The 52,916-nt window shown below is 41.1% G+C and overlaps 1 protein-coding gene across 2 annotated transcripts; it reads left to right on the forward strand.

Moving 5' to 3' along the window:
- The first annotated feature begins 3,402 nt into the window (after window positions 1-3,402).
- Window positions 3,403-33,161, forward strand: BRPF3 (bromodomain and PHD finger containing 3). Of its 2 annotated transcripts, none has more exons than XM_044671851.1 (12): window positions 3,403-4,808; window positions 7,262-7,418; window positions 10,541-10,672; window positions 11,898-12,026; window positions 12,498-12,810; window positions 13,583-13,867; window positions 15,225-15,731; window positions 18,307-18,400; window positions 26,994-27,091; window positions 28,708-28,805; window positions 31,737-31,891; window positions 32,901-33,161. In XM_044671851.1, exons 1-12 carry the CDS (start codon window positions 3,403-3,405, stop codon window positions 33,082-33,084), a joined length of 3,558 nt encoding a protein of 1,185 aa, XP_044527786.1. In that variant the 3' UTR covers window positions 33,085-33,161. The 2 variants fall into 2 exon arrangements, with proteins under 2 accessions (XP_044527786.1, XP_044527785.1); XM_044671850.1 differs by having other exon boundaries at window positions 15,228-15,731.
- The last annotated feature ends 19,755 nt before the right edge of the window (window positions 33,162-52,916 follow it).

The following is a 52,916-nucleotide window of genomic DNA, read 5'->3' on the forward strand; positions in this document are numbered from 1 at the left end:
GGGGGGAAGGGAGGGGAGGGGCCCCGAGGAGGGAGGGGGAAGAGGAGGCTTCCCGCTTCGGGCGGCGGCGGCGGCGGCGGCGGCGGCGGCGGCAGCGGCGGTGGTGGTGGCGGCGGCGGCTGGAGAGCCGCGTGACTCCTCCCCAAGGGCGGAGGCGGCGGAGGCCCGAACGGGCTGAGGGGGAGGGAAGCAAAGCTGAGGAGCGGGACCCCCCTCCCGCCGCCGCCGCCGCCATCTTGTCTCCCCTGACTCTGGCGGCTGTGTGGAGAAGCCCCGCCCCCTCGGCTCGAGGCCCTCCCCTACCTCGCCTGTCGATTGGAAGTTGTCGAGGACGGTCTCGCCTCCTCCCGGCCCTTGGCCCCGAGCTTCCGGGATTGGCAGTCTGGTTGGCCAATAGGGTTGCAATACTTCTCCCTCGCTTTATCTGTCTGTCTCTTCTGTCTGTCTGTCTACATTTCTTGCTCCTTTCCTCCCCCTACTCTTCGGGAGGAGATATTGTTTCCCGCTCTGTTTTTCTCTCCCTCCCCACCAGGGTTAAAGATTCTTCCCGAAGACGTACCCTCATAAAGGGGCCGGGAGCTCCTCTAGCCTCCCTGGTGAAAGTGTCAGGTCTCAGGAAGCTCCTTTCTGCACCTACTATGTGCAGGGCCTTGCACGGGCAGGTGGTGTGAGAGGCCTGATTATGGCGGTACCCCCCTCCCCCGGCACCCCAGTAATCCCTAGGGTTGTAGAGGGAAGGAGGATGGAGAACCATTGGTGCAGGTTGGTTTTTCATTGGTGGGGTGCAACCGAATTGTAAGCTCCTTGAGGGCAGGGAGATGGCTAATCTCATTCCTCTTTGGTGTAGATTTAAACACTACTGGTAGGAGGATGCATCTGGGACAGAAGGGCCTTTAGAGGCTATCTTTAGTCCAAGACAGTTTACAGACAAGGAAACCGAGGCCATTGAAACTTAAATGATTTGTCACTTAATTGAACTACTTAGTCTTCGAACTCCAGAACCAGTGATTTCCCCTGCTCTTTTCCCTTGTACCTTGCCTAGTAGTTAATGGAAGGAGTATTTGTTTGGAAAATTCGGGGAGGGAATTATGTTGTAAGACAACTCCCCACCCCTACTCCCTCCCACACACACACCTAGTAACTGAGAAAGCTGGTGGTTTCTTTGGGAAGTGGATAAAAGGAGAACTTAAGTGCATTTGGCAAGACAGGTTCACAGCAGCAGCAGCACGTGGCACAGATTACCCCAAAGGCATGTGGCATTTTTAGGACCTCTCAGCAGCTGTCAGACAGTTCATGTCCAATTTAGAGACCTCAATACAGGGCAGCCCTCCTTGATGGGCTTCTTCATCTTTCCCCCTTTCCCATACATAGTACCCAGGATGAATTGTTGCCAGAATGATAGGATTGTTACTTGTGTCAATCTTAAACTGCTGTTGGGTTAGGGGATTTTTTTTAACAGTGATACTAATTACATCTTATTAAGGGTTATAAACTGACATTCAAATAGTTCTTTTCTTTTTTTTAACCCTTATCTTCTATCTTGGAATCAATACTGTGTATTGTTTCCAAGGCAGAAGAGCAGTTAGGGCTAGGCAATGGGGGCTGAGTAACTTGCCCAGGGTCACACAGCTAGGAAGTGTCTGAAGTCAAATTTGAACCAGGACCTCACATCTCTAGGCCTCAGTCCACTGAGGCACCAATTTATGCTCCCCCCACCCCCATAGTTCTTTATGCTTTTCAAGTCAACTTTATATTCATTATCTCCTTTCTTTTTCATAATAGCACAAGGGAGGTAAGTTTTATTACTATTCCATCTTAGAGATGAAGAAACAGAGGCATAAAGAGGAAAAGTGATTTGTCCAAGTTCATATAATACATTAATAGAGGCTAAACTACAAAGCAAAATCTTTTTGATTATTGCCCCTATTCTCTTTCTAGAATAGTGGCATCTGGATGATTGTTTTTCAATCTACCTATAAGTTAGATTGATAGTGGCATTCCCACTTCACAGATGTGGATAATATGACTTATTAATTTGCCTTCCTTTTGCCTTGGCGGAATTATAATAAATATTTATAGAGTACTTTAAACCTTGAGGGACTGATGATAGTTGTTATTTATAGAGTGCATTAACATATGCAAGGTACTTTACATTTTAGCCTTACCTGTGAGGTATGTAATAGCATTTGTTATTCTAGCTATTGCCAACTCAGGCCACCAGGCTCTATTTTCAGGGGATATTAGTTGGTATAGATACTAGTGGGAGAACCAAGAATTTCCCTGCCAGCAATTGTAGTTCCCTTCCTTCAAGAATGCGTAATGGAAAACTTTATAGAGTACTATATGAGGGTAGAACAGTGTATGTGTTTTAGAGGGGGAGATCTTTTGAGATATAACGTGCGTGATACCTAGACCAGGAAGATAAAAAACAGAAAGAAAACTATAATCTCCTAATAAATATTGATGCAAAAATGTTAAATAAAATGTTAGCAAGGCTATTAAAGATCATACACTATGGCCAAGTGAGTTTTATATTGGGAAAACTATCAGCATAAAAGAGTTATAACATGTAGTAAGGGCATCTCAATCCTTTGCTAGTTTCTGATTAAGAATGGGGACTTTTTTTTGGTGAGTTTCCAGGGCTTCCAGACATAGTTTCAGGTTTCTTTTAAGAGCTAATATATAGTTATATTAGTTCAGTTTCTGTGTATGCAGTTTGAAGTCCGAACCAAGAAGGGAGACATTTAACGAATAGGTGTGGTACCGTGCCTGGGTCATCATGATTCTAGAAGCAACAATATGGTATTTACCTGTGAAAAGTTAAGTGTGCTGGACTTGGAATCTATGAACTTTGATTTGAACCCTAGATCTGTGCCTTTTATAAATGAAGATAATAATGCTTGTCCTATCCATCTTATAGGATTATTATGAGGAAAGCACTTTATAAATCTCAAATCTTCATAGAAAAGCTGGAGGCACTTGGAATAGTAGATACAGAGCTAGCCTTAGGAGTGAGGAAGATCTAAATTTAAGTCCTGCCTCTGACACTAGGCAAGTGACTTAACTTAGTGCCCCAGGCAACTCTTAAGACTAGGTTTCAGAACAGATGCTGATTTGCACTGGTAGAGGATTTTTCATCCCTAGGAGTTCCCTATACCAGTGAAATCACAAGTTTGATACAAAGTAAAACAATAATAACACAAATACACATGACTATTTTAATGTTAGGTGAGGAGGAGGCATGAAGCAAGTGTGGGCTTTTTGGTCTCCTTTAGGAATATTTTCTCATGTTTGGAATTGGCCATTATGTGCTACTTGCGTTCCCATGTCTACCAGCTTACATTTCTCTCTTGGCTTTTTCTCTTAGGCTTTTTTCACTCTTGGACTCCACATACTTGGAACATGAGGAAGCCTCGAAGGAGATCACGGCAGAATGCCGAAGGCAGGCGTTCTCCATCCCCTTATAGCCTCAAGTGCTCCCCAACTCGAGAAACACTGACTTATGCTCAGGCACAGCGGATTGTGGAAGTGGACATCGATGGACGACTGCACCGAATCAGCATCTATGACCCTCTGAAAATCATCACTGAGGATGAGCTGACGGCTCAGGATATCACCGAATGTAATAGCAACAAAGAAAATAGTGAACAGCCTTTGTTTCCTGGCAAGTCCAAGAAAACCTCTTCTAAAGGCAAGAAAAAGGAGTCCTGTTCCAAGCATGCCCCAGGTACCTCCTTCCACCTGCCCCAGCCCAGCTTTCGAGTGGTTGACTCTTGCAGCCAGCCTGACGCCCCACCCCTCCCTGCTGCTTACTACCGCTACATCGAGAAGCCACCAGAGGACTTGGATGCAGACGTGGAATATGACATGGATGAGGAGGACCTGGCCTGGCTAGACATGGTGAATGAGAAGAGACTGGTGGATGGCCATGGCACTATCTCTGCTGACACATTTGAATTGTTGGTAGACAGGCTAGAAAAGGAGTCTTATTTAGAGAGTCGAAGTAGTGGGGCTCAGCAGACTCTTATTGACGAAGATGCTTTCTGCTGCGTCTGCATGGACGATGAGTGTCACAACAGCAATGTCATCCTCTTCTGTGACATTTGCAACCTGGCTGTGCATCAGGAGTGTTATGGGGTCCCCTACATTCCAGAGGGACAGTGGCTCTGCCGATGCTGCTTGCAGTCCCCTTCCCGCCCTGTGGACTGTGTTCTTTGCCCCAACAAGGGTGGAGCCTTCAAGCAGACCAGTGATGGGCACTGGGCTCATGTGGTGTGTGCCATCTGGATCCCTGAGGTCTGTTTTGCTAATACCGTGTTTTTGGAGCCTATTGAGGGTATTGACAATATCCCACCTGCTCGCTGGAAACTGACCTGCTACATTTGTAAGCAGAAGGGCCTGGGTGCTGCTATCCAATGCCACAAGGTGAATTGCTACACGGCCTTTCATGTGACGTGTGCCCAGCGGGCTGGGTTGTTTATGAAGATAGAACCCATGAGAGAAACCAGTCTAAATGGTACCACTTTTACAGTGCGCAAAACAGCTTACTGTGAGGCCCATTCCCCCCCAGGCACTGTGAAGAAGGATATCCTCCCTGTGGTCTCCAGTGAGGGTGGGGAAGAAGATGAGGTAAAGGAGGAAGGAGAGGAAGAAGAAAGCAAGGTCATAGTGACCAGTGCCCTGAAGAGTGCCCTAAAGAAGAACAAAATGAAAGTAAAGCAGAAGATCAAGAAGGAATCAGAGGAACCAGCAAGGGATTCACCTGCAACAGCACCCCTGGTGACCGTAACACAGATCCCATCCTGCAGGTGAGTTCTAGCCACCAAGTAGGCAGGAACATAGATCCAAGTAACCATTCTCTGGGAAATCTGATTCAGTCACGTTGGGGAGTTAGAGAAAGGGAGGGACAACTGTTCCCTGGACTTAAAGTCCTTGAAAAAAAGGGGAGATCTGGCCTCAGACACTTCTAGCCGTATGACCCTGGACAAGTCACTTAGCCCCAATTACCTAGTCCTTACCACTGTTCTGCCTTGGAACTGGTATTTAATATCAATTTGAAGACAGAAGGTAAAGTTTTTTTAAAAAAGGAAAGATCATTGGATATCCAGATATCTGACCACACACCCCTATTAAATCAGACAGAATTGAATGTGCACTAAGGAATCCAGCAGAGAATTGTCATTTGTAATGAGGATATTCTTGGACTGATAAGGAGAATTGCAGTTTTGAAGAGAAGGTGACAAGTTAGGGAAGTTACCTTGAAAAAAGCGAGACTTAGGAAAGAATATTTTCATAGACTTCAAAACGTAACAACCTGGAAGAGTCCTAGAAATCCTTTAGACCAATCCCTTTTATAGTTGAGTTATCTACCCCAGAAATGGAGAGAGTGACCTGCTCAAGATCACAACTCTTAGTGGCAGAGCCAGCTGAGTGCTCAGATACCTAAGTCTTCTAATTCTAGTCCATTGGTCTATCACATTTTTTTTCATAGAAAAGTGGAGGGAGAATGTGATGATGGGAAAAATGAAGAATTAAGCCTAAGGGGCATGCTGTTTTGGATCACTGAGGGTATAATTTGAGAGAAAGGCACTAACCCAAGGTTTATATAGTATCTTAAGAAACAGAGTTTTGACTTCTGACCTGTTTTATTCCTTTTGGGCGCACATCTGCCTTATGCTGCTTGCTGCACTACAGGGGTGAGTAGGCAGGCTCAGATCTTAGCTCATATTTTGAGTTGTTTATACCTCATCTTTTTCCTTTAAGCATGGTGTTCTTTCACCCAATTTTTGCATTCTTTTAGGATCCATGTGGGCAAATTGGTTCAGAGAGAGTGAAAATAAGAGTGGCATTTGCTGCAGTTTGCAGAGTTAGAGTGGTCTGAATGGGGGTCTAGACATCAAAGTTTGTTTTTTTTAGTACCATGGCAGGTTTGGGTGGGTTTTGAAGTGGGCCTGGATGAAAGAGAACACCTTGCATTGTTTAGACCTATGTAAATGCTCCATTTTTGCCATTTACCATCTTATAAAAAATTGGCCAACTTATTCTTCATTTTAGGAGGGCCAGCTTGCTCTAGGTCAGTATTCTTCCACTAAAAATTGTTAGTTTGAACCTGGATGCTAAGACTTGGGCTTCCTTCTTTGTAGAAGAATGGAATACCTTGATGAGGTTTCTAGAGTCACACTAATATGCTTTTAGGCCTCAATTATTTTCACTGGATCAAAATTACTCCAATGTTTTTACTAAGAACTCCAAACATGAGGATGTTTCTAAGGGGGTCCCATGTAGCCCAAATGATACTACTTTTGGTGTAAACTTCCAATTTTCCTTTGTTTCAAGATATTATAGTATAGGAGAAAGGATGCTAGACTCAGATCAGGAAATATGGATTCAAATCCTGACTTTGACACTGAGTAACTATGATAAGTCACATAACTTCTCTAATCCATTATTGTCCTGGGGACTTGAATATTTGTACTACCTATCTCCTAGGGTTGTTTTGAGGAAAGTACTTCCTTAAACTTTAAAGAGTTATGGAGTTGGGACAACTAGGTGACTCAGTGGATAGAGTGCCAGGCCTAGGGATAGGAAGTCCTGTGTTCAGATTTGGCCTCAGATACTACTTAGCTGTGCAAGATGGGCAAGTCACTTAACCCATTCACCTAACCCTTACCACTCCTTTGCTTTAGTTTTGATTTTGAGACAGAGGATAAGGTTTAAAAAAAGTATTATGTATTTACTCTATGTGTTATTAATAATAGAATGTAGGGGTAGTGCTACTATTTTCTTTTAGCCCACTATCTCTACCTATTTCCTTTGCTGCATTCTTCAGGGATATAGGGACCTGCCCATAATTTAGTCACTCAGTCAGCAAGCATTTATGAAGCCTTTAACAATCATTAGACATTGTGTGTACTAAGCTTCCTCCTTGCCCAGCCTCCCCCAAAGCATGAAGAGTTAATGCCAGTGGGAAGGCTTCCAATTGTGGTTCCATTGTGGGACATTCAGAACACTTAGGTTGAAGGCTGATAGTAAAAATCTAAGATGCTGAACTTTGGATACTTGACTTTGCTATTATCATTTTAAATCTTTATCTGAAATGAAGGATTTAGTGACTCTATAGCCCTCCTCTTGTCCCTGTTCTACCAGATGTAATAGGAGACCAAGGTCAGGATGGGGACTTGGGCACCCTGACCCAGACTCCCCTCCAACTCTGAATACCTGTCTGTCTTGCTTTCTGCTCCTTGTCTCTACTCTCCCCAAGGTTGAACAAGATTTGTAGTGGGCTTTCCCTACAGAGGAAGAACCAATTCATGCAGCGACTTCATAACTACTGGCTGCTGAAACGACAAGCAAGGAATGGTGTTCCACTCATCCGGCGCTTACACTCACACCTTCAGTCCCAAAGAAATGCCGAGCAGGTGGGTGAAGAGTTGAGGGGAAAAAGTGGAAGCATACCTACCCAGAAATATGGTGTGGGGTGGCAGAGGCACATGTGGCTAGCCCCATACTGCTGAGGTGTGGCAGCCTACAAGGTAGACTCTTGTCCCTGGGATTCATGGTCAGTAATTAGGAAGTTGACCAGTTTGTACTATTGCCCTTTAGGCAACCATATAGATGCCCCTTCCAGCTGGCAGCACCCTCCCCAGAGGCTAAGGCAGGTTTGGGGGGGGGGGATAAACTTCAAGGGCAGGACTACTGAGTTAGTAGGCCAGATAAGGCAGCAGAAACATAGAGAAGTGGGACTTTGAGCTTGGAAATTTAGGGGGAGGGGAGAAAAAAAATGGACTTATATGTAGTCTTGTGGTCATTCCTTCTCAATGTCAAAGTTTTTCCCTTTTTACTTATTCCTTTCCTTAGGCCCTGGATGATATGTGTGCTCTCAGGCAGGGGTACAGGTAGTATTTGGCAAATAACTATTATCTTACTGAAATATTTACGAAACTCCAAATTGATTGCCAGTGAATGAAGTTATAAAAATTTTTATATGCCCCAGAAGAAAAATTAATCACTTTCTTTTATATTTTCATGTACACATGCATATAAAACCCCAGATTTTTTTCTTTAATATTGCATAGAGGAGTACAGGGATAGTTACTAAAAAACTAAGGGGATATATATAGCCTCTGAAAAAACTTGAGAATCTCAGCCTTAAGCCATGATAGTGAAGAAACTTTCATTGATTCTTTTGCCCCCTCCAGTTGCTTCCTAACTTTTTTCCCCCTTATTTGTAACCAACTTCTATGTTTTATCTCTTTTAGGAGCTTTCAGTTTAGCTTCTTACTTCTACCCAACCGAAACTGCTTTCTATAAGGTCACAATGACCCTCTTCTTTGGATGATGCCATCTCTTCCCTCACTTCTGTAATACGATCTTCTGATTTTCCTACCTCCTTGACAACTCCTTTTATTGATGATGCTTCCTTTTAATTGTGCATTCACAGTACCTCCTCATTTCCTCCTCTTAATCCTCTTTGGCTCAACAATCTTATCCACATTATGTTTAGAACTCCAAATTCTGCCACCTTCCCAGCCCTGACTTTGTGTTTTATTTCTTGTTCCACTATCTCCAGTTTACTATAGGATATTTCTATTGTTGCTTATCCCTCTAGACTTTTTGGAAATTGAAACTGATATTTTGAAATAGAATTTTCCCAACCCTGTCAAGGTCCCCTCCACTGTACTGAGTTTTCATGGTAGGTCCTTAGATGTGGAGTTGGAAGGGGACCGTTAAGTTCACCTAGGGGAATTTCCTTATTTTACAGAGCAGGAAACTCAGATCCAGAGAAATGAAACATTTTACCTAAGATCACACAGGCAGCAAGAATCACAATTGGAATCAAAACTCATGACCAACACCACTCATTCTAGCACTCTTCCCTCTATACCAATGCTTCTCTGCTTGGCTTTTCTTTTTTCTTTTTTCTCTTTTTTAAAAAAAATTTTAGTTTGAATATTTTCCCGTAGTTACATGTTTCATGTTCTTTCCCTCTTCCCCAAACCTCCCTAATCCCCCTTAGCTGATGCACAATTTCCCTGGGTTTTACATGTATCATTGATCAAGACCTAATTTCATATTATTGATAGTTGGTTTAGAGTTATCATTTAGTGCTACATCCCCAATAATATCCCCATCAGCCCATGTGTTCAAGCAGTTTTTCTTCTGTGTTTCTCCTCCTACAGTTCTTCCTCTGAATGTGGCTAGTTTTCTTTCTCATAAGTCCCTCAGCCTTGTTCTGGATTCTTGCATTGCTGCTAGTAGAGAAGTCCGTTATGTTCTATTTACCACAGTGTATCAGTCTCTGTGTACAATGATCTCTTGGATCTGCTCCTTTGACTCTGCATCAATTCCTGGAGGTCATTCCAGTTCACATGGAAATCCTCCGGTTCTTTATTCCTTTGAGTACAATAGTATTCCATCACCAACAGATACCACAATTTGTTCAGCCATTCCCCAATTGGCTTTTATTTTTTCATTATTCTTCTTTGTGTGTTCCCCCATTCAGTCATTCACTAAATCTAATTGATTATTCCATTTATAGCATGTTAGGTTTGTCTAATCATTTCCATTCTTTTAGTTCCTATCCTATTCCAAGGCCTTGTTACCATTACTCTAGTGGCTTCTTAGGAGTATCTTTTAATTTCAGGTTCTTTAGGGGAGCCTTAATTAAATATAGCTGCCACAGGCTTATTCAGAAATCATTTTCACCATTCCCTGTCCAGAATCTTGAGAGGTTACTTGTATGTCAGAATATTCTGGAATGTTAGAATGTCTTAGAAAATCCCTCATTTTACCTAAGAGGAGACCCAGAAAGGAAAATGACTTTATCAGAATCATAGGGAACTAAATGATAGGATCAGGTCTTTTGACTCTTAAGTTCAGTGCTTTTTCTACTACTCTACACTAACACCTCAGCTTGGCATTCAAAGACCTCCATCTACTGGTTGTTGTTTCTTTCCAGCCTCATCCTTGGTTCTTAATTCCATATCTCTTGTCTAGCCATTTCTTTTTTTTCAATTTCATGTCTATTATTACCCTATAAGAACCAACTCATTGATTGAGTCTTTGAAACCTTCCTTGAGGAAGTCCATTGTTTTCTGATGATATTTTGATACTTTTTAGCATCCTACACCCCTTCTACTCTCCTAAAAAAAAACACAAACCTCAAACTCCAGGGTGCTTAATAAGCTTAATAAGAGAATGATAGCTCCCCTCTCTGTCCCTGGCCATATTAATGACACAGCTGCCCTTGGTGGTCTCAGAGAGAGGCAACTCCTATGCGTATCTTCAAAGGTGTCTCTTGTATGGTGGTAAAAAATTCATAACCATAGTGGAAGCACTGAGCAGCCTTTGGGCATAACATTCATTTCCATTCTATAGCCTTTTTAGGCCAGACTTGAAGATTTTGACACTGATTATAGCTGAATACGGCGGATGGGAAAGGAGAAGGGAATTTTTCTGCCAAGGTCTAGGGAGGAGGTTGATGTCTACAGAAGGCATGTGTTTCCCACATCCCCCCCCAGCTCCTCCCTTTGCTTCCTAGAAGGAACAGGATGAGAAAACCAGTGCTGTGAAGGAAGAACTCAAGTACTGGCAGAAGCTCCGCCATGACCTGGAGCGGGCTCGACTGCTGATTGAACTGATCCGAAAAAGAGAGAAGCTCAAGAGGGAGCAGGTAAGAAGAAACAGCTTCCTTCCCCTAAGATTCTTGGCCATATGTTGTTGGTACAGAGAAAAGCCAGGAACAGAATCACTGAATCCCAAAAGGCCATTGAGCACCATCAGAATTCACTCTATGACTAGACAACAAGCCTTGGCTGGAAGACAGCTAGGGATAGGGAGCCCACATTTTTCTGAAGCCTCTAGCTTTAGCACATGTGTAGCTCATGTATATTGTGTTGGCCTTTCCTTCCTGCTCTAGAAGTGTCAGGATTGTGTTGTGAGTAACATTCTTGCTGAATATAGTGCTTCTTTGAGTTGTAATGGTTTGGCTTTATTTGGGCCTGTAAGTACAGTAGGCCAGGCCTGGACCCACAGATGTTTCCAAGTTAATTCCCCCCAATCTGGATTCTGTGGTCCATCCAGATTTCTGTAGCACATACTATCCATGTTACTTACTTGGCCATTCATTGCTTGTGTTTGTTATTTGATGTTCTCTTTGTCCAGTGATATTCAAAGCTCCTTGGTGATAGGAACTTTCTTATCCTTTCCTGTAATCCCCCAGAGTCCTGAGGTGTTCTATAAACATTTGGATAATTGATGATGATCCAAAGCTGGTCTCTTTGATTACGAAGCAGTGTAGGTAGCCTGCTGAGCCTCAGAGGCAGAGGGGGCACAATATTTGCATCTATTTTCTCTGAGGCCATATTTAGACCAGTCTAACAGCTATGGGGTTCAACAGGGTTGGGGGAAAGGATAGCTTTTGTCTTTTTTTTTTCAGATTAAAAATTTTTTTTTTTTTTTAGAAAAATTTTCCATGGTTATGTGATTCTAGCATTTGTCTTGAGAACTGTAGCTCCAAGTGCGTGCCTCTTAGACTGGGCAGACTGAGCCATCCTTCATAAGGCTCCTGGTGCACATGCTCTCAGCCATCCATACTCACTGTTCCTCACCACTAGTTAAGAAGTGGTGTATAGGAACCATTTTGGATGGGTGATGGGGGCAAGAAGGTTTCATTTCCAAGTTGTGCTATGCCCTGCCAGCCATTTCACCATTGTGTACCAATGGTGATTGTGCTGTCTCTGCTGCAGGTTTTTGTCAGTATCTACTGGATGTTGATTTTACCTGGGTAGCCTAATCAGCTTAACGGAAAGTGTTTATTGGGGAGGGGGGGAGGAGAGATAGAAAAGAGCATGCAAATTCCCACTCATCCCCTTTTTTCCTTTCTCTGAACTCATTAGGTCAAGGTCCAACAGGCTGCAATGGAGTTGGAGCTGACACCTTTCAATGTCTTGTTGCGTACAACTCTGGATCTTTTACAGGAGAAAGATCCAGCCCAAATCTTTGCTGAACCTGTCAACCTGAGTGAGGCAAGTTTTTACACACACACACACACACACACACACACACACACCACACACACACACACACCCCACCACCACCATTCTGTACCTGCCCCTGCCTGTGGTAGTACCACTGCTGGGCAGGAACCTAATACCTTTGAGAAGTTCCAGACTAAATGCCACATAGTTTTTAAGGAGTCTTAGGGTTAGGATCATGTGGGGAAGGGGTCCAGGACTCTGTTCTAAGAGGGTGAGGAGTTGTTACTTTGGTGAATGGCCATACAGAGTGGATAGCTGAAAATGGAGTGGGCTGAATGATGTGGGCCCTGAGGTGGTGTGGGGTGGGGAGGGAGTGGGGGGAATAGAAGGGTAGGGGCAAGGAACCACCAATAAGCTTAGTAGAGCTAGGTGGAAGGGGCAACTAAGAGTGCCGGTGAAGGGTGCACTCTGTTTGGCTAGTAAATGGTTTTTGTAATTGTACAGGTTTTATATGTTTAGGTTCCAGATTACCTGGAATTCATATCCAAGCCAATGGATTTTTCCACCATGAGGCTGAAGCTGGAGTCCCATCTGTACCACACCTTGGAGGAATTTGAGGAGGACTTTAATCTTATAGTTACCAACTGTATGAAGTACAATGCTAAAGACACAATTTTCCACCGAGCAGCTGTCCGCTTGAGGGACCTGGGAGGGGCTGTCCTGCGGCATGCCCGGCGGCAGGTGGAGAGCATCGGCTATGACCATGAGGTGGGAACCCACCTACCTGAGTCACCCAAAATGGAGGACTTTTATCGCTTCTCCTGGGAGGACGGTGAGAAGCTTGGGGTGGCGGGGAAGCTAGTGGCTAAGCAGCTGGGCTGGGCTGGGCTAACACTGGCAGAGGCAAAGGGGCAGAAAATATTCTTGCGGACATTAAAAACCAGCATGATGAGGGGGCACATGTGCAAACAGAATTGGTTATATACACTGTGTGTCTTGGTTTCAGGGTGGGGAGGGCCCTGGCTAGGGCTTGCCCTTTGCAGAACAGGAACCTCAAGACCGAAAGCTCAATGCACTTAGTTCATTTCAAAAGGTACAGGGACAGCAGGAGCACTTTGGAAAACTGGCTTAGGGAGCTGAAGCCTCTCCTAAGGCTTCTCCTCTTCCTGGGCTTTCCTCCCCTGTGTGGTTGGTGTATGGGGCTTGCATGCTTGTGTCTGTCAGTCTTTTGGGGGCTGAGTAGGTTGGTAACAGAAACACTGAATCACCTGTGCTCAGAGCATTGATCCTCAGGGCTTTCTGCTCTGCTGTAGCAGTCAGACAATCACGCAGGCAAGGAAATTTCTGCCTCTGACCCCTTCCAAGAAACCCATTCTTGACTGTGAGCTGATTCCTGCAGATGCTTCCCACATTCTGATCTTGCCCAATTGGCTCCCCTCTGTGCAGTGGTATTGCCAGGGTTGAGGCTCTACAGTGACTCTGCTAGAAGCTCCGGTCCCAGGCATTTCAGGAGAGTGTATTTCATCCAGAGGACTCAGCTCCTTCCCCTTGCCCTCGGCCGTGCTGGTCCTTCAGCCCCCTCTGTCCTCCCTTCTCCCTGGCAGTGGACAACATCCTCCTCCCAGAGAACCGGGCTCACCTATCCCTGGAGGTGCAGCTGAAGGAGCTTCTGGAGAAGCTGGACCTGGTGAGCACGATGAGATCCAGTGGGGCTCGGACCCGCCGTGTCCGCCTGCTGCGGCGGGAGATCAACACCCTCCGACAAAAACTGGCACAGCAACATCCAAACAAGATGGTGCCCAATGGGGAGTTGCCACCAGGGCTCCGGGAGGAGGTGGACGTGGTGGAGAAGGCCCTGCATGGAGAGGAAGAGGAGGATGGGGAGAAAGGTGAGAGGTGTGCACAGGCAGAGTCAAGTTGTTGTTATGGTTTTTGGCAGAGAAGACCCAGACAATGCCCTCAGGTTTCCTAGCTGGTGGGTGGATGCCTGTGAGTCCACCATTAGCGCCTCTTTTCTTTATCTTGAGGCTTTGGCACTGGTTGAATTGCCAGGACCCCTGGTAGAGTAACATCTGAAGCTGTTGTCCTATGCCCGTTTGTGTGTCTAGGACCTGCAAACAGGTTTTGATGTGGAAGTAAGAGGCTGGTGAGGAAGCTCAGTCTAGTGTAGAGAGACTGGGGCAGAGAGTGTGCCAGATTCAGTGTCAGAGAAACACACCCAAATCCCACTTCTGCTGCTTAGAACTCGGCGTGATCTTGGACAAGTCTCTTGACCTCAGCTGCCTCTTCTATAAAATGTGTAGGTTGCACTAGATGATCCTTTGAAGGTCCTTTGATGTTCTGAATCTGTGATCCTGTGAATCTAAGCCAGGACACCTGAGTTCTAGTCCTGACTCTGTGTCGCTTACCTGCTCTGGGACCTGGACAAGTCACTTCCCTTCTGGGCTTCTGTATTTCCTCTGTAAAATAAGGAGGTTGGGTTGGATTGTCTCCAAGTTCTTTTTTAAATCTAATACTTTGTAGACACTCTCCAGAAGAAGAGTCTAGTTTGCAAGTTGCTTTTAGGAAGACTGTGCTTAGAGACTTTAGGTATTTAGTGAATAGAGCTGCTTCCCATTTCTTTTCCTCAGTTGGGAGAGGCGTCTTGTTGACACATATGGGGATTCAGTTTGAAGTTGGGTTTTGAGAGTATTTGTCACTCAATAGCTGAATGAACTGGTATCATGAACTTTAGTTTCTGTGGGATCTGGTGCTGTCTCAGATGGGCAGGAGTCAAACTAGATCTGAGAGAATGATAGTGGTAGCCTGAAGCTTACTGAAAGCTTTGGGTTTGTGAGTCAAGAGGCTCCAGTTTTGATTCCACCAACTTTCTTTGTGAGCCTGGATGAGTCACTTTAACCTGTTTCAGCATCTGTAAAATGGGAATCTTTAACTCTCCTCCTCCTTCCTCACATGGGTGGTCTCAAGCAAAATGGAATCACAGATAAGAAAGCACTTGGATCAGATCGGAGGAAATTCACTGTGTGATATCAGAACTACAATCAGCTTAGTTGATATACTTAAAAAGTTCTTCATTCCCCCATACTCTGTATTTTAGGATGATTTCTAAGACTTAATTGTTTTAGAATATTGTATACTGTCACTCCTTTGGGTTAGTGAATCAAGGAATTCTTGGTTTTTTTTTTCATTTGGTGGAGGGAGGGTGATTCTTTCTAAAATGTTCAAGCAGATTCTTTTTCTTTCTAGCAGATGATACCAAGCTTCCTCACCCCCCGACTCTGGAGCCTACGGGGCCAGCACCTTCCCTATCTGAGCTGGATTCCCTCCAGGACCCTCCAACTTTGAAACCTATCAGTGAGAGCAAAATCCCAATTCGACTTTCAAAATATGGGAAGTTGGAGGACGAGCTCTTGGACGTGCCATCACAACGAGGGAGCCAGCCTTTCCAGCATCTGCTGAGTGATAATGGTCTTAACAGACTGTCCCTCCCAGCCCTTGAGATGTCCACTATACCCCACCTTAGTGGTGTGGGCCGTCGTACCTCCATTCTCTTCAAAAAGGCAAAGAATGGGGTCAAACTTCAAAGAAGCCCTGATGGAGCCCTTGAGAATGGAGAGGACCACAGTCTGATGGACCTGCCTGCCTCCCCAGCCAGCACAGAAGGAGGAGAGAGGCAAGCTCGGAAGCGACCACGGAGCAGGAGTTGCAGCGAGAGCGATGGGGAGAAATCCCCTCAGCAGGTGGAAGAGACAGGTGACCTAACCTGTGGCTCCGCTTGCTGCTGCTTGTGCTTCAGGGAATAAGGAGTGTCTTAATGTCTGCTTCTGCTTGCCAGCTGGCCAATTGTACTATCCTTGGGGGCAGGCTCAGTACACTCCAGTAGTCACTTACTTCCTTAATAATCCCTGTGGAAGCCAGTTGTTTGAGGGTCAGGTAACCCAAATTGGTTTTAGCTACCACCAGTAACCAAGAGATTCAATCAGTCAACCAGCAGTTATTTGTTGTTTCCCTAATCTGTGTCCAGAGCTGACCTAGGCACAATGGGAACTACAGAGAAATACATATTTACAGTATGGGAACTCAAATCTAATAACTAGTTTGTTGGTAGCCAAGATATATGGATATGAAACAGTAAGATGACGATATAGGGTAGTGTGTGATTATGTGCCAAATGAGTGGTACAGATGTGTTTGGAATTCAGATGCATTTGGTGAAAGGGGAGAGATGATATTGAGTAGATAGAGAACACTTGTGGAGGAGGTAGACTTGAGCTGGGCCTCCAAGGATGGGTAGCATTTGCCTGGGTGGAGTGCTTTCTAGGCTTCTGGGGGTGAGAATGAGCATGGTTGTGTGGCAAAGGCAGTGATGAAATGGGGGCTGACTGGAGTATGAGCTATTAGAGAATAATTCCATCAAGAGTGGATGAATAGGATGGGGTCTGATTAGTGATTTGTATCGGGGAGGTGTTGCTTGACTGGTAGAGTTAGTTCTTGATCTATTCTGTCCTTTCCCTTTCCTGGATACTGACAGAACTGAATCCTTTCTTGGTCTTTCCTATCTCTTTCCTTCTTATTTTGGGGAGAATTTGTTTCTGGAGATTTAATCCACCCCCTGTCACCATAACTAGCTCTCTTTTAGCCCTTCAGGTTCAAGCATTTTCCTCATTTCCCTTTGAAGTAGAGTAGTGCAAATGTTATTGTCCTACCCTTTTAAGCTAAAGATCCTGAAGCTGAAAGAGAAATTGCCTAGAGTGTACAAGCCATACATGTTAGATTCAAAGTCACTGAAAACCCTAGGGGCCAGTTTGAGAAGCTTAGATTTCATGGTATTTGGGGGAAAGCCTTAGATTTTTAGGGTGGGATTTTTGTGGGACTGGGGGTGGGTGGAAGATACTCTTTCCCCTTAGGTTGTGTTCTTAAATCCTTCCAGAGGTTGTTTGGGACTCCCCCCACTGTCTCCACATCAGCCAGATGGTGTATCCTTCACCTGTTTTCTTCCTCTTCCAACTATACCTATCATTTCTTTGTCCAGAATTGTGCATAGTCTGTAGAATTTGCTGACCATTGAGACCAGCCATCAGCAAAAGGGGATTGGCTTTAGAGGAATGACTATTAAACTGAAGGTCTTTTCAGAGGCACCCTGGATACATATGGATGATGGGCAGTATGACATTTTTAGATTCTGCTCATTTCCTAGCCTGACTTATGCCAATGAGTGGTAGAATTAACAATAACAATGCTTTATTCAACATATAGGACACAAAAGCACAGTTATTAAGATACTTTATAGACACAAAATGGCAACTAGAGTCTTTTGGCCACAAGTTGATGTATGAATAATGTGACTTTGTTGACAGATAGTTGCGTGTCTGCCAGGACATAAATGGCCATGCCTTTTCATTGTATTGCCATTGAAATTACCTTTGGGCTCTGTTATCAGACAATTGAGCTGCTGAGATCATTTTCCTTGATCTGATATGACCTGATAAAGTTTTCAGTTCCTCCCAAAGAACTCCCTGCTATAAATAGATCTCTTCTCATTCATACTTAATCAGGTCCTTACAAGATAAGGTATTCTTTCTGTTTCACAGATGGAGGAACCAACATTGAGAGAAGTATAAGAACTTAACCCATATGGGTTAAGTCAGAACTGGGATTAGAACTCGGAAATTCTGACTTTCAGTCCAGGAGAAGTGTATTATAATTATAGTACAGGACATCGTTTTGTTGGAACACCTGTCTTCTGTGTCTTTCTAACTTTGCTGGATGTTCTTTTCCCAGTTTCTAATTCTCAGCTGGCCTCTCTCCCAAAAGAATGAGACTTGACATGTTGAGTAGGGGTGTGAATGTTTATTTGGAACAGCAAGGAGGGTGGGCTCCTAGAAGAACAGGAAAAGCTCCCTGATGATCCTCTAGACTGGAAATGAGAAGCAGAGCTTGGACTCATGTGAGAATTATTAGGATGGAAAAGCTTTGTTGTTTTGTTTTGTTTTGTTTTTCCCTTTCCATTCAAATGATTGCCTATATAGAGTGTGTTCTTCTCTTTAAAGTGAAATGTAGGAGGGTGAATATTTTGGGGAGAAAATGAAAATTTCTATTTACTGGTCAAAATCATCACTTTTTTAAGAAAAAAAAAAATTTCCCCACCTTGTCAACATATATTCAGTCACTGCACAGTGTAGCCCTGGTCACTAAGCTCACCTGAATAGCTGCTACCATCTCCCTCCACTCTGCCCTTAACTAGTGGTGTGTGTTGGGAATTTTAATTTCTGCATCATAGCTCACTGTGTGTTTGTGTGTGTATGTGTGTGTGTGTCCGTCCTTGGCAGGAGTCACCAACGGCTTTGGGAAGCACACAGAAAGTGGGTCTGATTCAGAATGTAGTTCTGGTCTTGGTGGTGGCCTGGCATTTGAAACTTGCAGGTAAGGACTTCAATCCCTAAATCCTCATCTTTTTTGTCTTGTCTTGTTTCTTCCCTTCAGTAACAGATTGATTTTCTGTTGTGGTTCCTGTTTTTTTTTTTTTTTTGGTTTGTTTGTTTGTTTGTTTTCTTTTCTTTTCTTTTCTTTTTTTTTTTTTTTTTTGCATTCTTTTCCCAATTGGCTCTTGTTTTTAGGGCCAAGAAGACTATACTTTATGGGTGTATCCATGGTCCCAAGGACCTTGGTCCCCAGGACTTCAGGCCACTCTCCTGGGGAGGGAAAGTGGAAAGCTATGGTCATACCAAGTGGACAAAATAACATTCCAGTCAAGGGCCCAAATGGGAGACGTGTTCAAAACAGAAAGCTGGGATTTGAATGTTGGCTTCTTCCTTTTTTACACTTTAAACCCTCTCCCTAGCTCCTGGCAGAAGGGTGATGGTCTTTAAAAGGTGACTGACTTTGTTGTTAGGAAGGATGCTTACAAAGACTTTTGAACTATCTTTTAGAGGTCTCAAGGTTCTGTTTTTCTACTAAACTTGAAGAAACCTTAGAGATTATGAATTTCTGGGACCCAGAGAAGTGAAATTATTTTTTTCCAGGTTTATACAGGTAATAAATAGCCAATCAAGTGTTGGACCCAGAACCCAGAACCTCTGGTTCTAAATCCAGTGCTCAGTGGATAGGCAGAAATAATTCTAAAATCATTAAGTTCTTCAAAGTATTCTAGCCCTGTGATTCTCTAGGGGTAACATCTACTGTGTAATCAGTGCTGAACAAAAACACAGGGAGAAAAGGAAGCAGGGAAGAATATAAGATCAAGAAAAGAATTAGAAACTCCTGGAATTGATCTCAATGTTTTTTCCTTTGAATACAGAATGGTACATAGACACTAAGGTCCTATGACACTGGCTTGTATTTGAAGTGTTAAGAAAGAAGGCACCTTCCCTGTTTTGAACCTGGGTTTCCTTTGTTCCTAATAACTTCATTGAATGCTGGGCTTCCTGCCACAACGGAATTTCAGAGTTTAGAGAGTTTCAAGAACTTCAGTGAGCAATTTTTTGGCTACCTATAATATATAAAAGAGGAAAACTTCCTTTGAATTCACCTTAAAGTAACAGAAACCTAGACTTTGCAAAAAAACTTATTCTTCTGGTATAGCCAAGTGAATTGAATTGGTAAGCAAATTTTTAAACCATACTGGCACATGATTGATAATAAGAAGTTTCTTTGGTTAAAAATTATACAATCACAACTCTGCCACTTAATGCCTATGTGACTTCAGGCAAGTTACTTCCCTCTCTGAGCCTCAGTTTCCTTGTGTAAAATGAGAGGGTTTGTCTAGATAACCTTAGGTCTCCCAGTTTTAAAACTACAATTCTAGCCAAGTATTGAGAGGATCAAGTTTGACCACTTGGTGATAAATTCTTTGACCACAGCTTAAACTTAAAAATTTAAAGGATACAAAATGGCCTAAGGGCCCTTATGGGCCCCTATTCTGCTTGCTACAGTGATGGTGGCAGAGTGGCACCATCTTAAATATCACAATTTTTACGTCTTTAAATGTTAACAATTTGTATTCTAAGTGTGAAATTTATCCAAAACCAAAAAGTAGACCAGCCATAATGGAACCCAAAAGCAAAAGGAAATTACCAGCCAAATGTAAGGATCAATCAAGTATTTATCCTTAAGTATCTATTATATACCAAATACTATATCATGTTCTGGGGAAACAGATACAAAAAGCAAACAGTCTTTGCTGTCAAGGACTTTACATCCTTGGAGAGGCAAATAAAATAGTTATGGGAATGTTGGTCTTATTGTGTGTCTAAGATATATTATATATATATCACAGCCATCAATTCCTGTGAATATTTGGTTATCTTATTGCATTGTCCATGACAGACATTTGCAAAAAAGTCGCCATTAAACTAATTGTAGCTCAAGTTAAACCCTCAAGTGTTCTCAAAATCTTTAAGCTTTAGTAGAACTAAGACTTTGGAGACAACCCACATAGGAATACTCTGATTTCAGTACAAAGGTGAACAGTAGGGAGCATGATACAAAATATATTGGGGGGAAAATGGTTCAAGAATAAAACAAAGAGTCCAAAGACTTATTGATAGAACCCTCACATCTATAAGAATACAGAAGCAAGAGGCCATGGACAAGATGTATGTCAAATAACCTCAAAAAAAATTAAAAGATCAACTAAACACCAGATTGCTAATCTGAAATATATATATTCTGAATCAGTTACCTCTGCAATTAGACCATTGGCTTATTAAAGATCAAAACTGATACCAAACTAAAAGAAGGAGTAAAAATAAGAAGGTATGGCATGCAATTGAGACAAATTTAACCCAATCTACTTAAACTGACATAAAGAAATGGAAAATGGATAAAAGAACAATGTGATATGTTATGATTTCTTAAGGAAGTTTAAGTGTGTAAATAAATTGCCAACCTGGCACAAAAGAGCCTTATAAATACTTTAGCCAGTAAATCCATCTTGCTAATTGGAAAGAGATGGCAGCTAAGCACATCAGCAATTTATAAATCCATTTGTAAAATTTAATAGAGAAGAGAGGATAGTAGATGTATTAATGTGAACTTACGAAAAAGGAAGAATCAGTGGAGGGGAAAACAAGTTTTCAAAAAGTTTGGTAACAGAGAGAACAAGCTAATTATGATCATTCCAAGGGCATTTAAGAATGAAACCAGAAGGACAACAAACAGATGAAAAATTAGGATACTCTGGAAAGATTTTAAACTCTTTTCTCCATCAGTAATAATGGAACTACCACATTTGGCCTCAACATGGCAGCCTTGATATGCTGTATGAAGACGTAGAAATGGCACTAAAGAAAGCAAAGATAGAAAAACAGATGTGCTAAATTAAGTGTATTCAGAGGAGGTCCTTTCTGGAAGTGATATAATTGTGAGGAAATGGATTTTTAGCACAAATGAAAGAGTAAAGGAGTACCAAAGCTTTTGGGAAACATAATTAGACCTTACTGTTGTTAAAGTAAGGTAACCAGGAAAATATTTTTTACATTTAATTTTAATTTTTTTAGTTAACAAAAATCTATTTTCTCTTTTCACACTTCTGCTCTGTTTAGAAAAAGAAGAAATGAAATCCTTGTATTTTGGTCATTTCAGTCCCATCTGACTTTGTGATCCCATTTAAGTTTTCTTGGCAAAGATATTGGAGTGGTTTGCCACTTCCTTCTCCTGTTCATTTTACAAATGAGGAAACCAAGGCCAAAGGGGTTAAGTCACTTGCCCAGGGTCACATAGATTCAAATTCAGGAAGATTAAGTCTTCCTGACTTCAAGCCTAGCATTCTAACCACTGTGCCACCAGGCTGCCCCAAACAACAAAACCCGTATACTTACATGCATGATTAAAACAAATTCCTATATTGATAATATTCAAAAATATATGTCTCAGTCCGTATGATGAATCCATTATTTCTCTGCCAAAAGTTAGGCAATATATTTCATCATAGGTACTCTGGAATCATGATTTGACCAAGAAAATATGTAATAAATACTATACTGTCTTTACTTCCTATTTGTGAAAAATCTATAGACAAACATGTACATCCATCAAGGACATCTTTGAAAGGGGAATAAGGAGACTTTCACAAATGACACTCTATAGCAAACCATATCTTTACAGTCATACATAGGTGGAAAGAATACAAGATCTCACCATTTGACAAGAAAACAATTTAATTTGATATGGAAAAATGTCCTAAAGGACTCTTAACACACATCTGAAAATTCAATAATATTTTTTGAAAAATACATCAACTTTAGTGACCCTCTGGTTACTACAAGAGACACATAAAATTGGGAGATGTATATACTCAGCAGAGGCAGCTGTGACTCAGTGGTTAGTATGCTGACCCTGGAGTCAGGAAGATCTAAGTTCAAAATTAAACTGTCACTTCTTAGCTGTGTGACCCTGGGTAAGTCACTTAAGCTCTGATTGTCTACAAAAAGATCCACTGGAGAAGGAAATCACTCCAATATCCTTGCCAAGAAATAGAGCTTTGGTCAAATAGGGTCATGAAGAGTTGGACAAAATTGAATGAGTAAACAAAATACTCAACCAAAGTGTTTGCTACCCTCATGAAGTATGTCCACTGAGGAACTGAAAGAAAAGAGGAATTCCCTAAGAATGGAGAGGTTTTCTAGATATTCTTTTTGTGGATGATGCACTATATACATCAAGTCCTAGAAAATTTTAGAGTATCCTAAGTAAGATCCATAACCTCTTTGTCTTTAACTATCCATACTGGAGCAACCAAGTGGATAAAAAATATCTGTCATTTATCTTAGGCTACAGTTGGATGGACAATCCATAGAGGTATTTCATTACTATGGGAGGTCTTTATGTGTCTATATTTCACAAAAAATTTGTAAATCATTTCTGTTTTATAGAGAGAATACCTAATGGACTAGCTCTATCAGAAATCCCCTCTTTAACATTTGTTAAATTGGTTTAGGAATCCTAATCTCAGTTTTTTTGTTTTTTTTTAAACCCTTACCTTCTGTCTTGGAGTCAATATTGAATATTGGCTCCAAGGCAGAAGAGTGGTAAGGGTAGGCAATGGGGGTCAAGTGACTTGCCCAGGGTCACACAGCTGGGAAGTGTCTGAGGCCACATTTGAACCTAGGACCTCCCATCTCCAGGCCTGGCTCTCAATCCACTGAGCGACCCAGCTGCCCCCTCCTAATCTCAGTTTTACTTAACTAAATGAAGTAGTAAATTACTTAGAATATTAATGGATTAGAAAATACTTCTCCCTGCCCTGCCCCATCGTTGTATTAGCCCTTAAGAAAGACATAAATGTCCTACCAACTAACTGTATGTGCTATGAGGTAGACCTAGTTCTTGATTCCTAATGCAGGTTATTTCATTTATCCACAAGGCACAGAAATAATTACCTATTTTGGATAGAAATTAATGAACAATACAATTGATTTGAAAACACAACAAGCTCAACCTTTTTTTTTTTTTCAAAAACAATGCAAACAAGTTGTACTCCCTATACCCATTTTGTAACAAACACATTTGAGTTAACAGTACCAAATGTCAAGAACCTAGATCAAAACTGATACCTGTTTTCAATTTCTCAGAGAGTCCTTGATGAACATTATGCAACTAATCTTCCCATAAAAGACCTCCCAGAAGTTCTGGGATATCTTTGTTTACTCTTTTCAATGTCCTTTTTTCCCTTTAAACCCTTGCCTTTTGTTTTAAAATCAATACTGTATTTGTTCCAAGGCAGAAGAACAGTAAGGGTTAGGCAATGGGGGTTAAGTAACTTGTCCAGAATCACATAGGAAGGAAGTGTCTAAGGCCAGATTTGAACCCAGGACCTCCTGTCTCTGGGCCTGGCTCTCAATCCACTGAGCAATATTGAATCATTTGACAGTGTTAAAGATTTTGGTGACAAAAAATGACCTTGGCTACTGGGCTACTCCGGCCCAATAGCATTGCCATTCTCTAGGTCCTTGACTGTCCTCATTAGAGTTTGAGGGGAGGTGGTGGATTGGACCCGCCTGGTCTGTTCTGCTTCCTGTAACTTCCAGGGTGCCTTCTTACTTTAGTGAGACTCACATGCCTACCGTTTATGGGGTAGTCAGTAGGCACTTGGTAGGGATGGCTGGTCCCTTATTTATGGGAGTTGCTTTCCCTGATGATGACTGTGAGGGAATAGAAACAGGACTAGTCGTCTGGGAAAGTGCTGCTACTTCCAGAATTCTTTGTCTTTGTCTGCCTATTGGTCAGCAGTTGTAGTTGACATTTTAGCCGTCTCTTCTCCTGTCATTTAGAATCCAGTACCTCCAGGATCTTGCCGAGATGTGTTCTCTTCTCTCTTCCTGCATGTTTCTCAAATTTAGTATTTTTTCTGTTCTTTATTCTTTTTCCTGAGTTGATTATTCTCACTTCTCCACATAGAGAATGATTTTTTTCCATTTACCTACATTAGCGGTAACTTGATTCTTGAAGTATTGCTTCAAGGCTTTCTTTCAGAGTTTGCAGCTCTCATGTCTTCACATCAGTAGTACTCTCAGACCTAGTGAAGATTTGGGTCTCCCTCTCCTTGTCAGAGTCTAGAGGAGAGAAGGAAAAGCAGGCTGAAGAATGCAAGGTGGTTTTTTGTTGTTTTTTTTGGTGGTTGTTATTTTGCTTTTTGTCTTTCTTGATAGCACAGTGTGCTCTGCCATGCCTTGAAGGGAAACCGTGAGCATAGATTACACAGGAAAAACTCCTTACTTAGGAACCTAGAGTTAAAGGAAGGCAAAGAAGTCTTTTTTACCCCCCATATGAAATATGCACTTCTAGGGGTGCTACAATGTTTCTAGAAGTTCTATAATACGAGGTTGCTGTGTGAAATGGCTGGAACCAGCTCATGTTTTGTTCCTCCATTCTAAAAAAAATCTATTTTCCTTGGTTAGAGGACATAACAAATATGAAACTTAAAAGAATGGCTATTTCTTAATTGTGATAAATGTTTGAAATCTTCACCAAAAATCTGAACTGATTATGTGCATATTTTATATATGTAAAAATACATGTTTCAATACATTAATATATAATGTTATATATAAATTATTTTATATATGTATATAAATAAAATACGTGTGTGTTTGTGTGTATGTGTATGTATTGGACAGACCCTGTACTTGGACAAAAAGTTGGCCCCAGAGTTGAAGAGGATTGTCTTTGGGGAATTGCAGTGTTTTTAATGTCTCTCAAGGTTCTCCCTGAATCCAAGGCCTATCCTTTTAATCCCACTATTCTTTCGGTGATAAGCTGTGAGATTTGGGGTGAATCCCATTACCATTGAAGAAATGTGCAAGAGAAAAGTGACATAAAGAATACCATTGAGGGATTAATTGATCAATAATTTATGTATTGTATTGGTATCCACACAATGTCAAAGATATAGAGGAAGGCTCCAGGTTAGATGAGTGGAATCTATATGGAGAACTTATAGGAGACTATGGCTGAAAACATAGGATAGATGAATGGAGATGGGGTGTGATTTTTTTTGTTGATAGAGGGAATACCCATATCAGAGATCACAATCTATTACAAAGGTCTCAATAATGAAGGATGTGAAAGTCATACTCTAGGCTCTGACACTTTTAGGACTGATATTTTGTGAGTTTTTCTAGATGACTTTTTCTGAGTTGTCATGTTTACTTAACCTGGTTTCATTTGCAGGATGATTGAAGGAATGCAGTTTGATTATGGGACAAAAGCTTCATGGCACATGAAGCTAATTGTTTTTTCTTTTAGCATAAAGAATGAATCTGGATCTTTAAAGGATTCTGATTCATTATAATAGCTCATAATAGCATTTACATAGCACCTTAAGATTTGCACAATGCCATACAAATATTATTTGATCTACATAATAACCCAGGGAAGATAGGTGCTTTTATTATCCTCATTTTATAGATGAAGAAATTGAAGTAGACAGATCAAGTGACTTGCCTAGGGTCATACAGATAATAAAAGTCTTTGAGGCAGAACTTGAACTCGTGTTCCTAATTCCAGAACCAGCAATAATGCAATGATGCATTATCGATGCAAAATCAATAATGCAATAATGCAACACTTGTCCATAATGTATTTTATTTTATGTTGTTGCTTTTAATTTAACTTAATTTTTTCTCAATTACATGTAAAAAACAGTTTCTAATATTTTTCAAAGAATATTAAGACTTGAGTTCTCTCCCTCCTTCCCTTCCCACCCCCACTCACATTGAGATGGTAAGCAACCTTATATATTGCTTAAATATCATACTTAGAGGCATATAACAATATCAAGAGCTAGAAGGAATCTTAGGAATCAGATAGACCAAATCTCCCATTGTTCAGGTCAGACAATTGGCTGAAAAATGGGAAATAATTTGTTCAGGCTCATATAGCTAAAGGAGAATGATTAGGGTTAGGATTTGAATCTTCAGATCTCTTGCCTCAAAGTTCAGTACTCTTTTCATCATTCTATATTGCCTCTTAGTTAACCATTCTATATTCTATAACCTATATTTTTTTCTGCCAGTATTTTGTTGAACTGTTTTTTAAGTTTTAAAAAGCCCAATTTTTCCTCTACCTATTAAAGCAGAATATTTCTTTAATTTCTTTCTGAGATCTGAAAACTTACCTCTACTTTTACTTTCAGACATTGTTAACAGAAAACCTGAATAGCAGCAGTTCTATTTAGATAGCAAGAACAATGCAACTAGAATGGGAGGGTATGGAATCATCATTCCCTTTTCATTTATTTGGGAAAGGCTTTGTGTGTCTTTCCTAGAGACTGAGAAATGAACAGAATTACTTTTTGAGGTCCCTTCTAGTTCCAGAGCTTCTTATTTTAGATTCTCATGGATTTTAGGTATATCAACCCTGCAGCAATTTTCTTGCAATTCAGAATATCTCTGTATAGAAGATGGAAATACATTAAAGAATAAAAGTGGTTACACCCTTCACCTGTCAGAGGCATGAAGCATCTGAGTTGTTGGTTTGTCATAGTTTTGTTTGCTCTTTTTTGCTCTTGTATATATAGTGGTTTGACTCCTCCAAAACGAAGCCGTGGGAAACCAGCTCTTTCTCGAGTTCCTTTTCTGGAAGGTGTAAATGGAGACTCGGACTACAGCAGCTCAGGTGAGACCAATGATTCAGGCCAGATCTGAGGAGTCTGCCTCTGTGGTAGTGGGCTGTTCTGAGGGCCAGTGTCATTGTATGGACCTTGAGAAGTGGGTCACCTGAATTTCACTCTCCTTCCACTTTGGAGAGCAGTACCCTTAGTCCGAGTTCTTTGCAGTACAACCAGCTCTCCAGCTTTTTATGATTTGGAAGAGGATAGAGCATGAATAATCCTGTTACTATTTCCAAATTTCATTTTAGCCAGTGCTTTCAGCTCCTTTTTATCTTTTTCAAACCACTAGGCAAGTAGGTCTCTTCTGGGTGCTACATTATAAGAGGGACTTCGATATGGTAGAACTCTTCCAGTGAAGAAAGACCAAATGCTGAAGAAAGACCAAATGCTGAGGGTTCTGAAAGCTAGAGAATGCTGAAAGAACTGATGTTTAGCCTGGAATAGACGGGTTTTAGGTAGAGATAGAGTGCTCAAATAGTTGATACTCTATCTCATGGAATGATTATACTAGTCTGCTTGACACCCCACAGGACAGAACTAGGACCAATAAGTGGACATTGCAGGGAAAGCAGAGTTTAGCTTGATAGAGAACTTCCTAAGAATTAGAGTGATTCCTAAAAGAACTGAACTATCTTGGGAGGTGGTGGTAAAGCATTTGCTTCAGGGATAAGTTGTATTTGTTGATCCCTAAAGTCCCACCTACTCCATCTTTGATTCGGTCAAAACTTTTAAGCAAACTTCTCAAAAAGAACAAAATGGGTAGGTTTGTATTTTTTTCCCTTACCTTAATGCAGAGGGTTTATTTATTATATTATTTCCTTTATTTATTTATTTATTTATTTGGCTGAGGGTGAGGAACAGAGCAGCGAAGGTCTAGGAAAAAATGATTCTCTAGAATTTTTTTCAGTTTCTCTGGTTGAATATGAATCTCTACTACTTACAGAAATGGCAATTGAGAAAGAACCTGCTCTTTGTACTTGTGATGGCACAGTGGAAGTTAATAAACCCATTCTCTACTTTCTTTGGGATTTCTATTCCAACAAACTGATGCCAGTATATAGGGGCAGGATATGCAAATAATATCCAGCAAGAGCTGGCAGTAAGCTCTTTAAGGCTCTCCTATAAACACCAACTTCTGGCTTGCTCAGCCTGGCCCTACTTAACCTGTGAAGCCACCTGAGCTACAACTTTTATCCTTTTGCAAGGCAGTTTGGAACCTCCTACCCAGGCCTCTTATCTCCAGGCAAACACCCAGCCACTGCTGTGAATGTTTTGCAGATAAGAAGATAAGAAGCTGTACTGAGGAGAGTCCAGACTGGGATCCTGGGGTGGAGGGAATGAGAATGTTGCTTAGCTTTTCCAATAAGTCTTTCCTGCAGTGGTAAAACAATTAAATTCTCCTTGGCCAATGGAGGTACCTTTTTGGGTGGCTTAGTGAGTGGGGGTGAGACTCATTCTTTAAAGGAATTTCTTGACGGAGAGAAATTTAGGGGAGGGGAAATTCCAAGGCTCCATAGGGCCACCGCAGGGGGTTGGGGTGGGATGTTAAATAGAGAATCTGAGTGTCATTTTGAGTCAGCTGTCTCTGCTCCTTCTCTTTACTACATCCCCCAACCCCCAGGCAGAAGCCTTCTGATGCCCTTGGAAGATAATGCAGACCTGGAGCCCTTGGAGCTGGTGTGGGCCAAGTGCCGAGGCTACCCTTCCTACCCTGCCTTGGTGAGTCCCTGCCCTGGGCTCTTTTGCCCTGGGTTTTATCTCATAAAAACAGTTGTGACTTGGGCCCTTTGTCACCAAAGAAAGCTTATACCTTGATCTGGATGCTTCAGACCATTAGAATAACAATATATTTAGGCTTTTTGTTTTTTAGGATCTGGGCATTTCTTCCAGCAAAGGGGTCCAAGCTCTGCTCCTTGATAAATGTGAAAATCTCTTGTATATTTTCCATTATTCAAAGGTCTTTCAGTTGTTCTTAGATGACCTGCACCAGAAGTCCTGGAAATTAAGTAAGGCAGATGAAAAAAAAAGATATGTTTTTTGAGGTGTAAAGTGATCTGCTTTGAGTGTCCCAAAGCAAGACAGTGGCCAAGGCAGAAGCTGAACTTCTGGTTCCAGTGCTTAGCTAGTGCCTGGCTCTTAGTAAATATTTATTGATTGATTGGTTTCTAGTCCAGACTTCTCTGACTGCAGAGCCAAGCATAAGATGAGAACTTTTGTGCCATGTACAAAATCATCATTTTGTATCTGTTATTACTTTTACTACTAGGGGGTCCAGGGTTTGAGTGGCCTGAGATGAGCAGGACTGAACAGAGCTAAGAACCAGAGGCCTTATAATGAGGCTTCTAATTTGCAGTATTTGAAAATTGGGCTTGAAAGACAAGTGACTTCATAGAAAATGAAAAAGGACCAATATCATACTTTAAAAGTTTGAAAAGACAAGTTAGGAAGATCAGATTTGCTCACTTTGTTTACAGACTTGGGAAATTATTTGTGAGCTATACATTTGCAAGTTCATTACATTTCATCATAGTAATTAGCTTCTTTTAGTGTGTAAACCAAAGATTGCAAAGCACATCTTCTCCTATGATATTTTTTAAACCTATACCTTCTGTCTTAGTATCAGTTCTAAGACAGAAGTGTAGCAAGAGCTAGGCAGTTGGGGTCAATTGATTTGCCCAGGGTCATACAGCTAGGAAATGTGAGGCCAGATCTGAACCCAGCCCCTCACAATTCCAGGCTTGGCACTCTAGCCACTCTGCTACCTAGCTGCCCCTTCCTATGATCTTTTTAATTCATAAAAAAATTGTTTTTCAAGTTTTTAAAAAACCCTTTAAATACTGTGTATTGGTTCCAAGGCAGATGAGGATTGGCTAGGCAATGGGGGTTAAGTGACTTGGCCAGGGTCACATAGGTAGGAAGGATCTGAGGCTAGATTTGAACCCAGGACTTCCCAGCTCTAGGCCTGATTCTCAGTCCCCACTAAGCCACCTGGTTATCCCCTAAACCAACAATCTTAATTGTGACCTATAATCTGGGGCCTGCATATGTTGGGGCTCAGCTGATTGCACTATGGAAAGCATGGCTTGGACTGAATGCCTCGCTGGGCACATGTCCAGGCCTCCTAAAAGTAATTATTACAAGTCTCCTCCTAGGGGAGCCTTAACCTTTTTTCAGGTCTGTGTCTTAAGAGGAATTTAGAGTGTGGCAAAGATCCAAAGTGAGTGAGGAACAGTATGAGAAAATATTATTTAGTCTCTAGAGCTTTCCTGAGTCAGATTATCCAAGTGGCTGTGGGATTATTGTACTGAGAATCTGTGGACAGCTGTTATTGATCTCTGGGGGTAGCTGAACAGTGAGTGAGAGGGAGATGGTGGCAGGGGTGATGGCAGTGGCAACAGCGGCCTGGTGGAATGAAAACAATTTGAGAGGAAGAGAAGAGGAGGTCTAATTCTGTCACTAGTTTATGGCAAACACATTACCTCCTGTCATCTGCTGAAGTCTCCATTTGCTCCTCTGTCGAATGGGGAGATAGTATTAAGGTAAAAAAAAAAACAGATGTGAGAGGACCTTGAGAAGTAGAAAATGTCAAATAAGGGATTGTTGCTGTGAAGATGCTAGGTTTAGGACCAACATGATGATGAGCTTTTAAAGTCTGATTAATGGGAAGGTGGGGAGAGGAGGAGGTAGAGAGGATAAGATGTCTTCACTTTTATTAAGTGTCTCCTATGTATAAGGCACTATGTTAGGCATTGGGAATAAGAAAACAAAAAGGAAACTAGTATCTTCCCTGGAGGACCTTATGCTCTCTTGGGGGAATTTTTAGGGCTCCGTTTCTTTGTATTAACCCTGTTCTGTTGAGCCTCCTTTCCATTATCCCTCTGATCCTCAACCCTGTAAACTGGATCTTCTTTGTGAGTAAAAAAAGTCTGTTTTTGGAACTCCATATATTTTGTGTCCATAAAACCAAGATTGTTGAGATTAATGGGTCAAATCTTTTGAGACCCTTTACAGGGGAGATTGTGAAACACTGACGTAGGTGACTGTATGTCTGAGAAATATACTTCTCCTGGTATTGTGACCTTGAATGAATGTGACATTAATCCTTTATCCTCTGGCATATAGCCACCCACCCCTGCTATAAGAATAAGACCTTCATGAATTTGAGATGCCTAAGCTTCTAAGGGAGCATCTGAAATGAAATTTGATAATTTAAAAGAAAAAAGGCAAAAAGAGAGATTGGTCCTTACTGTCTTTGCCCAAATGAATATGAGAAATGAAGAGAACAACTTGTTTATCTCATATCAGTAAGAACAGAATCATTCAGTTATGAACCCCCATATTAAGGTACTTCCCCAAAACGCCCCTTTGTACTTGGAATACTTTTCAGGGAGCAGGCTTGTGCCCTGGTGGTCAAGGGAGGTTTAGAGAGAAGAGCACTTCAAAAGAGAATTTCTTCAAGAAACCCTTTTTAGAACAGGACAGATAAAGTCACCAATGCCTCTTCGAGTAGAGCTGTGAGCAAGGGTTAAAACTCTTTGAAAGACAACTCTGGAGATAAACAACTAAGAACTTCCACCCCTTGAATGAGAAGACTTACTGATTCCATTTCTCTTCTTGTTGGAGTAGCATTTTTTCTTTATTTCTTCCCAGATTATCGATCCCAAGATGCCCCGTGAGGGTCTTCTGCACAACGGTGTACCCATTCCTGTCCCACCACTGGATGTGCTAAAGCTAGGGGAACAGAAGCAAGTGGAGGCTGGAGAGAAACTCTTCCTTGTCCTCTTCTTTGACAACAAGCGAACCTGGTGAGTGAGCACTCATAGCCCTCAGTCTCTTTCTTCTTGTGTAGATTTTCCCTGCATCTTTTCCCCTGACACTTGATTTCCAAAGAGGCAGAGTTGGTCAGTTAGTAAAATGCCTTCAACATTTTGAATTTGGTGTCTGTGCCACCTCCCTTGGGGTGTCCTTGATGGGCCTGAATGACCTTTTTCTCTTAGCATCTGGAAACTTGGCCTAGGACTAATTAGCTAAGCAGTCAGCCACTGTGCTATCTGCATTGCCTTGGTGAGGCTGTGAACTGACTTGTGTATAAGTGACTTAGATCTTCTTCCTTGCCACCCAGAAGTGCCATCTTCTTGTCCTCTTGACACAATGAGTCTTTGTTGCTTCAGCTACTTGATTGGTGTAGTACTGTGGAGCTTGCTCACTGGGGCAAAGTCCTAGGGATGGCTTTGTTTGTCAGAACTAGGGAGTGGATGGGCCTTTTAACCTAGCTAGGCCAGGATGGATGGGTCTCTGGTTCTGGGCACTAAAAACCCTTGAAGCAAATCTAATCTCCCAAGGGCCTTCGGAACAAATTGGGTTCAGCTATCTCCAACCCCACACCACTGGACACACACCACTCACCCCTCTAGTCATTTTTCGTTTTTGTTTTTTAATCCTGTTTTGGAAACTTCTTCTGAGACACCCATTAGGGTTTGTCTTTCTTCATTTCATTTCAAAGTTTTATCTTTTACCATCCCCCATCCCCTTTGCTCTCTCACTCTGGCTTCGTGAGGCTTACCCTCTATCCTGTTTTCCTAGGATGGCAGCTCTAGATTAGAAATGATATGTGGTATGAAGGAATATGACTGAGAAACCAAGCATTGATGGCCCTAGGAACGTTAGTAAAGATAATTCATAATAATGGATACTTTTTTTTTTTAATGATGCCTTTCTTCCAAACAGAAAGAACTTGGAGAGAATATCCATTAAGGTACCTCCTTTGTTCTGGTCCTCCTGATAAGCAGGGCTGGTTTTGTGTTTGGGTTGCAGGCAATGGCTTCCTCGGGACAAAGTCCTTCCCCTAGGAGTAGAAGACACTGTGGACAAATTGAAGATGCTGGAGGGCCGTAAGACCAGCATTCGCAAGTCCGTGCAAGTGGCCTATGACCGTGCCATGATCCACTTGAGCCGAGTTCGGGGCCACCATCCTTTTGTCACCTCTGGCTACCTGTAAAGGAATGGGATGTGGCCTGCCTGCCTTTGCTTCTGATCCTGGAGTGGGGAACCCAGCCCTCCCCATGGTGGGACGAATGGCAGACAGCCTCTCCCTGGTGCTGTGGAGGATAGGGGGCTGGAGCCTGAAGAATCCATGGGGACATGTCCTGTTGTGGGCAACAGCATGACTCCCGTGGTCTGCCCTATCATGTGCCAAAAATTCCTAGCTGGGCTCCTTCAGAAGGATGTTTTACTGGAGAGCCAGCTAGGGGCAGGGACAGAAGCTGGGATGTGGGCCCTGCTGTGGAAGATGGCTCCTGGGCTCGCTTCCCAAAGGGCCATCCCCCTTATCTCCCCACTACACTTCAGAGTGAGCAAGGATCTGACCCTGGTCCCAGGGTGCTGGAGATACACTAGGGTCCCGTGGAGAATCTCCCTGAGCTTCTCTTGTGCATCCCCTCCCTGCCACTTACTCACCATCACTTGTTCTGTAACATTTCCTCTCTTCCCCTTCTTCTCTCACTTGCTCACAGTCTTCCCCCTTTGCTTATTCTCGTGCCAAACTGATAGAAATTCTCACCAAATTAAATCTTTTTTTTTCCAAGCCTCAGTTTCTCTATAGATCTAGCTGCTATAAAGGGCAGGGTGACCAGATGTTCCCCTGTCCAGAACATCAGGACAGAAGCTAGCAAAACACCTGTGATCCCAAACATCCACCCCCTGGGAAGCCTAGAATCAGAAACAGTCATATTGCTGCAGAGTTAGGCTTCTAAGAGTGTGGGGACCTCAGCACATTGTGTTGTGGTTTTGTTTTTCCTGGGGCAGTTGAGGCTTAACCAAGGCTGCAGCAACTTCTCCACTTCCTAACTTGATGTCCTGAGAGGGAAGAACCTTTTCCTCTTCAGACATTGGATGTCATTAGCATTAAAAAATTTCTTGGTGACCTCTGCTTGTGTCTGTCCGGATACTCCCTTTGCCTTTCCTGGTCACCTCTTTCTTTCCTCTCTTTTCACCAATGGTGTCCTCCATAGTGGACAGGGTCCCTGCTTGCGGGCCCTCAGGTTGTGCCAGCAGTCCCCCTTGCCTCTTTCCTGCTCTTCACAGCCTTGCTCCTCCCTGCTACTGCTGCAGCTGAATCCTCAGGTGGAGGGGAGGATAAAAGCCTGCAGAAAACCTTTCAGTTCAGTGTCTCCCTCACCTCCCCAACCCCTAAAAAACTGTGAATTGGGAATGTCAACCAGAAGTGTTGATATCTGTTCTCTGCCACCCCTCACCCCTAGTCGTTTTCCCCCTACACTCTAGCACCAAAGTCACAGGGCCTGGTTGTAGACCACCAAGCGCTGCGTTGCTTTTTAACCTGTCGTTCTTTTTAATTGTTTTAAATTTTTCATAGGGAAATTTTGAATGAAATGAAATCCTGGGGGGAAATCACTGCCATTTCTACTCAGTCGACTTTTTAAAAGGGAAGAAAACAAGCAAAATACCCATCCACCACTACTTATACATTTGGGACATGAGCCAGAGTTTAAGGGTAAACCAACAGAGCAGGTCTGTACCATTGAAAGAATGGCTGGGATTTGGGTTTTTGTAAAATAATAATATAATGCCTAGAGCCGTGTGGATAGGGAAGGACGTGATGTACATAGTTGTAAGATATTGTTCTAAATTATTCAGGCCTATTGTTTCCCTTCTTGAAAGTCTCCCCACCCCCCTCCCCTCTTTTTGCCCTCCCTTCCCCCCCATTGTATGGCTGGATCTTTTAAACTCACACAGTGAGTGCCATTTTATTGAAAGGAGCCAATGCTTTCCCCCAGGTAGTCGATCAGCTGTGGACTTTGTGACCTGTGTCTAAACCTGTGTTTTAAGATCTTGGGGCTCTCTCCCCTGCCCCCTTTCTCTGTCTCTGTCTCTCTCTTTTAAAAAATGATCTTTTAGAACGGGAATTGGCTCAGATCCTGCTGTGGCACCGGGGCCGTGCGTCACTGTCGAGTCTGCTGTGAAGAAGCACACGATGCTCTATTTATTGTAGAAAGTGACTTTATTTGCTTTCTAGAATTGTTTATATCAGATGGTATAAGAGAGGTAATTAAAAAAAAAGAGAAAAATCTATGCTTGTAAAGAAGACAAAAGTTAATTTTACCTACTATAATATGACTGTCTGAAACTTTTTTTTCTCCCTGAGAAATAAATGTTCTAATGGACAGCAATAGCTGTGTGGTGTTTGTTGTAATTAATGCCTCACCTTCCCTAGCTTTGCTCCTGGACAACCTAGTAGAGATGGTTCCTTCCAATGGGAAATACCTCCCTCTCCAAGGAAATGGTTCTCCAGCAAGGATGAGACTACCTGATCCATGCCAAATGACTAGTCGAGGGATCATGCCACCTGAGCTTTGTCTACAAGGGCTGGCTTGAATACACCAAGTAAAGAAAGAATTTAGACTTGGGGATTTTGCATTTTTCTGCTGTTCAGATTTCTAGACTCACTTTTCCCCTCACTAGTTCTTCTAGCTATTGTTCCTTTTCACTTGTGGCAAAGAGTAAAGCCAGGTTGATCCCTGCTTCTTGCTTCTGAGGAAGGGTAGAAGGAAAGACTGATAGAAATTGGAATTCTTTCTCATTTAGCTCCTTATCCCCCTGTGGTCCTAGTGGGGAACTACCGGAAGTAGCTCTTGTGCCCTACTCCACAGTGTAGGATGCTGGCCAGGGTGCCTGATTTCTCCGTGTGCACAGCCATTCAGGTGGCAAGGGTAGAGATCTGTCACTTATGTTGTCCATGATGCCTGCTTCTAGAATTTTTATCTTTTCTCACTTCAGTGATCCCTATTGAGATACATGTTGAACCTCTGTTGAGTTCCCTGAATTCTTGACACTGACTCTAAATCCAAGGAAGCTTACATTAATTTAAACACAGGGAGAAATCAAGGAATTCTTCCTCACTGTGGAAATGGACTCTTTTGAGTCTTAGAGAAGAAAAGTATGACTCCTATCCTTACTGCAAGAGGATAGCAAAGCTTGGATTGAGCCCAACCTGCTGACTCCCAGCCTAGATGGCTTCTAGTGCTTCTGCTTCTGTTATACTATGGTTCAGGAAATAGTTTTTATCTGGGATCCCACCTCTTGGTCCTAGGGAAATGATTGAGATGACTCCAGTTACTTTGGGGTAAAGCCTCTGGACAAAAACTGCTGCAAAGATTAGAAAACAGTTTGGCAAAAAGTTAGGTAAAGAAGAGATGAATTTTGTTCCAAGAGAAAACAGGTGGATATGTGACTTGGGTGTGAAAGGTGATACCATAAGCAAATTGGAGGAACAAAAAAATTACCTGTCATATCTGTGGATAGGGGAAGACCTTATGACCAAATAAGCAATAGAATCATGGAAGACAAAATGGACAGCTTTGATTTTTGTACAAAGACATCTAAGGCAGTTAAAATCTCAGGGAAAACCAGTAACTGGGGATAGAATTTTCATAATTTTTCTTTGCCAAAAGTATCATATCCAAAATAGTTAAGAAACTAAATTTATAAGACTGCATTATCTTCTATTAGACAAATGGTCAAGATAATGAACAGTTTTCAAAGAAAAATCCAAGCAATCCACAACTATGAAAAAGTACTTCAAGTCAATAACAATTAAAGAAATAGAACCTCAGATTTGCCTTAATTCCTATCTCACACCTATCAGATTGGCAAAGACAACAAAAAGAAAATGATTAATATTTGAAGGGTTAGAACAAATCAGGTACACTGTTAGAGCTCTGAATTAAATGGTCCAGACATTCTGAAAAGCAATTTGGAACCTTGCCCAAAATTACTAAATTATGCATACCCTTTGACAATTAATAGACTTCTACTCTGAAAGAGCATTGGAAAAGGGAAAGGGCCTCAAAGATACAAAAATAAAGTAGCTTTTTAAAAAATTGCCCCAAACTAGAAACCAAGGGGGTGTCCCCCTATTGGAGGGTCCCTCAGATAAATTATAATGTATGTGCATAATGGACTGTAAAAAGTGAGGTGGGTAGTTTCAGAGGAAACTAGGAAACCTATGATCTGAAGTAGAATGAATTAGAATAATTTATACAGTGACAACATTATTATTTTTAAAAATAGCTTTGAAAGACTTTAGAACTCTCATCAATGCAGTAATAAACCATGAGCCTAGAGGTCAGAAGAAATGTCATCTTTTTCCTGCCAGAAAAGTAATGGACAAGTTTTTGTTTATGGCCAACAGAAGGATTTGCTTTACTTGACTATGTATATTTGTTATGAGGGTTTTAAATATATATGTGTTTTATTGTTCAATTGAGGGAGGAGAGAGAAAGGTAATGAATGTTTGCATAATTTTTTAAAAAGGAAAAAGATGATGGAGAGTCAAGATGGAAGAGTAGAAAGTAGGGAAGTCCAAGGCCTCATATCAAGAAAGGAGCAAGTTCAGAAGCCAGTAACTAGAGTGCTGTGGCTCAGTCGCCAGACTCAGAGCAGGATCTCTAATTTGGTCTAATCTGCAGAGGCAGAACCAAGTAGGAACCCCAGACTAAAGGGGAGCCTACAGTTTTGCCACTTTATTATTTTTTAAAAACCCTTATCTTCTACCTTAGATGGATACTGAGTATCTTGTTGAAGATAGACTAGCAGTAAGGGCTAGGCAATGGGGATTAAGTGCCATGCCCAGGATCAAGTGCCTAGCAAGTGCCTGAGGTCAGATTTGAACCCAATTCCTCCTGTCCCCAGGCCTGGCTTTCTAACCACTGAATCAGTTGTTCCATAAATGTGGTTTTGATACCTAAACCAGGAAGAGCAAAAACAGAGAAAGAAAACTATAGGGCAGTTTCCTTAATGAATAGTGAAAATATATTAAATAAGATATTAGCTAGGAGATTATGGCAATATATCACATAGATTGTACACCAGGAATAGGTGGGATATATGCCAGGAAGGCAGTGCTAGGAAAACAATAAGCATAATTAACCATATCAATAACAAAAACAATAAAAATCATATTTCAAAAAATACAGAAAAAGCTTTTGACGAAATAAAACATCCATTCCTATTAAAAACACTAGAAAGCATAGGAATAACTGGAGCTTTTCTTATGATAAGTAGTAGCTATATAAAACCAAGAGCAAGCATTGTCTGTAATAGGGATAAGCTAGAGGCTTTCCCAATAAGATCAGGAGGAGGCAAAGATGACTTATCACCAATATTATTCAATATTATACTAGAAATTCCAGCTATAACAATAAGGCAAAAAATGAAGGAATAAAAATAGGCAGTGAGGAAATAAAACTATTATCTTTTGCAGATATGATAAATATTGTACCAAATCAGTCACTGACCCTATTGTTTCCCATCTCCTTTTCTACATGTGCCAGGTAGCTTATGGGGAGAGTTCTTTGAATAAATATCCATCAGCCCATAGGTAGGGAAATAGCTAAGAGGGACACCTAGCCCTTCCCAGTGAGAAATGTGCATCTATTGGACTTGTTTTTCTGTTACTATGAAAGCTTTTCTAGAAAAGTGGCGGTTGATTTGAAATCATCCCCAGGCCACACACACTGTGCTTTTTGCCTTGGGCACTTACAATAAAACTCCTTTTGTCTTGATTTTCCTTGCTTCAATTCATTAGAATGAAGCCCTAACCAAGATTTTCTTTTAACATTATACTTTGAGAAATCTAGAATATCAACTAAAAACTAATTGAAGCAATTTAAAATTTTAATGAAATTATAGGACATAAAATAGCCCATGTAAATTATTAACATTTCTCTATGTCACCAACATAATCCAGCATGAAGATAAAGAGAAATTCCACTGAAAATAACTGTAAACATTATAAAATACTTGGGTTTTGCTAAGAGTATAAACTATTAACTTGTTAAATGCTGGTTTATTATAGAGTGTTAAGGGGAATTCTATAAGGGGAGTTCTATAAGTGGATTTCTATAAAGGGATTTTATATCTATACTACAAAACTTGAGGCTATCCTAAAGATATAGATTATAATAATTTCAATATAAAAGGTGTTGGTCAGAAGAGAGTCACACAGAGGGGTCTGATTGGGTTATCCATCCATCCTGTAGGCCAACTTTCAGACAACAGGGGTCTGTGCAGGGCTCTGCCATCTTCATTGATTTGATGGAACCCTGATGGGGAACCTTATTTCTCTGAGGGGCTCTCGGCACTTGGGCATCTACCTGCCAAGATAAACCCAAGAACTATATGAACATAATTACAAAACACTTTACCCAAAGACATATCTAAACAGTTTGAGAAATATTAATTGTTCATGGATAGGTTGAGCCAACATAATAAAAATGACAATTCCATCTAAATTAATTTACTTATTTAGTGCCATATCAAACTACTAAACAGTTATTTTATGAACTAGGGAAAATGATAACAAAACTCATTTGGAAGAACAAAAGTTCAAGAATGTCAAGGGAATTGATAAAAATATAAATGTGGAGGAAAGCAACCTAACAGTATCAGAAATAACCGTGGTGTAAAAAAATTAATTAAAAATACTCTTTAAATAATCATACCATGTATGCAACTGCCATACCTTATTAAAGCAGCAATAAAAAGTAATAGGATGTCCTTTATAAGACCTAAAATGGTCTATCATCTCTGCATCAATACAGTTCATTATGGAATTTTTTTTTCTTTCCTTCTTGCTTTAAGGGCCATACTCTGAAGAACTGCATTTAGTCCTAAGGACAAATGTTATCCGCCTATAAGTTAATGTTATATTTCCCCTGAACATATATATTTTAAGGAATGACTTTAAATAGTAGGAACTTCAGGAGCTATGGCACATTAAAAAGATATTTTGAGGTGCAAGGAGTCTTTCCTGGTGTCTTTTAATCCATACTATGTAAAGTTAAAAACTGAAAACAGTGGGTTCCCATCAATTGGGAACTAATTAAGCAAAGATGTGTATTTGAATGTAATGGAGTTATGATGCCATGGGAAATTACCAATATGAAGAATTCAGAAAAATATGAGAAGACAAATATAGGATGTAGAGTGAAGTAGGCAGAACCACAAGAACAGTATATAAGACTGATAATATATGTGAAAATACAGCTCATAAGGGAACTAAAAGGTAAGGGAGCTCAGATTAATTTTTTTTAAACTCTTACTTTCCACCTTAGAATCAATACTGTTTATTGGTTCCAAGGCAGAAGACCAATAAGGGCTAGGCAATGGGGGTTAGGTGACTTGCCCAGGGTCACGCAGCTAGGAAGTGTCTGAGCCAGATTTGAACCTATGACCTCTCTTCTTTAGGCCTGGCTCTCAATCCACTGAGCCATCCAGCTGCCCCTTCAGATTAATTTTGATGACCAATCTTAGTCTGAGAGAACAAATGAAAATTTCTCTCCTCTCTGAAGAGGATAGAGGTGGGGAGAGAAGGGGCCCAAATGTATAAAATGTAGCATATAATTTCAGTTCAATCTTTTTATTGGTTAGTTTGTTTTTTTTTAGTAAGGGAAGGAGAACTATATTGATGCAGTGATGAAAAGTAATAGGATGTCCTTTACAAGATCTAAAATGGTCTTATAATATGTGACACATGAGGGCGCTCCAACTAGCAAGAAATGACATTTCACAGCAAGTAGGTCCTCATTCTTTGGCCCCCAAAAAAACCATATTTTCTCTCTGGGCCTCAGTTTCCTTCTCGCTAAAATGAAGGGGTTGGATTGGTTTTCTAATGTCCCTCCAAACTCTAAATTCCAGCATCCTAAATTTTTAAAAGTTGCAATCCTTAAGATAGATATTGATAACACTGGTGCAATCACCCTTACCTGAGTTCATGAGCATCTATTGATATCTTGGGATAAAGTTTTCTTATTTGACCAAATCCAATTATCTAGCAAGATGCAGGGAAAATGGAACATAGGATAAGTTCTGATGGACCAGATGAGAGAAAGGAAAATAGAATATTGCCACCAGTTTAGGGGACCCTGGTAAACACTGGGTCTGCTTCTTTTGCTGAAAGGTAGTTGAAAGGATCAGGGACCCTGAGAACTAGTTTTGTCTACTTCTAATTCACAACAGAGTGAAAGTGGTCATAAATGAGCCCCCGCTTCATTTCACACAATTCTTGGGAGTTGGGAGTTCTCTGGACTATATTTCCAGAAGGTTGTATATCTGATTGGAGAGTGTGCGGATGCCACCTGGCAATATTGGTGGTGGGGAATTCAACAAAGTGGAGGCTTAAAATGGTGTTTAATTGTGGGAAGCCAATAAGAGAATAGATAAAAATCTGAGACTCCTCTTTTGACCCCTTTTGTGATCCTTGTGATTTCTTCTTGAAAAGTATTATGGCCTTACTGAAAAGCTTTAAGTTCCTATCAAACCTGAATTTAAAGGGTTAACATTGTTAACACAGCAAGGAATGCTGCTGCCTGTTATAGCTAAGGCCAAGATACTCCCCAACTTGGCTTTCTGATAAGAACCTAGTAAAAATTCAGCCTTGGCCTTGGTCTATTCTGAAGCCAATGTTTTGTGTTTTAACTTCTGCGCATCTGCAAAGTTTTGGGGGGGTGGTTCTTTTGTGTGAAATGAGTCTTGAAACATATATAATAAACTTCATGCTCCTGGAGCCAGAGCTGGAAGCATGAAGTAAAAGACATTTCCCTTGTCCTGTCCTTATTTCCTTATCAACTAAACTGTCATCAGATTATCAGAGATGATAAAGAGATCTCCACATTTAATGAATGGGAAAAAAAGAGAAAGGAGTTCCGTAGTAGGGGAAATGAAGAGGCCACTGGGTTCAGTAGCTATGGAGTCCTATCTGAGGAGCCCTAGGTCATGAACAGGAAGAATTTAGAGGTAGAAATAAGGGTGGGGAGTCTAAAGCTTGAAGGAGAGAAGGAACAAGAAGTCCAGGTAGGATCTGAATAAATTTAACCACATTGAGATCATCTTCCTACTCCAATAGATCCCCAGAGAGATTAGTACATCATTAGTACCTAAGAAAAATACTTTTAGAGTTTCCTCATCCCTAATACCCATAAGCTGAGGGAAACTTTCCTCACACACAAAATTACCTAGGATGCTTTAGCTCATCCACTGCATGAAGGGAAAAAGCCCCCATTTGCAGATAGGGACAGATCATGCTTTTACTACTGAAATCTCTTTTTATTTGCAATGTTTACCATCTAAATCAAATGCTTGTGCTATTTATGTCCTTCATATTGTTATCCAATTGTTTTTATTTAATTAAAAAATTTTTTTAAAGTTTAGAATATTTTCCTTGGTTACATGATTCAAGATAGCCAATGCACAATTCCACTGGGTTTTACATGTGTCATTGATCGAGACCTATTTCCATATTATTGATATTTGCACTAGGGTGCTCATTTAGAGTCAATATCCCCAATCATATCCCCATCAACTTATGTGATCAAGGCAGTTGTTTTTCTTCTGTGTTTCTACTACAACAGTTCTTTCCCTGGATGTGGATAGCATTCTTTCTCATAAGTCCCTCAGAATTGTTCTGGATCATTGCATTGCTACTAGTAGAAAAGTCCATTACATTCGATTGTACCACGTTGTATAGAGATCGATACTCTATAACCAGAGACTAATCTGAGTGGCCTGGGTGGTCGTCGGACGCAAAGAATGAAACAGATTGGAAGCACGGCTTGTTAGCTCATTGTACTTCAAGAAATACTGAAGTAGCCACTTTATTATAAAGGAAATTAAAGATCCCTTTCCCCCAAAAGCCAAGAAAGTTTCCCACAGTTACAGAGAGCAAGATTTTTACTATAGTCAAAACAAAAGCCTTAGAAGCCTCCAAGGCGTAGACAAAAACCTATGCTAAACTATCAACTACATGTGTTATTTTTAAGTGGAGCCTGGGACATCTCCATTGGGTCGGAAAGCCCCGTCAGTTTCTCAGCCTTGATTGTATTAAACAATTTTTTGAGCCTCATTATTTTACTTTAATTCTGGGCAAGATGCCTTGCCAAGGGTTCGGCCTTGGCTGTACCAGCCATCTGTGTTCTTGGGCAAAGGGGAACAGAGTTAGCCCCCCTCTTGCTGGAGTGCTGAGAGCCCAAAGCTTTTTCAATAAGACTATAATGTATTTTGAAGGAAGGTGAGAATTATGAAAGGAATCAAAAGAGGAATCTCAGATTTTTATCTTAGATATCCCACACCTGTCTCATCCCATATTTAGATAGGGAGGAAAGATAATACATGGCTCTGCCGGTCTGTATTGATCTTTTGAGGGGGTCCAGATAAAAATATCTACTTGAGATTCTAATTTCTCTTAATAGCTCCCGACAACATTGTATCCATCTCTGTGTACATTGTTCTCCTGGTTCTGCTCCTTTCTCTCTTCATCAATTCCTGGAGATTGTTCCAGTTCACATAGAATTCCTCCAGTTCATTATTCCTTTTAGCAAAATAATATTCCATCACCATCAGATACCACAATTTGTTCAATTGTTTTTTAATCATGTCTGACTCTTCATGACCCTTTTTAGAGTTTTCTCCTCTATTTTATTCCTTGATTGATGAAAATAAGAGCATTTTGGAACAAAGTTACTCTGTGGTTGTAGCGATTAAGGAATTTCATATGATCTTCCCACATGTGAAAGGTACTTTGCAGGACAAAACCCTTTAGGGCTGAGTTTTAGTTTTTGCTTTGCATCAACAGACAATACATATGGCAGAATCTTGGATTTTGGATATTTTTATTCAGAAATCTGACTGTGAAAATGTGATATGCTGTAGGAAATCATTTGTGATCAGCTTAATTCCTTGGAAAAAAAGTATTCAATATACAAGACTACCAATCCATTAAGAATTGGGAATAAATCAAAACACATTTTTTCTTGTAACTATAGCTGATTTAATTGTCATCACTGAGCCTACATGACTCATGTTTAGCCACAAAAGTGAAGTTTATACAGAAAGGATAATTTTATATGCACACACATTATACATTCATTTAAAATATATATCCTATAGAATACATACTGTTATGTGAAGATGCAAAGAATGGAATCCCTGCAAAGGTACAGGGATAGCCTCACCCAGAATTCCAGGGGACTCCCCTGGAGAACTTTGGGTGAGGGGCAGTTGTTTTTTTTTTTTTTTAGGATACTGGAAAATTTTTATTTATCATCCAGTACAACATATATTAAAATTCTGTCCAAAACCACAATATGTTTTCAGTAGAAATAAACATCAATTTCATTAATGCAACACAATATCTGCAACCTTTATAACAAAATGAAATAATTAGTAAACACTGAATTCTACACATGGTTAAAAACCCTTCTTTGTTTAGAATATATAAATGTGTCTTTATTTCAACATTTCACTTTTTATGTAGTTCAATAAAGGAAGTACTAGTTCATTGAAGTGATAGAAGGGTATTTCACTGCCTGACTGGAGCTATTATCTTTTGGTTGTGGTAGGGTTGTCTGTCAGAAAATGAAAATGTAATTAAATATTAACCTGCCTCTGAATTAGTCATGTGGAGGGTATAAAGCTCCTCCCAAGCCACTCCTTTTTAAAGGTACATAAAACTTTAAATTCTTTCATATTAGAAATGACAAAGAATATTTACTACTCTTCATGCTAGGGTCCCCTGGAATTCTGGGTGAGGCTATCCCTGTACCTTTGCAGGGATTCCATGCTTTGGATCTTCACACAACAGTACTACAGATGACTCAATTGGCATCATGGAGCCTGCATGACTCATGAGTAGTTATAAAATTTATACAAAAATGATAATTTTATATGTACATGTCTTTCAGTCATTCAGTCATTTTTCAGACTTGTCCGACTCTTCATGACCCCATTTGGTGTTTTCTTGGTATAGATACTGGAGTGGTTAGCCATTTCCTTCTCAGCTCATTTTGCAGATGAGGAAATTGAGGCAAAAAGGGCCATGTGACTTAACTAGGGTCACATAGCTAGTAAGTATCTGAGGCTAGATTTGAACTCATTAAAATGAGTTTTCCGGACTCCAGGTCCAGTGTTTTATCCACTGTTTTATCCACACAGCTGTATGTGTATGTGTGTTTATGTATATGTGTGTGTGTGTGTGTGTATTTTTTTGTTGATTTAATTTTATTCTTTTTTTTCAATTACATGTAGAAGCAACTTTTTTGTAATTGTTTTCTGCCATTTTGCAATTCAGATTCTTTCCCTCCCTCCTTTCCCCCAGGTGATAAATAGTCCGTTATAGCTTATAACAGTGCTTTCTTGCAGTATAGCTGTATATATTATATGTACATATAAAAACTCATGTTGAACATACATACAAAAAATACTGATAATTCTATAAACAAAATATATACTATAAAATACATATATAAAATTATCCTTTCTATATAAATTTGATTTCAGTAGATGTACATGTATGTATGCGTCTATCTCTATAAATCTATATCTTTATCTTTCTATCTATATCTACATATTTCCTTTCTGTTCCTCATCTCTGCTAGATGCTGGCAATACAAAACCAAAACATAAAATCGTCTCTGCCCTCAAGGAGATTATATTTTACTGTGAGGGATAAAATCTCTCATCTATCTATATTTCAATAAATACAAAATCATTTTAGGCAATTGAGAACACTAGGAGGTTAGCTGATTCCTGAGCTGAACGTGGTGCCTGGATTCTAAAGAGCAGAGATTTGGAAGGACAGCTGGGAAAGGCTAAGGGGGAAACTTGTGAACAAATAGGCAGGCAGAAGATGGGAGTCATACTGGCTTTGGGAACAGTTATTTCTGGGCCAGCTTAACTGAAAAAAAAAAAACTGCATGAAGGAGGGCCACAAGCTCATGTATCTTAGACAAGTCACTGCAGAGGGGCAAAATGGGAAGACATTGGGCTGGTTCATTTTGGGCTACTACTTGGCACTTTCAATGATTATAAACTGTTCCCTGTCCTAAAAGCTTATCTTTTCCTGGCAATGCTGCATGGTTGTGACTCTTAGAGCATCGTGAACTTCAAAGAATCAACTTTGATCTACAGGTAACCTAAAGGGCAACGGAGACCTCCACAGTGTGTGTAAGCAGGTTGCAGTATATTAACAGAGATGACTTGTTTGTGAGAAGTGGAGGAAGTGTAAAAGCCATTATCCAGGACATGTGTGAGTAGGAAAGGAAGTGGATCATCATGTAGCCCAAGTCAACAATGATAGCCATGAAATATTTTCTTTAAATCCTTACTCTCTGTCTTAGTAACAACTCTAAGACAGAAGGACAAGGGGAAGGCAAATAGGGTTAAGTGACTTGCCCAGAGACACATAGCTAGGAAGAGTCTGGGGTCAGATTTGAACCCAGGACCTCCTGACTCCAAGCCTGACTCTATCCACTGAGCCACCCAGCTGCCCCCGAGTTTATAAATTTTTTTTTTGTTAACCCTTACCTTCTCTTTTAGAATCAATATCTAGGTATTGGTTCTAAGGCAGAAGAGTGGTAAGGGCTGGGCAATGGTATGGGAGTAAAAAATTCCCACAGGTCTAGGAAAATCTCGGTGGCAGGACAGCATTGGTGACATGATTATGAGACAAATGAGAGTAATCAAGGTTTTAGCCAGAGCCAGGCATCATAAAGATTGCTCTGGTCAGCTTTTGGGCTCTATTTATTTTATATGCTTTGAGATTACACATAAAGTTGGCATTCTCACCATACATCTTTTCTTAGAGACAATGTGTTAGGTGTGTTTAATGTATCTCTTGGGCTACAGTGGTGGGAAAGTACAGGCTTTTTCACGGGAGACAATTTCTCCAAATTTCATTCATTGTTCTTTTATGTGTACTGTGCCAAATCAAGGAAGGGGGAAACTTGAAGACTATCTGGCCTGTTTTTGCAAGCACCTGTATATGGGAGTGAGAGGCCTAAGTTAGGGTTTTTAAATCTTTAACATTAACTCGCTATTTGCTGGTTTGTTGTGAAGTGACTTCTAGGGGAATTTCTGTATTATAACATATAAAAGTGGGGCTTTTCCTAGAAGTTTGTAGTGGGCTTGTGAGGGTTTTAGTAATGGCCTATGATATTCCTCTATATGTTACTGGGGCTAAATAGAGATATTGATTACAATAATTTCAATAAAAGGGAATGTTAGTAAGAAAAGGGTCACGTAGGGGGATCTGAGTGGAATTACCATCCTTCTGTCACCTGCTGTGTAGGGTTCCAGAACTTGTGTGAGCTGTGCAAACATCATGAGCTTTGGCAGCTTCCTGCACAATGGGGGTCAAATGACTTACTCAGGGTCACACAGCTAGGAAGTATCTGAGGTCAGATTTGAACCAAGGACCTCCCATCTCTAGGCCTGGCTCTACATTCACTGAGCCACCCAGCTGCTCCCTACAATCTTTTTTAACCCTTTACCTTTGGTCTTAGTATCATTCTAAGACAGAAGAATGGCAAGAGCTAAGCAATCAGGGTAACATGACTTGCCCAGGGTCACCCACCAGGCAGTGTCTATGGGCAGATTTGAACTCAGGACCTCTCATCTCTGGGCTTGGCTCTCTATCCATTGAGACACCCTTCCTCACTGTCTCTTACCAACTCCCTCTCCATATATTTAGTTCCTGTTTTGAACTAGCTGAATTGCATCTGATGATGGAGAATTTAGATGAAAATGTAGAGCTGGATGGAGTTCTGAAAAGAGATTAGCACTGGATTTGGGGGGGGGGTCATCTGCATAAATATAATAATCAAATCTATGTAAGCTGATGAGATCATTTGGGGAAAGGCTCTAAGGACAGAAGAAAACAGGAGCCAGAAGAGAGTCCTGGGAAACATCCAGACTTATAGGGTGGAAGGAAGATGATGATCAAGTAAATGAGCCTGAGGAGGGCCAACAGGAAGGAGGAAAACCAAAAAAGATCACTATCATAGAAACCAAGAGAGGAGAGAATGTCTGCAGGGAGGGAAGGAGTGGTGGACAGGGTCAGAACTTAAAAAGAGTTCAGTAAGTCAAATAAGACAAAGACTTTTAAAAGTTTTTAGATTTAGCAGGGAAGAGGTCATTTGTGTGTGTGCAGGGAAGAGGATGGAGTTTAGGCTGGGAAAGGAAGAGATACAGAATGAGAACTAGAAAGTACGGCATGGTCAGAAGAAAGCTTTATAAGGATGGAGGAGATCTGGACATTTTTGTAGGTGGTTAAAAAAAAATGGGATAGGGAAAGGAACAATAGTGGCACAGCAGTTTTTGACATAAAGGTGCCATTCCAGCAACTTCAAGGCAACAAGAAACATACCACATCTTTAATAACTACAACTGGAGAGGATAGAAAACCAGTCCTGGAGACAGAGGATCCTGAATTCAAATCTGGCCTTAGAAACTTCCTAGCTGTGTGACCCTGGGTAAGTTAAGTCACTTAACTTTCATTGCCTTGCCCTTACTGGTCTTCTGCCTTAGAACCAGTGCATAATATTAATTCTAAGACAGAAGGTTAAGGTTAAAAAAGAAAAAGAATGACAGTTTCCCACACTAGTATGGTGTGTGGTTCCTGTTCCTCATTAGACTTAGCCTTGCTTTCCTCTGTCCCTCGCAGGTCTCTCCCTTCCATGTTTTGACATCCTCCAGGGCTGGTTTCCTGCAGACAGCAGTCCGGTGGCCTGGTAGTGGACCTGGGAATTGGGTTTTCAGTTTCTGTTCTAACTCTCATTGCTGCTTTTAGACCTTCTCTTACAATGTTGCAAGCACACAGAAGGAAGAAGACAAGGAAACCATTTGTATCTAGTTGGTTGTGTTTTGGGATCAGAGGAGATGAAAAGTGCCTGGCAGGATCATCTTCCAGCATTTGGGGAGCCTTGAGCAAAGATTAGATTGGTCTATTTCTCCTCATATTGGTCAATTAAACCCTAGTGAGAGAAGGAGGGCAAGAAATGGTGCCATGGTACAATGGAAAAAAGAGGCAGCTAGGTGGTTCTGTGGATGGAGCTCTAGATGTAGACTCAGGAAGACTCAGTTCTGGCCTCAGATACTAGCTGTGTGATTCTGGCCAAGTTACTTTACCCTGCTGGCCTTAGATTCCTCCTCTGTAAAATGAGGTAGAGAAGGAAAGTGACAAACCACTCCAGTATCTTGGCCAAGAAATGAGGTCCAAATGAAGTGAATGAAGAGTCGGAAATGACTGAAGAACAAAAATATTGGAGAAAATACTGGACTGGGAGATGAGATATGGGCTGTGTGCATATGGATAAATCACTTCCCCCTTTCAGTTTCATCACTTATAAAATTGAGCGAGTTAGACTTAATGACCTTCTAGAGACCCTTCTAGCTCTACATCTAGGATCTTAAGACTGTACTAGATTTCTAAAGTCCATTTTAACTATTTTTTTTCTTGTTAAACCCTTACCTTCAGTCTTAGAATCAATACTATGTATTGGTTCCAAAGCAGAAGAGTGGTAAGGGCTAGGCAAAAGTGACTTGCCCTGGGTCACATAGCTAGGAAGTGTCTGAGGCCAGATTTGAACCCAGGACATCCCATCTCTAGGCCTGCCTTTCAATCCACTGAGCCATCAACCTGCCCGTGTCCCTTTTGATTTTAATGGCACATAAATTCTACCTTAGATTGCCAACACTAAAAGTGATACAGTGATACACAGGCTCAGGAAAGGGGAAAAGGAAAGGAGAGAAGAAAAGAGGCATTGTGGAATATTGGAAAGATGTTGAATTGGGTCAGATTTGCAATGGTTGGTAATGGAGTCAGAGCAAGGAGGATGCTGCTATCCTAGCAAGGAGGGAGGGATAGGAGTGAATAGAATTCTTCTCCTTCCCCCTCTTGAAGCAGAGCAGAAGGAAATAACAGTTAACCGAATCCCCTTTAGGCCAAGTAATAGAGGCTGAACAAGCTTGACTAATCCAGGGCTAAATTGGTAGATTGATAGGAAATAATCCCACTGATATTAGCCACTCCCACTGTTTAAGACTATTCCCTAAACTTTGGGATCATAAAGGTTCAAGTTGTCTTCAATACAGCGGACTTGCTCTCAGGATAAAAGCTGCCACCAGTGCTTGCTTAGATGAAGATTTTGCTTAGGTAATGTATATTGATGATAAGTATAGCCTAGTATAACCTCACACAGGCTCTCAAATTTAACTAGGAAAGGGATTTATTTACTTCAGGAAAACAGGGAGAGGGGAGGTGGATTTTCGGAATGAAGAGGAGGTAAGCTATCTAAAATCTCCAATAAACTTGTTGGCTTCACTTTGGAAAGTGCTTTGAATAACTTAACTTTTATCTCACTCACTAACTAACCTTTCTCCTAATCTAATGCTACTAAGTTTAAGATGGCGAAGATAACCTTGATTGAATATTAGTTGAGATCTTGCAAGTGAGGTAATTTTTCCCAGTGCTCATAGCCTGGTATAGTCTCTATGGAGTAAATGAGCAAAGTAACACTCTGCTCCCTGAGGTCAGAGATGAGCTAACAAAAGAGCAACCTAACTCTTCTTCCCAGCCTCTTGAACTCAAAAAGGAGTGTCCAAAGTGTCCTTGCAAGTTGGGTGTTCTGGCTTTTTATACCCGGGTTCCTAACTGCCCCAACTGCCCCCTCTCCTAGAGTTCTAGGGGGCACTGTGGAATTCTTTGAGGCAGCTTTAACCCCACTTAAGATCATGAATGTTACAAAAGAAAACTATACTTTGGACACAGGAATCTTAGGTTCTACTTGTGGCTCTCCTATAGAAACTGTGCGACCTCAGGAAGGTCATTTCCCCTGTATGTCTTAAATTTCTCCTTTGTAAAATGGGACAGTGCCAAATTACCACTGAGCCCTCTTTCAATTCTGACATTCTGTTGTATTTCTCAATTCTTGGATCTAGACCCGAGAGGGGGAGCCCAGAAGGCACTAGACATCATATTCCTGCCTGGATCAGAGATGCAGAGATGCACAAAGGCTGCCTGAGCAGTCTAGACTAGACTCTCTTATTCATATCTCCAGTTAAGTTAGAGCTACTTTTTGTTTTGCTTATTCAATTGGTCTAGTTTTCTTGTGTGGATCAACTTTTTTCATCTTGATTTTAGCCACCTTAACTCTGAATGGCTATTCAGTCATTTTCTGTCATGTCTGACTTTTTGTGACCCCATTTGGAGTTTTCTTGACCAAGATATGGGAGTGGTTTGCCATTTCCTCCTCCAGCTAATATTACAGAGACAAACAGGGTTAAGTGACTCATCCAGAGTTACCAGCTAGCAAATATCTGAGGTCAAATTTGAACTCAGATCTTCCTGACTCCAGAACCTGGGCTTTATCCACTGTGCCACTTAGCTATACCACCTGGCTGCAAATCCAAGCTTCCGAAGACCCACTGATTCCAAGAAATCCACTCCATTTTGGGCAGGAGGACCTGGAATGTCAGGCAGAGAAGAGGACTTGCCAGGGAAAGTGACAGGTTGGGGAGGAACCAGCCCTTCAGGGTGTTCACAGAAGCAAAGGAATTTCTGAAACCAGGGCAGAATTGAGCAACTGTTTAATAATTTCAAGTACTTAAAGAGGCATGAAGAGGTAGATTCCTATCTGTGGGATGAAGATCGACAGGTTTTTGCAAGCCTGCCTACTAGAGACTTGGTTTCAGAATTTGATTTCCCAATGGACCCAACCCCTTCCTGCAGAATGAATTACAGGAGGGCAGCTGTAAACTCCCTTTCTTTGTTCTCTCAACTAGTCCCTTATTCCTTTCTCCCAATGTGTACTAATATTATTTTTGGCTTCCTGCAGTGCCAGATGCAGTGGATAGAGTGATGGTCCTGGAGTCAGTTCAAATTTGGCCTTGGACATGTATTAGCTCTGTGACCCTGGCCAAGTTACTTTCTGTTGACTTCAGTTTCCTCAGCTGTAAACTGAGCTGGAGAAGGAAATGGCAAACCACTCCAATATTTTTGCTGAGAAATCCCCCCCCCCCAAAAGGGGGAACATATTTATAGCTGCTCTTTTTGTGGCAGCAAAGAATTGGAAATTAAAGGGATGTCCATCAATTGGGGAATGACAACATAATAGAATATGATGAGAATGGAATACCATTGTGCTATAAGGAATGATGAACCAGATGATTTCAGAAAGAGCTGGAAAGACCTTCATGAACTGATGCAGAGTGAAATAAGCAGAACCAGGAGAACATTGTACACAGAAACAGCATTTTATAGAATGATCAACTGGGAAAGTCTTGGCTACTCTCAGCAATACAATGATCCAGGACAATTCTGAAAGGCTTATGACAAAGAATGCTATCCACATCCAGGGGAAGAAATGCTGGAGTAGGAATTCAGATGAAAACATGATTCATCACTTATTTATTTAGGTTTATGTTTTGGGGTTTTGGTTTTATAAGATTGCTCACTTACAAAAATGAACAATATGGTAATGTTTTACATGATAATATATGTATAACCTAGATCAAATCACCCACCAGAATTGGAAGGGGGAAGGGAAGTGGGAGGGAGATAAGTTAGATCATATAACTTGGGAAAACTTGTGTGGAAATTTGTTATAACATGTAATTGCTACTAAATAAATAAATAAATATTTTTTTAAAAAAAAGAAATCCCTCAAATCTAGCCTCAGGCACTTAACTAGCTATGTGACCTTGGGCAAATAACCTTGTTTGCCTTAGTTTCCTCATCTATAAAATGAGCTGAAGAAGGAAATGGCAAACCACTGTCTCTTTTCTGGTAACCTGGACTATGACCCTGAGCTTGATAAGCAGTGAATAATGGAAATTGTTGGTGTGATAAATAAATTCAGGCTCCAGGCCAACTAATCTCACCCTTCCTTGACTTCCAGGGACCTTCCTCTACCCCACACACTTCTTCAGGGTCAACCCTCCCAGTCCCCTTTCCCCCTTATACTATCCCTCCTCTTTCCTTCC

This window comes from Gracilinanus agilis, chromosome 4 (assembly GCF_016433145.1).
Source record: "Gracilinanus agilis isolate LMUSP501 chromosome 4, AgileGrace, whole genome shotgun sequence".
NCBI lineage: Eukaryota > Metazoa > Chordata > Mammalia > Didelphimorphia > Didelphidae > Gracilinanus > Gracilinanus agilis.

Bases quoted from the DNA above. Each gene is read 5' to 3' on its own strand.
- BRPF3 (XM_044671851.1), top strand. From the start codon at position 3,403: ATGAGGAAGCCTCGAAGGAGATCACGGCAGAATGCCGAAGGCAGGCGT. The intron at 27,092-28,707 runs GTGAGACCAATG...CCCAACCCCCAG, and splicing joins CTCGGACTACAGCAGCTCAG to GCAGAAGCCTTCTGATGCCC. The intron at 28,806-31,736 runs GTGAGTCCCTGC...ATTTCTTCCCAG, and splicing joins ACCCTTCCTACCCTGCCTTG to ATTATCGATCCCAAGATGCC.